The sequence below is a fragment of the Carcharodon carcharias genome, chromosome 16 (assembly GCF_017639515.1).
Source record: "Carcharodon carcharias isolate sCarCar2 chromosome 16, sCarCar2.pri, whole genome shotgun sequence".
Taxonomy (NCBI): Eukaryota; Metazoa; Chordata; class Chondrichthyes; order Lamniformes; family Lamnidae; genus Carcharodon; species Carcharodon carcharias.
Window position 1 is genome coordinate 108,783,345 of NC_054482.1, and position 72,089 is coordinate 108,855,433.

At 46.6% G+C, this 72,089-nt stretch overlaps 1 protein-coding gene across 6 annotated transcripts; it reads left to right on the forward strand.

Annotated features, from left to right (window-relative positions):
- Positions 1–7,907: 7,907 nt before the first annotated feature.
- LOC121289289 (interferon-induced protein 44-like) lies at positions 7,908–54,998 on the forward strand. Of its 6 annotated transcripts, none has more exons than XM_041208593.1 (8): positions 7,908–8,271; positions 18,463–18,966; positions 19,056–19,095; positions 23,090–23,150; positions 29,865–30,017; positions 39,520–39,691; positions 44,369–44,469; positions 54,220–54,998. In XM_041208593.1, the coding sequence occupies exons 2-8, from the start codon at positions 18,471–18,473 to the stop codon at positions 54,391–54,393; spliced, it is 1,197 nt and encodes a 398-aa protein (XP_041064527.1). In that variant the 5' UTR covers positions 7,908–8,271; positions 18,463–18,470; the 3' UTR covers positions 54,394–54,998. The 6 variants fall into 6 exon arrangements, with proteins under 6 accessions (XP_041064527.1, XP_041064526.1, XP_041064525.1 ...); XM_041208592.1 differs by having other exon boundaries at positions 7,911–8,271; positions 23,087–23,150; XM_041208591.1 differs by having other exon boundaries at positions 7,914–8,271; positions 23,090–23,282.
- The last annotated feature ends 17,091 nt before the right edge of the window (positions 54,999–72,089 follow it).

The following is a 72,089-nucleotide window of genomic DNA, read 5'->3' on the forward strand; positions in this document are numbered from 1 at the left end:
TTTAATATTTACAGGGAGGGTGGAGCGTGTTAATATTTACAGGGAAGGTGGAGTGTGTTAATATTTACAGGGAGGGTGCAGTGTGTGAATAATTGCAGGGAAGGTGGAGTGTGTTAATATTTACAGGGAGGGCGCATTGTGTGAATAATTTCAGGGAGGGTGGAGTGTGTTAATATTTATAGGGATTGTCAAGTGTGTTAATATTTACAGGGATGGTGGAGTGTGTTAATATTTACAGGGAGGCTGCAGTGTGTTAATATTAAAAGGGCTATGGAGTGTGTTAATATTTACAGGGAGAGTGGAGTGTGTTAATATTTACATGGAGTCGACAGTGTCTTAATATTTACAGGGATGATGCCGTGTGATAATATTCACATGAAGTGTGGAGTGTGTTTATATTTACAGGGAGGCAGGAGTGTGCTAATATTTAGAGGGGCTATGGAGTGTGTTAATATTTACAGGGATGGTAGAGTTTGTTAACATTTAAAGGGACTGTTGAGTGTGTTAATATTTGCAGGGAGGGTGCAGTGTGTGAATAATTGCAGGGAGGTTGGAATGTGTTAATATTTGCAGGGATGGTGCGGTGTGTAAATATTTACAGGGAGGGTGGAGTGCGTTAATATTTACAGGGAGGGTTGAGTGTGTTAATATTTACAGGGAGGGTGCAGTGTGTTAATATTAAAAGGGCTATGGAGTGTGTTAATATTTACAGGGAGAGTGGAGTGTGTTAATATTTACTTGGAGGCGACAGTGTGTTAATATTTACTCGGATGATGCCGTGTGATAATACTTACATGAAGTGTGGAGTGTGTTTATATTTACAGGGAGGCAGGATTGTGCTAATCTTTAGAGGGGCTATGGAGTGTGTAAATATTTACAGGGATGGTGGAGTGTGTTAACATTTAAAGGGACTGTTGAGTGTGTAAATATTTACAGGGAGGGTGCAGTGTTTTAAAATTTACATGGAGGTTGCGGTGTTAATATTTACAGGGAGGGTGCAGTGTGTTAATATTTACAGGGAGGGGGCAATGTGTTATTATTTTCATGGAGGGTGGATTGTGTTAATATATATAGGGAGGTTGCAGTGTGTTAATGTTTGCCGGGAGTGTGCAGTGTGTTAATACTTACAGGGAGGCTGGAGCATGTTAATATTTACAGGGAGGGTGGAGTCTGTTAATGTTTACAGGGAGGGTGGAATGTGTTAATTTAACTGGGAGGGTGGAGTGTCTTATTATTTATAGGGAGGGTGCAGTGTGTAAATATTTACAGGGTGGGTGGAGTGTGTTAATATTTACAGGGACGGTGCAGTCTGTTAATGTTTACAGGGAGGGTAGGGTGTGTTAATATTTACAGGGAGGGTGCAGTGTGTTAATGTTTGCAGAGAGGGTGGAGTGTGTTAATATTTACAGGGACGGTGGAGTGTGTTAATATTTAAATGGTCTGTGGAGTGTGTTAATATTTGCAGGGAGGGTGCAGTGTGTTAATATTTACAGGGAGGTTGGAATGTGTTAATATTCACAGGGAGGGTGCGGTGTTTTAATAGTTACAGGGAGGGTGGAATGTGTTAATATTTACAGGGAGAGGGCAGTGGGTTAATATTTACAGGGAGGGTGGAGTCTGTTAATATTTACAGGGAGCGTGCAGTGTGTTAATATTTACAGGGAGCGTGCAGTTTGTTAATAATTAAATGGAGGGTGGATTGTGTTAAAATTTACAGGGAGGGTGGAGTGTGTTAGTATTTACAGGGAGGGTGCAGTGTGTGAATAACTGCAGGGAAGGTGGAGTGTGTTAATATTTACAGGGAGGGTGCATTGTGTGAATAATTGCATGGAGGGTGGAGTGTCTTAATATTCATAGGGTGGTTGTACTGTGGTAATATTTACAGCAGGGTGGAGTTTGTTAATATTTACAGGTAGCGTGGAGTGTGTTAATATTTACAGGGACTGTGCAGTGTGTTAATATTTACAGGGTTGGGCGGAGTGTGTTAATATTTAAAGGGAATGTGGAGCGTGTTAATATTTACAGGGAGTGTGGAGCCATTTAATATTTACAGGGAGGGTGGAGTGTGTTAATATTTAGTGGGATGGTGCAGTGTGTTAATATTTAGTGGGAGGGTGCAGTTTGTTAATATTTACAGGCAGGGTGGAGTGTGTTAATATTTAGTGGGAGGGTGCAGTTTGTTAATATTTACAGGGTGTGTGGAGTTAGTTAATATTTACAGGGATGCTCAGTGTGTTAATATTTACGGGGGCTATGGAGTGTGTTGATATTTAAAGTGACTGCGGAGTGTGTTAATATTTACAGGGAGGGTGGAGTATGTTAATATTTACAGGGAGGGTGCAGTGTGTGAATAATTGCATTGAGGGTGGTGTGTGTTAATATTGACAGGGTGGGTGGAGTGTGTTAATATTTATAGGGATTGTCAAGTGTGTTACTAATTACAGGGAGGGTGCAGTGTTTTAATATTTACAGGGAGGGTGCAGTGTGTTAATATTTACAGAGATGTTGGAATGTGTTAATATTTACAAGGAGTGTGGGGTTTGTTAATATTTACAGGGTGTGTGGGGTGTGTTAATATTTACAGGGAGGGTGGAGTGTGTTAATATTTACAGGGAGGGTGGAGTGTGTTAATATTTTCAAGGAGGGTGGAGTGTGTTAATATTTTCAGGGAGTGTGGGGTTTGTTAATATTTACAGTGTGTGTGGAGTGTGTTAATATTTACAGGGAGGGTGAATTGTGTTAATATTTACAGGGAGGGTGAAGTGTGTTAATATTTACAGGGAGAGTGCTGTGTGGTAATGGGTGCAATTTTCCATGCTACTGCCAGTGTCCCTGATAGATGGTCTGCGTGGACATTATGTCGTGATCGGTTTCACAAGAGCAAGAATGCAAGTCGCGATAGTCCACTCAGCTTGCCAATGTTGGGCCTCAATTCCTGCCTATGGTCGTCTGGGAGCTCATTGTAATACATTAGCCTATCATTAAAAGGCCATCCCGCCAGCCTCCTGGACCCTGCTGGACTGTCCGTCCGCATTGGCAGGAAAGAACGCCGACGTGTTTCACAACAACATGCTGGCGAGGTGCACTTGGCCGCCTTCACTTTGGGGGAACTGAGGTGAGTGAGCAGCAGCGCTCTCCACAGCTCGCCAGGGTCGCCTGTTGCTCCTCCGGCTTCAATGTGCCGGTGCAGCTGGGTTGAACTGCCGCTCTGCCTCGGAGGCAACTGCTTTCGGGGCAGTGATGTCCTGGGTGGGGGCAACTGCTGCCCTGCTCGGAGGGAGCTGTTGCTGTTGTCTGTGGGGTGGAGGGGGGCAGTGGAGAGGTTGGGTGGGGGGAGGGGTTGTTGGGTGGTTGGGTAACTGCTGCACTGGTGATGGATCCCGTGCAATAGAAATCGAGGTGGGGGTCAGGGTAAGCAAGGGAAGTGGCCATGCATTCAGGACACCTGTATAAAGTGACCATCCCTCTGTAACCGTGGCAGATCAGCTGCAGCCACACAGTGATGTGATTGGGGTCAGGGTCCTAGCCTGCCCACCCATGCAAGCGACCTGGAGGCACCAGAGGGGCACCTAGCCCTCCAGACCTTACCCCGCCACCCTAACCCCCCTGCCAGGACAGACTGTGAGCCAGTGACCACTTTATTGGACTGCGGAGCAGTTGGACTGCACACGTTGTACAATCTCCTTGCCAACGCTGGACATGGAGCAGTCACTGCTAGAGGTGCTCACAGCCCCTTGCAATCTCAGCACTCCAGTTGTGACCTGTCTCCCCCATGTCGCAGGCTGACAGAGCAGCCATACAGCACACTCATCTGTGGCATCCAAAGGGGGTCAGCACTTTCTAGGAAGCATGAAGGGGCAGTCACACAGGGTCAGGAAAGGTGCTAAGTAGAGCCATGATAACCTTGTCTCTCTCTCTATTTCATGCCGCAGGAGGACCACTTCAGCATCATGGATCCTGGTGACCTAGCTATATGCCTGATGGCCCACAGGGAGTGAAGGGGATGGAAGAGAGTGCACCTGAGGCTCCTGGCTGCTCAAAGGCAGGACCATCAACCCCATGAAGAAGGGGCAGCAGGAGAGACAGCGAACCGGGGCTGGTCGGCGCCTAGCGACACCCAGGGTCTATAGACACCGCCTGCCATTCCTGCAGATGACTGAGAACCAATGTTGTTGATGCCTGCACATGTCTAGGGAGCTGGTGGCTCACATCTGCCACTTACTGCAGGACTTGGCGCCAAGGGGACATGGAGGGCATCCACTGCCAATGGCTGTGAAAGTGACTGCGGCGCTCAATTTCTACGCCAGTGGCTTCTGTCAGGGCTCGACAGGCGACCTCTGTGGGATATCACAATCCGCTACTGACAAATGCATCCATGTGGTCATGGATACCATCTTCTCCATGGCACACAACTTTGTGCATTTCGCCCAGGATCGGGACAGCCAGGATGCAAAGGCCATTGGATTCGCCCTGATCTCGGGATTCCCACAGGTTCAGTTTGCAATCAACTGCACCCATGTGGTGCTCAGGCCTCCATCGCTACACGCGGTGGACTACATCAACCACAAGGGCTTCCACTTACTTAACGTGCAGCTGGTGTGCAACCACCAGAAACACATCCTGAAGGTGTGCGCACGGTTTCCAGGGAGTGTTCATGATGCCTGCATCCTCAGTTAGTCACAGATCCCTGAAGTCTTCCAGGGTCTACAGAAGCTGCAGGGATGGATCCTCGGGGACAAGGGCTACCCGCAGAGGCTGTGGCTGGTGACACCCGTGCGTTTGCCTCAGACCGCAGCAGAGCGACGGTATAATGGGGCTCATGCTGCAGCTCGCAACTTGGTGGAGCAGACCATCGGGATGCTGAAGATGAGGTTCCGGTGCCTGGGCCGGTCTGGTGGAGCTCTGCAATACAGTCCGCAGAGGGTATCGCACCTCGTGATCGTCTTTACACCCTTTACAATCTGGCGCTGCAACGGGGAGACGAACTGGCTGAGGAGGAGATGAAGGAGCTGCACGTCCCCTCCGATGAGGGGGACGCTAATGGGGATGAGGGTTAGGAGATCCTCGGAGGCGACAATAAATGGGGATGAGGCCCTCACACTGGCTAGATGGGGCAGGCATGCTTGGGAGGCCCTCATAGCTGCCAGATTTGTGGAGGATGATGACGACATGCAGTGAGGTGTCCCCATAGATCCTCAAATCACAGTTGTGAACGTTTGACTCCAGCCTGGCTTATAACAGTACCAATACCCTCTGTGAGAATGTTCCTGTCCTGGAGAGGCAGTGGAGGCCTTAATAGTCACTCTGTGACAACATGCAGTGAGGACACTCCATAGATCTTCACATAGTCTTTGAGAATGTCTGACTCCTGTCTGCTGAGGGCAGCTCACTTGCGCTCCATAATCAGGGTCGGATCATTGAGACGCAGCCATGAAACTTTAGAAGCAACTGATGCTGTGTCCGCCTTCAGCACCTCAGCCCTTCAGGAGCTGGAGCACAGCATCAGTGATCACAGACGCTGAAAAGATGGGGGCCAGCCCCTCCATAGAGGTACTGAGAGCACATCAAGGGAATGAGAGAACTCTGGGCAGGAGATTTTGCCCTTAGCAGGGATGCCGGCTACGCTGCGTACCTGCCAACCCCACTATCACGTGCATTTCTTCCACCAGGTGCACGGCCTGAATTATGACGTGCAGCTCCTGTTTATAGAGCAGAGGGGCCTCAGTGGCTCCTTGCAGGCGTTGCCTGTCTTTTAGCAGGACTTGGTCAAAGTCTGTAACGTGGTCGCCTCGCAATGCAGCTCTCCCCCGTCAGGAGTAGCAGCTATCATCAGAGAGCCACTGCTCAGGAATCTGCCTCTCCCTCCTTTTCAGTGGCTGGCAGAGAAGAAGGCTGTGGCTGCAGGGGTGACCAGGATTGGGGACGTGCTGGATGACGGAGGACTGGACTGGATGCTCCTGCAGGAGTTGGCGCGTCGCATGTCTGTGAGTGTCCAGGTCGCAGCTGATGCCATCCATGACCTGAGAATGGTCGTGCTTGGACCCGATGTAATTTTAGGTCTCGAAGTGGCCCAGGTGCGCGGTGGTCTTCCGTCTGAGCGTTCCCCTGTTCGGACGGGATTCCACATTGGCCCCAAGCCCCAAACCCTTCCTCGGGTGCTGGTGTCCTGCAATATGAGCCGCCTCGGGGACATGCCCTCTGTGCCTTTTGGCATGGCGTGGAGGAGCTTTTTGTACGGACTGCTGCTGCACACCTTCCATTTTCTCGCCCTTGTCCGCCGCCCGGACATGCCCTGGCGTGCCTTGTTGCCGTCCGGCGGCGGAGCCCCCATTAGGGGGCCCTCTATGGAGGTGTCCTCCCGCTTTCTATCAGGGACCTGGGTTGGAGGGTGTTGCACGCAGCAGTCCCTTACAATCGGAGAATGTGTAGGTTCACAGACTCCCAGGATACCAGCCCTTTTTGTGGTCTCGTGGAGTCTGTGGACTATGTTTGTATAGGGTGTGGTAGGCTGCACTCCCTTTTCAGTTACTTAAAAAACCTTTTGTTACTGTTTTGTTTGCACTTCAGCCCCACGCTCCTGATCTACGGACACCCGGTGCTGCTGGGGGGTGTAGGGCCAGGAAGGAGGAGGACCTCCTCGTGAACCTGCTCCTGGGCCTGGCCAAGTTGGCCATTAGCAGGTCCAGGCAGTGGGCGATCGAGGGGGTCATCCCTCCCGACTGTTTGGCCCTCTTCCACGGCTACGTTTGCGGCTGGGTGACCCTGGAGAGGGAGCACGCGGTGTCTGCCAGCACTCTCGAGGCCTTCCATGCCCGGTGGGCACCACGGGAACTCGGGTGTTTTATTGACCCCTTTAATCACATTTTAGTTTGATGTTTGTAAGTTTCCTTTAAACTTTGTCCTTGGTTTTACGGCTGACCTGACTTAGGAGCTGTGCTTGTTTTATCCCTTATTTTGTTGATTTAGTTTAATTGGTTGACTCCCAAATGAGTTACACCTTCATAACATTCCTAACCCTGCCGCTCCGTCTCGGTGAGTGTGGAGCGTGTAAATATTCACAGGGAGTGTGGAGCATGTTAATATTCACAGGGAGTGTGGAGCGTGTTAATATTCACAGGGAGTGTGGAGTGTGTAAATATTCACAGGGAGTGTGGAGCGTGTAAATATTCACAGGGAGTGTGGAGTGTGTTATTATTCACAGGGAGTGTGGAGCGTGTTAATATTCACAGGGAGTGTGGAGTGTGTTATTATTCACAGGGAGTGTGGAGCGTGTAAATATTCACAGGGAGTGTGGAGCGTGTAAATATTCACAGGGAGTGTGGAGCGTGTTAATATTCACAGGGAGTGTGGAGCGTGTTATTATTCACAGGGAGTGTGGAGTGTGTAAATATTCACAGGGAGTGTGGAGCGTGTAAATATTCACAGGGAGTGTGGAGCGTGTTAATATTCACAGGGAGTGTGGAGCGTGTTAATATTCACAGGGAGCGTGGAGCGTGTTATTATTCACAGGGAGTGTGGAGCGTGTTAATATTCACAGGGAGCGTGGAGCGTGTTAATATTCACAGGGAGCGTGGAGCGTGTAAATATTCACAGGGAGTGTGGAGCGTGTTAATATTCACAGGGAGCGTGGAGCGTGTTAATATTCACAGGGAGCGTGGAGCGTGTAAATATTCACAGGGAGCGTGGAGCGTGTAAATATTCACAGGGAGTGTGGAGCGTGTTAATATTCACAGGGAGCGTGGAGCGTGTTATTATTCACAGGGAGCGTGGAGTGTGTTATTATTCACAGGGAGTGTGGAGTGTGTTATTCACAGGGAGCGTGGAGCGTGTTATTATTCACAGGGAGCGTGGAGTGTGTTATTATTCACAGGGAGTGTGGAGTGTGTTATTCACAGGGAGCGTGGAGCGTGTAAATATTCACAGGGAGTGTGGAGTGTGTTATTATTCACAGGGAGTGTGGAGCGTGTTATTATTCACAGGGAGCGTGGAGCGTGTAAATATTCACAGGGAGTGTGGAGCGTGTTAATATTCACAGGGAGCGTGGAGCGTGTTATTATTCACAGGGAGCGTGGAGTGTGTTAATATTCACAGGGAGTGTTTCTTCGGGAATACGAAGTGACTTGCAGCTGGATGCCTCTATCAGTTGCGATTTCGATTTCCTGGTTTGGTTTTGCTGGAAATGAAACTGAAACTAATTCTGAACCTCAGTCAGCCAGGAATTTGTTTTCGGAACAGGCACCCGCAGATTTCTAAGCCTGTTTGAGAACTCGGGTAGGTAATTGTATGCCGAAGTCAAGGTAACGTGTTATCCGCGGCTTTGATTAGTGTTACGATTTTTCTGAGTTTGTACATTGTGAGGGACGGGCACGTCAGATCTCTCATTGAGAACAGGATGTGCCTGTGCATGGAGAACTGGTGCAGCCACAGATTCAATCTTTTAAAGACAGGGACACTTTGAGGGGTGAGTGTTCTGTGATCGTTTTTTTTGTATTAGAAATGAGAGTCACTCCGTTTATGCTAGAGTTCTTACGTAAGGATACTAAGGGAATTGGACCCATGGCAGGTAAACAGATTTGCGTTGCAGGTCACCCTTAATCTAACCTAAGGGTCAAAGAGGTTGGAATGTTGAATGGCCTACGTCTGATCATACGTTCTCTGGAAATAAGGGGATCTGATAGTGGTGTGTAAAGTACTGAAATGAATTGAAAGGGTATATGTTGATTTTTTTTCCTCTCTGTTGCACTTAATGAGTGTGATGTGTGTCAGCCAATTGACGGCTCTCTCCGCCTCTGCCTCACATGGTTTTGGGTTTAAGTCCCCCTCCAGGGCTTGTCAGCACAAAAATCAAGGCTGACACTCCAGTGCAGTACTGAGGGAGTGCTGCACTGTTGGAGCTGCTGTCTTTCAGATCAGATGTTAAATCAAGGCCCCATCTGCCTGCCTGTAAATGATCCATTGCACTTTTTGAAGAAGAGCTGGGGTGTTATCCCTGGTGTCCTGGCCAATATTACTTGGCCTCAGGTAACAATACAAAAGTAAATAGATTATCTGCTCATTATCTTACTTCCATTTTTGGCACTTGGCTCTACGATTTTTCAGCTGCTGTGTGTCCAACATTACAACTGTGACTTACACTTCACAGCTGTGTAGCTTCACATGTGCTTCATTGGCTTGAGATGCCTGGCGCTAAATGAATGAATGTCTCGCTTTTATGTCTTTTTATGCAAGAGGAGACTAAATTAAGCAGAAATTTGCCTGAATTTTGCCCATTGTGTGCTGGGTCCAGCACTGAGCCAAGCACTGGGGAGATTGGGGAGCAATTGATTAGATTGAAGTTCAAGTTATTTTGATGTTGACATGACTTTGTATAGGTTCTGACAGTGATATGCCAGTGGCTGCTAATGGTGAAACCCAGTTGATGAAGTATTGGGGGAGGGCTTAAAAAGACCTTTGTCCTTGGGGTGTGGGAAATGCTGGAAGGATCAGATTCTATTCCGAAAGCTAACACCAGCTGTTGGCGATATGCTTCTTTCTTAAACCAGTGCAGCTCTTGGGCTGAACCTGCTTTCACAGGTCTGTTGGGTACAGAATTCAAGGACGCTCACCCTGTGACAACGGTGAACCTGTGGTCTGTGTTCAGCAGGTAAGTGATTGCCTGTGGACCAGAGTGCTGTATAACAGCAAGGACGCACAAACTCAAATAGGATGAGAAAATCAGGAGGTGGAGATTACTAAAGTAAGACCGGAGGTGGGGGTGGTATAGATATTAAGATAAATTTGAGTAGTCAGTGCAAGGTGCTGGGATTGAGGATTGCCTTTGATAAAAGCACTGGGAATTGAGAATGCTGAGAGCCTATAAATAACTGATTGTGTTTGTGGAACTTGTGTTAGCTGATGTATAATTAATTAGCATATTCATTTGGGAGTTTAAGGGCGGAGTTTTCTGTGCCTGTTGGCACTGGGCGTCATGGCGACGTGAGCAGACAATATGATGGGAAGGCCAAAAATTAGTTTCCACCAGCTTGCAATTGTCCGCTCCACCCGTCAGTGATGGGCCGCAATTGCCACTGTCGCCGCATGTTGGGAGCTTCATTTTAATATATCTGCATATCATTAGAAGCCCTGCTCACCAGAATCACCACCCCCCCCCACCCCTCCCCACCCCCCACGTCAAATTCACTGCCTACGTCGGCGGGAAAACACGCTGGTGTAGAACGCAAGTGTGACGTGTGGAAGCCGTGACTTATCGTCAAGAAGGGCGGGAGAGGAAGGCCCAGGTTTGGTTGGGAGAAGAAGGTGTATCGGTGGGGAGGGGGTGGGGGGGTGAGGTTGGGAGGGGAGGATCGATGGTGTTGGGGGTGCAGGTTGGGAGTTGGGGAATGATGGTGTCGGAGGGGGAGGTTGCGGGGGGAGTGAGTACGGTGGGAGGAGGGTGTAACGGAGGAGAATACAGTAACTGGGGAGGTAGGTATAAGGGGGGAGGAAGGTGTAAGGGAAGGAGTTCGGAGGGGGGAAGGAGTTCAGAGAGGGGAGGACTTCAGGTGGAGGAAGCAGTTCGGAGGGGGGCAGGACTTTGGGGGTAGAAGTTCGGAGGGGGGTAGGAGTCCAGGAGGAAGGAGTAAGGGGGGAGGAGGGCCTAAGGGGTGGGAATGTCCAGGTGAAGTTGCAAGGGAGGGCTCTGTGGAGCCAATGGCTGCCTTCTTGGGAGCAAGATGAGGGTGGGGTGGGCATGGTAGGAGGGAATGGTGGGAATGAATGAGGCTAGAGTGAGGTGGTAGGGTGGGAGGGAGAGGGCATGATGGTATCGGTAGAAGGGACGGCGAGGGTGGTTGGTGGGGACTTGGAGGCAGACCCTGGGGGTGGGGAGGAAGAGGTTGGGGAGGTCAATGTGGATGGGGCTGGGATTTTTGGGCCAGTAAGGAACATGAACAATCACCTGGACATCCCGGAACAAAAAGGGTTGAGGAGGTGATGCCCGGGGGCTCGACAGTGATGGGGGAGAGGACATGGGGGACCGGGGGAGCTAAAGACAATTTACCAGCACCATGCTTCTAAATCCGAAAGTGGTCGGAGTCTCGTGTTGGGTGGGAACAGGTGCTGCCAGGGAGTGAGGTCAGTGGGTGGGCGGAGATGCAGGTTGGCTCAGATGGACAACTGAAGGAGAACCCCAGCAGGCAATGTTGAAAATGCCCAGAACATTGAGATGCATGTGATGGGGGAAGGATCTGCGACCAGGGGAGAGAGCTTGCATGAGGCTCAGAGAGGCCCTACCACACACACACACACACACACACACACACACATACACACACACATACACTCCATCACTTCTCCCACCAGAATCACTCATGGGCCAGCTGCATGCTGCTAAGCATGGGGGGAGGGGGGGTGGTATGCAGGGGGAGGACTCGTGAAGCCTGTGCATGAAGCTGAAAGACACCAGATTATAAAGTAACAAAATGTGTTCGCCCGTGCAACCAATTATGATCAGAATTTCTTAACTTTTCTAGGCCTAACACGTCTAGGTGCTGCCCTGACATCCGCATCAGGGGTGGAGACAGCCTGTGCAATGGTGGGTCTGTTGCCTCTGATGACTTTGGTGAGCAGCCTCTGGAGAGCCGAGGCCTTGAGGGCCCCGGCTTGCTTTGGCTGTCCTCCTGTGGGCCAGCTGCTCCCTCTGTGCTGACAGAGGATGCGGTTGAAGGGGTCACAGTAAAAGGGACTCAGAAGGAGTGGACAGCCTCTGAGATTCCTGAGTGGATGACCCAGGGGTGTCCAGCTGCTGCTTCTCCTCCCTTCGGGTGCCTGAGGGCCCCGGCCTGACTCCTTGAGGGGGAGGAGCACCTAGAGGGACGTCCAAGTGGTCCGTTTCCCCCCTCGCATTTCCACTGCAGGAAGTCACCCATAATTACTGTGATGGAGTGCAGGTCAGTGTGCGTCTCCGTGCTCTGCTGGACCAGGGTCTCCATGGCATCTGCCATCTTTTATGTCATGGGTAAATTTGTTCGTTGGCCAACCGAATTCTAACTGCACGCCTTTCTATATTCTCATCAATTGCTGCTTGCAATGAAAAATGGGGAGAGACTGATGTAAGAATAAACTATGATGGTTGGTAGTGACATAGGGCAGAGCACCAGATCATACGTGCTCACTCAGAAACCTCCAGAACTCGACTTACAGTTCACAGTTGTCCGCATTGTACAGTGATTCGTCAGTGCTATCACATGATCGGTACACTTACATTATCTTAAAGGCACAGGGTACCTCACTTTACCACACCCCCTCCCCTTTACTCAAAAGTACAGCTAACAACCTTAAAACATTTTAACTATTTACACAATAACTATTTACACGTCAAGGCTCTCAGGAGGCTTTCTAGGATGTGTGGAGCATCTCAGTTCAACAACCTCGGCTGGTCTTTCCGAGACCTCCTTCTCAGGGGACAGTTGTCCACTCGATTCCTCAGTGGAAATTGGCAGGTTTGTCCCCCCCGAACTCCTCGAGTCCCACAGGCCCCACCGGTTCTTCCAAATTGTGTGACTTGTCCTCTACATGTGGCACAAACTCAAGATGAAGACTGCATTTCTTCTTGTGGGCCTAATGTTCTTTTGCGGCTCCATGAGTCGTCTAATTATTCGGCCGTTTACTGATACATCATAGGAGATGGGTCCAGTTACTGCACTCACCTCGCCTAACAGCCAATTGGGTCCATCTCCAAAGTTCTTTGCAAGGACCACATCTCCCACCATGAAAGTTCTTTGGTGACCATGACCATCGTGTCTGGTCTTCTGCGCCTCTTGGCTTTTCTCCACCCTACCCTCTAAGTTTGGCCGGATAAGGGTCAGGCGGGTGTGGAGACGTCTCTTCATTAGTAGTTGTGCAGGGGTAATGCTGGTCAGTGTGTGTGGTGTGGTCTAGAATGCGAACAAGAACCGGGACAATCTTGTGCCGATGGAATCCCCTTCCATCCGGATTTAAAGGTTTGGACTGCCCACTCGGCCATGCCGTTCGATGCTGGGTGGTAGGGTGAGGTTTTGATATGGGTAATGCCATTAGGGGTCGTGAACCTGTGGACCTCCTTTCTGGTAAAAGTGGTCCCGTTGTTGGACACAAGGAGCTGCGGCAACCCATACACTGCAAAACCCTGCTGCAAACGGTCTGTGGTGGTAGCCGATGTGTATGGCCAGACTTTCCAGACATCCATCCATTTGGAGTGATAGTCAATCAGTAAAAGGATCATTGTGCCCAAGAAAGGTGCCAAGTAATCGACGTGGAGGGACACCCATGGCCGCTCGGGCCATTCCCATGGGTGCAGTGGAGCTAAGGGGTTGGGGTGGGGGGTGGAATTTTTGCACCTGTTGGCTTTGAGGACGGCTTTTGACCAGGGTTTCTATATCCAAGTCCCTGCCTGGCCATCACAAATAGCTGCGTGTGAGCATCTTCATTCTACTAATGGCTGGGTGAGCGTTGTGTAGCTCGGCTAATAATGGCCTTCGGCCCCTCGGGGACATGATAACCCTTGCTCCCCAGAGTAATTTGCCGTCCTGGCAGGAGAGTTCATATTTGCGATCAGGATAGGGCTTCATTGCCTCGGATTTAGATCCACCTGACCAACCATTCAAGACCTGCCCCCAGACATTAGACAATAGTGGGTCCCGGCTTGTCCACTCACGGATTTGTCTGGCCTGAACAGGGGAGGAATCCAGAAAATTTAGCACTAAGACCAGTTCCTGGGGAATCGGAGCCTCCCTGTTATTAGCTGGCAGGGGAATGCGGCTTAGTGTGTCGGCATGTGCGATTTGAGTTCCCGAATGGTGAACAAAAGTATATTCGTAGGCGGCTAATATTAGTGCCCATCTCTGGATGTGAGCTGGTGAGATAGGTGGTATCTCTTTGTCTTCTCCAAATAATCCCAGTAGGGGCTTGTGGTCAGCTATAATGTGGAAATGGCGACCATGGAGATATTGATAAAACTTCTGGATGCCGAACAAAATAGATAAGCCGTCCTTTTCAATCTGGGAATATCGTCACTCTGCGACACTGTGCGCGAGATGTATAACCAATGGGTCGTTCAGAGCTATCCACCATCCGATGTGAAAAGACAGCCCTTATTCCATAAGGGGACGCATCACATGTTAAAATTAATTATTTCTTGTGGTCAAAGTGGACCAACAAGGCCGACGATCTTAAGAATCATTTCACTTTCAGAAAGACACCCTGGTGCGGGGCTTGCCAACTCCATTTCTGGTTCTTCCTAAGCTGGCCATACAATGGGGCCAGCACAGTCGAGAGGTTTGGGAGGAGTCGGCCGTAGTAGTTTGCCATGCTGAAGAAGGCCTTGAGCTCAGTGGTACTTCTCGGGGCAGGTGCCTTGCGAATGGCCTGGACTTCGTCTTCCACAGGATGCAGGCTCTGGGCATCAACCTTGTGGCCCAAGTAAACTACCTCCTCAGCTTGGAACAGACACTTCTCTTGTTTTAAACGTACCCCCTCTTGTGCGAAGTGTTTGAGCACCTCTTCTAGATTTGCTAAGTGTTCAGTGGTCAGTCCCGTGACCAATACATCATCCAAGTAAACGATAACATGGGGCAATCCCTGGAGCAAGTTTTCCACTGTTCTTTGGAAAATAGTACACACCGAGGAGACCCCAAAGGGCAGACGTGTGTATTGATACAATCCTTGGTGCGTATTAATGGTGATGAGTTCCCTAGTGTCCTTTTCCAACTCTACCTGCTGGTAGGCATGGCTCATGTCTAATTTCGTATGTGGTGCCCCCTGCCAACTTCGAATACAATTCCTCAATCTTGGGTATCAGGCGTCTATCAAGTTTGGCCACCTTATCGACAGTTAGCTTATAGTCACCGCATAAATGCACGCTTTGATCTGGCTTCAGTACAGGTACGATGGGTGCTGCCCACTCAGAGAATTGTACTGGTTGTGGATGCCCAATTTTTCCATTCTATCCGGTTCGGTTTCAATTTTGTCCCGTAGAGCGTAAAGGACTGGTCTGGCTCTTATAAACCTAAGGATTGCCTTTGGGTGTACATGGATCTCGGCCTGTAGCCCTTGAATCCTTCCTAACTCGTCTTTGAAAACGGAAGTATACATCTGCAACAATTCCTGTAAGCCTTTCTTTGTAATTTGGAAAATTTTGGCCCATTTCAATTTAATCTTTTCAAGCCAGTTGCGGCCTATTAAGCTGGGGCCCTCTCCAGCCACCACTAACAAGGGCAACCTTTCAGATTGAACTCCATATGTCACCAAGACCCGACATAACCCTTTCAGACTTATTTCTTCACCTGTGTATGTCCTCAGCTTTGTATCCAAAACTTCTGACTTCAAAGGATGGATTCCTTTAATCGGATACCTGAATGTATGCTCTCCAATGATGGACATCGATGCTCCCGTATTAACTTCCATCCTAATGGCTTGTCCGTTAACTGTAATGGCTACTTGGTTGGCTCAGTTCTACCTACTTAGAGGTTATATAACGAATGGATGTCTGATTCTATTTCTTCTGGCTCTTTCATGAGGCATATTTCATGATTTTTCCTTCTGCCTTTATAGTGTTGTTTTAGCCTTTCTCTGCAGGGAGAGACTGATGTAAGAATAAACAGTGATGGTTTATTGAGGCAAAAGGCAGAGCACCAGATCATACGTGCTCACTCAGAAACCTCCAAAAGACCATAGACCATAAGACATAGGAGCATAAATTAGGCCATTCGGCCCATCGAGTCTGCTCCTCCATTCAATCATGGCTGATAACTTTCTCAACCCTATTCTCCTGCCTTCTCCCCGTAACCTTTGATCTCCTTACCAATCAAGAAGCTATCTATCTCGGTCTTAAACACACTCAATGACCTGGCCTCCACAGCCTTCTGTGGCAATGAATTCCATAGATTCACCACTCTCTGGCTAAAGAAGTTTCTCCTCATCTCTGTTCTTCCCTTTCCTCTGAGGCTGTGCGCTCAGACTAGACTTACAGTTCACAGATTCCCACACTTTATTCATCAGTGCTGTCACATGATTATTACACTTGCATTCTCTTAAAGGGACAGGATACCTCACTTTACTGCACCATCCTTCCCACGGAGACCTCCATGCGTGTACATGTGAGCACCACTTCATCACAGAGCAGGTGGACACACTCCTATTTGCATGCCATTCTATTAGGGGCTTCCAACAGCTTTGTGTGATGTTCCCCTGCCTTCTGACTCTCCACAGTGAGTTTGAAGGCTGAATCCAGAGGCTCGCCCTCTGACTCGGAGCTCACAGATGCCTCTTCCCCAGCTGTCCTCTGAGTACCGGGGAGCTCGGCTGAACCTGTCTCTCCCTGCTGTGGACACGCGTCCGTGCAGTAACTGCCAGATTGTGAACCTGAGCCTGCTCTAGGTCTAGATTCCACCGAGGTGTGTGTCTCTGCGCTGGTGGAGGGTGCGCTGGGACGGGACTTTCAGGCTGCCTATTTCTAGGCCTTCAATGGAGGAGGAGTCCTTTTGGCTGGAGATGAGGACGTGGATGGAGCTGAGGGAGTGGCTGGCTGAGGGTGTCGGTTGCTTGGCAGAGCTCCCTGTGAACCGAAATAGAGACAATTATTTCAAAGCAAAGTACTGCGGATGCTGGAAATCTGAAACAAAAACAAAAATTGCTGGAAAAACTCAGCAGGCCTGTCAGCATCTGTGGAGAGAAAGATAGAGTTAACATTTCAAGTCCATATGACTCTGAAGAAGAGTCGAAACATTAACTCTGTCTTTCTGTCCACAGATGCTGACAGGCCTGCTGAGTTTTTCCAGCAATTTTTGTTTCTTTCAGAGATAATTAGTGCATGGCAGCAGAGTCAAAAACAGGAGAGGGAGAGAGCACTTACAGTTGTGTTGAGAGAGGAGCAGGATCCTCACTTGGGTGTTTGCCGCTGACCTCACTGTCGCCTAAGGCACAGTCCATGTCCTCACCAGTCAGCACGATGGCACGCTCCTCAAAGTGAGTGAGGGACCTAATGTGGGCCACTCCACTCCTGGTCTGGGACCTCTCCCTGCTGTTGTGAGCCAGCTTCTCCTGCACGGAAACAGATGGAGAGTGTGTGAGCAGGACGCATGGCACCGCGTGGAATGTTTGTGTGGTGAGCGCAGCCATGGACAGGATAAGGACACGAGCTCAAGAGGATATGATGGAGATGTGAGGGAGTGTGTGAGAGTTAGTGGTGTTGTCCCTTGAGGTGTGAGATCCCTGTGGATGTGTGATGAGGTTGTGAGTTGAGAGCAATGAGAAGAGTGACTTAGCCTGGTGGAATAGAAGAGACCGTTCTTCCTTCACCGGTTGGCTGTCCACTCTTGCAGGGCACTGACACTGACCACTGCTGCCACCCGTCTCCCATGTTGGACTGGTGACCTTGCTTGCTGGCCTTTGCCCAGAGCAGGGGGTAGGGGACTTTGCAGCAGCACTCCACTGAGTCCAAAAGGCATTCCAGTGACGTGAAGCCAGGGTTGGCGGGGGGGGGGGGCGCAGGGTGGAGGTGCTGCAGCCTTCTTGCCTTTCGGGCCTTGTCTTCTGTGTTGCAGCCCTGGGTCGGAAGCACTGAGAGGTGTGGGTGCAGTTGCATTTTAATATGGCGCCCAGCGTGAGGAAGCAGCAAGTTGACCTTGAGGCAGGTGAATTGGAGGCCACCTGCCAGTGACCCAGCATGTTTCCCGGGAAGGATGATTAATGAGGCAGGATTGGGATGATATGGCGTGAAAAACCGACCATTGCGGCCGGTGGGTAAAACATTCTTTCTCCTGCCCTGCACCGCATTTAGTGCAAATCTGTGGCCATTTTGCTTAAAGGTAATTCAAGTTTCAGCAAATTAAGTACTTTTTCCTGAAGTGTTGTCACTATTGCAATATAGGAAATGCATCATAAAATTTGACGCATGAACATTGGCCAGGCAACCGGGGAGAATACCCCTGCACTTTTAAAAAATTCATTCATGGGCTGTAGGCTTCGCTGGCTGGGCCCAGCATTTATTGCCCATCCCTAGTTCCCCTTGAGAAGGTGGTGGTGAGCTGCCTTCTTGAACCGCTGCAGTCCATCTGGTGTAGGTACACCCACAGTGCTGTTAGGGAGGGGGTTCCAGGATTTTGACTCAGCGACAGTGAAGGAACTTCTTCAAAATAATGCCATGGGATCATGTAGGGCAGACCAGGCCTTAACGTCTCAGCCAGAAGATAGCAGCTCCAGTAGTGTAGCTCCCCCTCAGTACTGCACTGAACTGCTGGACTGGGTTATGTGATAATTCTTCTCCAGTAGATCTTGAATCTACCACCTTCTGACCAAAGGGCGTGAGTGCTACAACTGAGCCAACGTTAACACCACAGAGAGCCCCTTACAGGATCTGATAGATTATTTCCATGAGGTGTTTTTTTGGGCAAACTAAATTCAAGCCATCGCGTTGAATAAAATATATTTTAATCAAATGTTTTCTAGGTTTCAGCATGCCTGATGTAAAGCCTTGGCTCACAACTGCAAATCGGAAAGAATTGTCTCAACTTCTTGGGAAAGTAAACTTACATTTACTTTACAAAGCAAGAGTTCATGGTTTCAGAGCTGACGTGTTCCATGCTAAATGTGATAAGCAAGGACCCACGTTAACCGTCGGGTACAACAAAGCTGGTTATGTTTTCGGAGGTTACACAAGTAAAGATTTTGATACTTCAGGATTTGACGTGAAGGATAACAAGGCTTTTCTCTTTCGACTAAGTGACGAAAAGGCAGAAGGAACGCCAAAGAAGCTTGCCATAAACCAAGGTGCTGAGGCTATTTGTAATCATATATCCTGTGGTCCCAATTTCGGAGGAATACTTCAGTTTCTGGTCAAAGGCAAAGCTGTTGTATTGCAATTGAAATTTCCACAGTCCTACAATTTATATGAACGTGACCTCTCTGGCTGCGATATAGATCCTGTGGAATGTGAAGTTTACCGTGTGGAAGGTGAGGACTCCTTCGTTTTTCCAGGAATAGCTGAGGTGCAGTTACGTTTCTGACACTAACTCTGATTTCTATTTATCCGTGTTTTCCAGAGCTAGGAGCTCCCTGGAGAAATGTAACTTGGACGACAAAGTAAGTTTCTTAATGGGCATTTCTGATTAATGAATAGGTGCAAAAGTAAGTTCAAAAAAATGAGATAATATAAATGAAAACCCCTAAATGGGTATTTTAATAAATTAACTATTCATCCTTTAGTTTCCATTTCTGTGCTTGGGCTCAGAATCTATTTTGATGTAGCTGCGATGAATGTGATATTCAGGTTGAAGCTGCTCATTATCCGATTTATCTTCACTGGTTTTCTCCTTTCCTCTCAAGAAGGTACCATGTGGTGTTCTGCACTAAAAAAATATTCATGCATGTGGACTCAATTGTAAGCAGCCATGTTGAAGACACTTTATTTACACCGCTCCAACAGAGAGGGCAGCAGAGACAGCAGCTCTTACAACGTACGACGCTCCCTCCCCACTTGAAAAAAGCAACTTTTACATTAAATTGTTAAATGGCACATGTGCACAATTTCCCAGAATACAATGGGCTTTAAGCTATGATGGAGTGGCAATTGAGTTGGATTGCCAGTCCGCTCAAAATTATTTACCTGAAAATCCAGACGATCCTATCTTGCCCAACCTTCCCACTCAGGATGGGTGAAATCTATGCAGTGCAGCATGCTCCCGGGGCCTGCAGTCGAGGACAGTTCAATCACAGGTAAATAAGCCACACCCACTTTTTTATGGCACTAGCTTCTATTAAGCAGGTAAGATTAAAGGTCCAGCCAAGTGTAAAGGTTTTCTCAAATTCATTTCAGTGATGTGGGCTTCGCTGGCTAAGCCAGCATTTATTGCCCATCCCTAGCTGCTCTCGAGAAGGTGATGGTGAGCTGCCTTCTTGAACCACTGTAGTCCATGCGGTGTAGGTACACTGTTATAACACAGCAATTGGTAAGGCTGAGTTATTTAAAAATCCGAGGGAAACTTTAAACAACTGTCATAACCTATAATTTTAAGTGGTATGTTTGAGATGCAGCTCTAAATTCAGGAATCAGACCATCAGTTCTCGAGAGGATTTTACATCAAATACATGAGACATTTGTTAATTTACACATTAGATATATACACATTCCTACAAATTATTACTACCATAACTTTTGACAAATGCCCAAACTAATCTCCACTAAAGCAACAGCAACCCATAAACTTTAAGCAGACACCAGGCAAAGCACATACGCCTTACAAATTCAAAATTAGGTTCCTTTCACTTTGGTTCCTTTGCAAATGCAATGGTAGGGTTACAAGCTTTGATCTTACATTGCCTCTGCCCTGCACACACAAAAGTGCTATCGGTTACACCCAGCACAACTCATTGAATGCAAATTCTCATTGAATCACCAGCATCTTCTAACAATAAAACCCCTTTCATAGTACCAATTTTATTAGTAATATAAACGTTGCTTGGTCTCTGCTGACTAGGTGCCAAATTTCACTCCCCTTCTTGAATGCTCTATTCAACAAAATGCAAGTGTACTCTACCTCTCTTACATCTCAAAACTAGTACACATCAAAGCACCAAGACTAGCTGGTTTTGATCCAATTAAGACACACCCAGACACACCCACTTAAACCTCTATTTAAAAAAAAAATTTCAACATTATATACATTAATAGTTTCATGGCAAACCCACAGTGCTATTAGGAAGGGAGTTCCAGGATTTTGACCCAGCGACAGTGAAGGAATGGCGATATAGTCCCAAGTCAGGATGGTGTGTAGCTTGGAGGGAAACTTCCAGGTAGTGGTGTTCTGATGTGTCTGCTTCCCTTGTCCCTCTAGGCGGTAGGGTGAGGGTGGTCCGTAGTGGGGGTGTGGGCAAAATTGGGTTGGGAGGCTGGGTTTGGGAGTTGAGCTTGGGAGTGGGGGGGTTGGGCGGAGAGTCGGGGGTTGGGTGGAGAGTTGGGGGTTGAGTGGGGGGAGTTAGGCCTGGCAGGTGGGAGAGTATTCACAGGGGCGGGGTGGGGGGGGTGGTGGTGTGGGGAGGGTGTGGTGGCGGTGGGGGCAGGTGGGGTGGGTAGTCCGTGCAGGGGTGGGGTAGCTTAGAGGTGGATAGCTGGAGGCTGCGGGGAGTCCATGGGGGTGTTGGGGTGGGCGGTGGTGGTGTCTAGTCGGTGGTCGTGGGGGGTGTGAGTACAATTTTTACCCAGAAGCTAGAAGAGGTTTTAAATTTTCTATCTTTTGCTGGGTAGCTCTTGCTTCAACACAGTCGGAACCATCCAAATTTTATGATTTAAATCTTATTTTCGGATGGTTTTCCGTGCAGGGAAGTTGCCCATCGGAAGTTTGCACTTCCCAAGCAATTGCCATGCAATCCTTACCTGGGAACTTCCGGGATGAGGTTGGTGGGGGGGGGTTCCCCAGCGCATCTTTGGGCTATGATCCCAAATATATTCACCCTGGAGTTCAGAAGTATTGACTCAATAATTATCGACGTTACCTGAAATTTAACAGGTTGCGTTGCCCATTTGTTTTTATTGTAATCAAAACTAAAACATTATGTGACTGGTATTACCAAAGTGACATACAAGTAAAAATACCTCCTAACACAAGTTTAACAAAAAATATTATCATTCGCCAAGAAATAATGAAAAGAACAACTTTTTTCTCTTTACCTTTCCTTTCTTACATGCTGTCGTTTAACTCATCTATTTGGCTTCTTTCTGTGTATCTTTTCCCATTTCCATTTTCATTAACTTGGCTCTGTTCTCTCAACATCTCTGATTATGTCAGCCATGAATTTTGATGTTCACCACCCCCACTCCTCTTAATCCTAACTAGGAAGTACCTCTGATATTTCCAGGTCCAAGTAAGGTATGCGGTGTGAATTAGTACCTCTAGTGAGCACAGTTCCAATCTTGAACGGCTTGCTGAAGACTAAAACTGAGTGCCTTTTTTGACTGGCTTTATTAGTTTTCTCTTTTAATTTTCTTTTGGATGGATTTGCTCTTTTACATTTTCTTATTTCAGCTGCCTTTTTAATGATGATTATGGGCAGAATTTTATGCACACCCACCCTCCGGGCTTGTGGGTGGGAGGTTGGGTGAGCATAAAATCACTCGGTTGAGTTCTTGCACACCTCCCTGTTATGTTACCCTGGGGCAGGAGAGGCCTTGGCCGGACCACCTGCCCGCCCTTGCCCCAATGAGGCCCTTATGTGGCCAAGTATTGAACCGTTTACTGCCAGCCTCAATTTTCAGGCTGGCTGGGAAGGGTTATGGGGTATAGGGGAAGCCAGAAAAGGAATCAGGTTCAGGCCTCGGACGAGATGGGGGCGGGCGAGAGGGCGGGGGTCACCTCCTAATAATATCGGGCGCCTCCACCCATACGGTCCGGTAACTCAGGACCTCCCTTTGCCCCCAGCCTCTCTGTCGTCACCCCAATCCCCATCTGTCAACTCCCCCAGGCTTCCCCACTCTGAGACCGCCAAAACTTACCTGTTCTTGGAATCCCTGGACTTAGACACCGGGGGCTGCTTGCAGTCCCAGCCCGAAGCGCTGCAGCTCCTGGCTCTGCATAGACTAGAGAGCTGCCGGCCAATCACATTAACCGGCAGCTCTCTGAGGTGGGTCTCCCTCCTGAGGGAGGGGTGCTCGTTGGAGCATGAAATCGCCGAGTGGCAGGCAGTGTTGACGGGGATGTGTTCCCCGCTGACTCTTCAGGGTACGGGAAGAGAAATCCTGCCGTCCTAAAAACCCTGGCCTCTGTTTTACTTCTATAGAATCATAAGAGTTTTATAGCAAAGAGGGCACTGTGATGGAATCAGCTAATGTTCTACCCTCCCAGAACCAGTTGTATGCCTGCTTGATAGTTGCGGTTCACCACTGGAAGGTAAACAAGATGCTGGCTGCAGAGTGACTCGGATCCCTTGCCCATTGTTGCTCTGTTCTCAGCCAGTAGTTAAAATCAGCCCCATTGAAATAACGCTATTCTTATCAATCAGAGTATCATTCAACTTCCTGTGAGCAATGCTAAGGGAGATCCATTAGTGACTTCCTTCATATAAATGTGCTTGCTTTCAGCAGAAGACAAGAACTGCTTGGGATCGTCCGCAGCTATAGACCATATGGCAACTCTGCTTCTAAGGTACGGGTTTTGCTAATTGGACCAGTTGGAGGAGGAAAGTCTAGCTTCATCAACTCTGTCAATTCGAATTTCCGTGGACATGTCACCAATCGGGCTTTGATTGGAAGTGGACTGACAAGCACAACTACAATGGTGAATCCAGAAATGCAGCCAGAATGTTTTCTCTTGTCAATGTATTTTGCTCCCTTCCATCCCTTGCTGAGATATTGTGGAGTAGACTCAGACATCCTTTGAGACACTGCTCATTATGTATCAACACTGATAGTGAACATTGGTGGGGGGGGGCTCAATTCAACATGGAAAACCCACCAACACTCCCCATAGTCTCCGATTCTAGCTCAAAGTTGCAGACATTCACAGAGGTTCTCAGGGAGCAGAGGAATTGTCCATCAGAAGTTTAAATTCCTGGGCAATTCCAAGGTAGCTCCGCAAGTCAGAATTTCCATATGGTCACGACATGCATCTTCATTTGTATGCCCAGTCTTCAATGATCTGGGGACTGGATAGTTTGGCCCAGAGACATTACTAACAGAAGGAGGCTATTCGGTCCATCGATTCCCTGCTGACACTCTAATCAATTGCATTCCTCTGCTCTGTCCCTGTAGCCCTGTAAGTTTATTTCCCTCAGGTGCCCATCCAATTTCCTTATGAAATGATTGATTGTCTCTGCTTCCTCCACCCTTGTAGGCAACACATTCCAGGCCATTACCACTCGTTGCTTAAAATTGTTTTTCCTCACATCTTGCCTGCATCTCTTGTCCAAAACCTTAAATCTGTGTCCCCTTGTCCTGTAACTACCAGTTAATGGAAACAGTTTTTCATTGTCCACCTTATCTAAACCTGTCATAATCTAGCACACCTCTATCAAATTTCCTCTCAACCTCCTGAGCTCCAAGGATAGCAATTCCTGCTTCTTCTAATCTTGTCCCTCATCCCTGGAAGCCAACCTGGTAATTCTCCTCTGCACCCTTTCAATGACCGTCACATCTTTCCTAAAGTGTGGTGAACAGAACTGGATGCCGTATTTAGTTGTGCTTTTTAAAGGCAATTGAGAGCTTTTTAAAGATAGTTTAGGTTGTATTATAGACTGAGAATTACTGAAAATGCTGTGTAGAGTTTTGGTTGCTCATTGAAGAAAGTATATTGCAGCTATTCTTAAAAATTCTTTCATGGGATGTGGGCATCACTGGTAAAGCCAGCATTTGTTGCCCATCCCTAATTGCCCTTGCTAGGCCATTTCAGAGGGCAGTTAAGGTCCATCCACTTTGCCGTAGGTCTAGAGTCACATGTTGGCTAGATCAGTTAAGGATGGCAGATTCCCTTCCCTTAAGGACATTGGTGAACCAGATGGGTTTTTGTGATAATTGATGATAGTTTCATGGTCGCTATCACGAGCTTTATTTTCCGGATTTATTAACTGAATTCAAATTCCACCAGCTGTCATGGTGGGATTCAAACCCATGTGCCCAGAGCATTAGCCTGAGGACTCTGGGTCATTAGTCCAGCGATAATACCACAATGCCACCACCTCCCCTGTACATTGACAGGATACAATGGTTTCAAACTCTGTCTCAACTCATAGGCCAGGATTTTCCTGTCATTGGGTGGCCAGGAAATCGTCTGCGATCGGGCCCCGACTGCGATTTCACGCTGGCTGGCCAATTAATGGCCAGCAAGCAAGAAAGACCCACTGAGGAGCCCAGCGCTGCCAGGGGTTGGGCTGGGGGTTGGGGGGGGGGGTGGGGGGGGGGGGGGGGGCGGGTACTGTTGGCGGGGGGAGGGGTGGGTGGTGTGCGGGAGGGGTGGGAGTGCTAAAGTCTGTGCTGGCGCGGGGAAGGCGCTGAGCTGCCTCAGGGAGCTAAAGAATTATGGAAAGAAAAATAAAGAACTTAAAAATGAGAGAAACATGTCCCCATGCATGACCCAGTCACACGAACAGGGACTTATTAAAAGCGACATGTAAAATTTTTTTTAAAAAAAAATTGCTGCTGGAAACCTCATCCCGCCCGTGGATGGGGGTTTCAAAAAAAAATCCAAAGGCCGATTCGTCTTCTGCCAACCATTAAGGCTGGACGGGCAGCAAAAAATAGCTGATAATTATTTGGTAAAGGGCCTTAATAGGACTCTTAACTGTTGGCTGGCGTCCTGCCAACTGTCGTGCCTGCCCGCCGGCCAAAATATTGCAGGAGTGCGCGCGCTATTTCACACTCTTGCACGCCGAGCTGAAATTCCTGCCCACAATCTCTCTCTCTTCTTGAGTTCACTGCCCTGCCATCCTTGCTCTGTCTCTACTTTCATATTAACTCCCCTAACCATATTTGGGCCACCCACTCAGCTTCACTATCTCACATGGCTTCACAGCTCCCATTGTGCCTATCACAGGTGAAAAGAAACCGTCTCTGATCACTGGCTACCGGTTTTCCAATGATACTCTCTTGAGGTCACTGAAAAGATTTGTAATTCCATGAAAAACAGCTGGTGCAAGCCATTTTACAAGAACCTGTTGACGAGTAAGTTTAAAAGCTCTTGCTAACTTCAGCTGTCATAATGCAATGATTATTTCAGTATATTTTCACAAAAATGATTGATCATAGGTCACTGTCCTTAACAGGTAAGGGACCATTAAATTGACTAATGATGTATAAGGGTTCAGATATATCAGAGTCTCTTCTCCAGTGGATGTTGAAGGGTCGACAGGCTGGGTGTGCCCTTGTCACCAGGTGGTCAGTCCTATTTTCATCCTTTTGACTTTTCTGTAGAGGTTCTGTGTGAACAAGGCCATTCTAGGGTCAACCACATCGCTGGAGTACACATGTAGACCAGACTTGGTAAGGATGACAGATTTCCATTCCTAGGAGGCATTAGTGAACAAGATGGGCTTTTACGACAGTTGGTGATAGTTCCATGGTCACCATTACCAAAATTAGCTTTCAAATCCAAATTTATTAATTGAATTCAAACTCCACCGGCTACCATCCTGGGATTTGAAACCCTGTGCTCTGGGAACCAGCCTGGACCTCTGGATTACCAACCTAGTGACATTATACCTATGCTACCATCTGCCCAACAAACGTGGAATATAAAATGTCAGAATATAGTTCAGTTTTCAGGTTTCCAGTGTCCTGAAAGCTGAAGGGCACTTCCTCAAGGAAGCAAGAAAAATAGTCCACTGATTGTTACCTTCTCTGTTCCTGTTCTCCCTGGGTGCCTCTAAATGATGATACATTTACACCTGTGAGACCACTCTGCGAAGTGCCTATAAAGCAGGACCAGCTTTCAGAAGAGAAGTAGTCTGATTGTTCTTGAAATTTTCACGGAGAACCTAATGACCCAGGAAATGCCAACTGAAGAATTTGATTTTGCTTAGGTGGTAGTTGGCAGTGTTTACTTAACAGTTGAGATGTGTGAGCGATGGACTGTGCTGAATGGCTGACAATGAGGGTTGAAATGTGTAACCTTGGCAAGCTGGAGTGGTGCAACCACCTCCAAATGTGCCCAGCATTCATCTCAATAGATCTGTTGAAATGAGGAATTGAAAGAAATAGAATGCAATTGGTGTAAAAGGAGAGATTATAGAGTGCTGGCCATGAGATAATGTCTATGAAATGCCTGGACATTGTTCAGAAATGGCAGGTGACAGAGCGTAAGCAAGGCAAGAGTCAGAATACTGAAGTCAATATATAGATTTATTGAAGCTTTCCCCTCCCATGTCTCCTAAAATGTCAATTCTGATAAAATAGAGACAGTTTACTCTTGAAGAAATTTGTTTTTTTTCGAATAAACTAGAGCACACTGTCAGAAACAGAACACTTCAATTAACCAACTGTCATCACCCTTTGGGAGTGCTTAAAGCAGGCTTGCATTGTGGAATAGTTGGATCGCAAAACCCTTTGGAGCTGTTCTGCTGGCTCTGGCAGTAAGTGTATCCATCTTGATTGCTGACAGTTTCAAACCTCAACCCTATTTTCAAAAGACCAGTTCCCTAGACATGTGCAGTCTTTGACGGCACTGGTTCTTGGTCATCTACAGGACCGAAAGGCGGCGTCTATAGACACTGGTTCTAGCTAGGCGCCGACCAGCGACAGCTCATTGTGGCTCTTCACCAGCATGTGCTGGAGCTCCAGCCGCCCCTTTGATCATCAGTAAAGTAATGGAAGGGGTCATCAACAGTGCTATCAAGCAGCATTTGCTTAACAATAACCCACTCACTGATGCCCAGTTTGGGTTCTGCCAGGGCCACTCAGCTCCTGACCTTATTACAGCCTTCATTCAAACATGGACAAAGAGCTGAACTCCCGAGGTGAGGTGAGAGTGACTGCCCTTGACATCAAGTTTGCATTTGACCGAGTGTTGCATCAAGGAGCCCTAGCAAAACTCGAGTCAATGGGAGTCAGGGGGAAACTCTTCGCTGGTTGGAGTCATTCTTAACGCAAAGGAAGATGGTTGTGGTTGTTGGCGATCAGTCATCTCAGCTTCAGGACATCACTGTAGGAGTTCCTCAGGGTAGTGTCCTCGGCCCAACCATCTTCAGCTGCTTCATCAATTACCTTCCTTCCATCATAAAGTCAGAAGTGTGGATGCTCGCTGAAGATTGTATCATTTGTGACTCCTCAGATACAGAAGCATTCCATGTCCAAATGCAGCAAGACCTGGACAATACCCAGGCTTGAGCTGACAAGTGGCAGGTGACATTGGCATCACACAAGTGCTAGGCAATAACCGTCTCCAACAAGAGAGAATATAACCATCGCCCCTTGATGCTCAATGGCATTACCATCAATGAATCCCCCACTATCAACATGCTGGGAGTTACCACTGACCAGAAACTGAACTGGACTAACCATATAAATACTGTGGCTACAAGAGCAGGTCAGATGCTAGGAATCCTGTGATGAGTAACTCATCCCTTGACTTCCCAAAACCTGTCCACCATCTACAAGGCACAAGTCAGGAGCGTGATGGAATACTGTCCACTTGCCTGGTGAGTGCTGCTCCCAAAACACTCAAGAAGCTTGACACCGTCCAGGACAAAGCAACCCTCTTGATTGGCACCACATGCACAAACATTCACTCCCTCCACCACCGACGCACTGTAGCAGCAGTGTGTACCATCTACAAGATGCACTACAGGAATTCACCAAGACTCCTTTGACAGCACCTTCCAAACCCACGACCACTACCATCTAGAAGGACAAGGGCAGCAGGTAGTTGGGAACACCACCGACTGGAAGTTTCCCTCCAAGTCACTCACCGTCCTGGCTTGGAAATATATCACCATTTCTTCACTGTCACTGGGGCAAAATCGTGGAACTCCCTTTCTAACTGCACAGTGGGTGTACCTACACCACATGGACTGCAACAGTTCAAGAAGACAGCTTACCACCACCTTCTCAAGAGCATCTAGGGATATGCAATAAATGCAGATCCAGCCAGCGAAGCCCTCATCCCATAAAAAGCTAGTTCACAAGGTTCCATGATCCCGATGTACTCCTCCTGCATGATGGAAGAGCGGGATGTGTGGGTTAGCTTGGGTACTATAAGAGCTTCTCTTGGTTAAGTCTTCAAGCCCCTTGACATGTCCTGGAGAACACTGGCCACCACTTGGATGGCCAGAGTTTAGTGCGCTGCCTTGCTGCCCGAAACCCCACCCACCTCCATCCAACAGATTGGCGGCAATCTGTGCTCTCAGCTCAGGCTCAGGCATTCTCCTAACCTGCACTACAAGGCGGGTTAACTTGAAACGAGGTGAGATGGGGGGGAAGGTTTGTCCAAATTGGGATGCTGACATTGCAAGGGGATGTGAGCACCTCCACCAGTGACTGCTCCATGGCCAGGTTTAGCCAGGAGATTATACAACATACCCAGTCCTCCAGCTGTTCTGCAGTCCACTAAAATGCTCATTGCTTTGCAGTCTGTGCCCGAGGCGTGAAAAGCTCTGGAGCACTCTGTGGCACTTTGATGCCCCTGCTTTGCTTGAGTGGGCAGATAAGCTAGAGGCCCGACTCCAATCCTGTCAATGTGGCTGTGTCTGAACTGCCTCAGTTGTAGAGGAATGGTCACTTTATACAAGGTTTCCCTAATGCGTGGTTGCTTCCCTCATGAAACCCCTCACCCTGCACCTCCTTGTGCGGTACCTTCAACCGCAGGTCAGCCCTTGCCACCCACCCACAACCCAATGCACCTCAACCTTGAAGTCCAACAAGTGACCCGTGCAAGCATGCCAAACGTTACTGTGCACTCACCTCCGAGTTCACCTCAAAGTGCACACTTTTTGTATGCTGTTGTGAAACACGTTGACATGCAATCACAGCAACGTAGACAGATGGTCCAGTGGTGGGGGGGTGTGGGGGGGGCGGTGGGAGGAGCGATCCCGGCAGGCTGGCCTTATAATGACCCACAGACGTATTACAATGAGGTTCCCGATGTCTGATGGTGGGAAACGCGGCCTGTCATCGGCGGGCAGGGTGGCGATCGCAAACTGGTTTCACGGCATCGTGAAACCGATTTTTGGCCTTTTCGCCATATTGTCCGCTCATGCCGTCAAACACGCCCGACGCCAGCGGGCACAGAAAATCCCAGCCCTTGTCTCTTTTTGTCTAAACATTTGCCATATTCTGTGTTGACAGATTCTCTTTGTATGTTTAAAGTGATTTTAGCATTGAAATTGATTTCATTCTGCACTGAAAACACCCTGGTATATTTGTTTAATTGCAGTATTCAACGTACACCTTCAGAGGAGGAAAGTGTGGCATATCTGCCCCTCTTATTCTTTGTGATACAATGGGACTTGCAGAAGACACAGAATCAGGGATACGTACAGATGATCTTATCAGCATCATCAAAGGCCATGTCCCTAACAAGTATCGGGTAATGTTATTAACAAAATCATATCTCTTCTGCTTTTCTCTCTCTCTAAGCATTCAAACAGTCCTATCTCTGTGTTACTGCTCTATGATCAGTTACCCTGAAAGGTATGAGGGAAAGGTGGGCTTGATACCCTCACTCTACTGCCTATGATGTTGTTAAGGGCTTGTTAACTGCTTGTTAATGTTCTGAATGTCGGTACAGGCAGAGATACAATCACTACAGCCGGATTTACAGGAACTTTCTAGGCGATTTTCCAGTCCTTATGCATTGGTCAGGATAAGCATCTCCCCAGTATCCATTCCCGGATAATATCATGGGTTCAGCTTGTTTAAGTCCAATCAGCAAGCTTCAAGCCAGGGAGAATGATTGCAGGAGTGAGATATCGAGGTAGGTTTACCTGGTTCTTTATCTGGGACCAGCTGGACATGGAGGATCACAAGCCAGTGAGCCTGCTCAATTGCTCCTTTAAGTTTAAAATCTAATGAGTGCTGTGACAAATTAGCTTATGAAGCAGCCGTAAGTGATATTTATTAACTCATGCTCTGAACCACCTAGTTTTTTTCAACTGAGATTCCTGTTTAAATTAATCGCTTCGCTCATAACTCCATAGCGTAAATAATCTCCTTATTTTTGACCCGTTGGAGAGTAGCATATACTCATGCTGTTAGCTTTGACTAAATATTCTTAAAACTATCCATCTGGCTTATAACTTTCTCCCTCCACTGGACCAAATTTTTAACCTTCCAACTAAACCTTACTCCTGCTCCTATCTTCCAATGTTCCTAAATCAAGAAAGTTAAACTATACGCAGGGGCCAGAGTTCTACGTCCCAGGGAGTGGTGGGCACGCGCCCGACCTGTCCGGCTGCGCATCTGACCCGTCTGGCCGCAAAATAGCGTGAGATGACATTGGGCAAGCATCCTGACATCATCGCGCAATCTCACGGTATCTCCCTTGGCAGGCGCACACGACAGTGGGAAGCACCCCCGCCGACAATTAAGCAGGCGATTAAGCCCATTGAAAGCGATTTTTCGTGGCCTGTCCAATTTTACAGTTGGCGGACAGATGGTCCATTCGACCAGGCGGCCTTTACATTTTTGCTCAAACCTCGATCCAGGGCAGGGTGAAATCCTAAATAAAAACTGAAACAGAAATAGCTGGAAAACCTCAGCAGGTCTGGCAGCATCGGCGGAGAAGAGCACAGTTGACATTTCGAGTCCTCATGACCCTTCAACAGAACTAAGTAAAAATAAGAAAGGAGTGAAATATAAACTGGTTTAAGGGGGAGGGGGTTGGGGGGGGGGTGGTTTGTTGGGACAAGCAGCCAGTAATAGGTGGAGATAATCAAAAGATGTCACAGACAAAAGAACAAAGAGGTGTTGAAGGTGGTGATATTATCTAAAGGAATGTGCTAATTAAGAGTAGAGAGCAGGACAGCCAAGGTACAGATAGCCCTAGTGGGGGTGCGGGAATACTAAAAGGTAGAGATAAACAATGGGTGGAAATACGTTTAAAAATAATGGAAATAGGTGGGAAAAGAAAAATCTATATAAATTATTGGAAAAAACAAAAAGGAGGGGGACGAAACAGAAAGGGGATGGGGATGGAGGAGAGAGTTCAAGATCTAAAATTGTTGAACACAATATTCAGTCCGGAAGGCTGTAAAGTGCCTAGTCGGAAGGTGAGGTGCTGTTCCTACGGTTTGTGTTGAGCTTCACTGAAAAAATGCAGCAAGCCAAGGACAGACATGTGGGCATGAGAGCAGGGTGGAGTGTTAAAATGGCAAGCGACAGGGAGGTCTGGGTAATGCTTGCGGACAGACTGAAGGTGTTCTGTTGCTTGCCATTTCAACACTCCACCCTGCTCTCTTGCCCACATGTCTGTCCTTGGCTTGCTGCATTGTTCCAGTGAAGCTCAACGCAAACTGGAGGAACAGCACCTCATCCTCTGACTAGGCACTTTACAGTCTTCCGGACTGAATATTGTGTTCAACAACTTTAGATCATAAACTCCCTCCTCCATCCCCACCCCCTTTCCGTTTCTTCCCCCTCCTTTTTGTTTTTTCCAATAATTTATATAGATTTTTCTCTTCCCACCTATTTCCATTATTTTTAAATGTATTTCCACCCATTGTTTATCTCTACCTTTTAGTATTCCCCTACCCCCGCTAGGGCAATCTGTACCTTGGCTGTCCTGCTCGCTACTCTTAATTAGCACATTCCTTTAGATAATATCACCACCTTCAACACCTCTTTGTTCTTTTGTCTGTGACATCTTTTGGTTATCTCCACCTATTACTGGCTGCTTGTCCCAACAAACCACCCCCCCAACCCCCTCCCCCTTAAACCAGCTTATATTTCACTCCTTTCTTATTTGTACTTAGTTCTGTTGAAGGGTCATGAGGACTCGAAACGTCAACTGTGCTCTTCTCCACCGATGCTGCCAGACCAGCTGAGTTTTTCCAGGTATTTCTGTTTCTGCTTTTGTTTTGGATTTCCAGCATCCGCAGTTTTTTGTTTTTATCAGGGCGAAATCCTCATGGGGAAATAAGAAGAGATATCTGGGGACGGGTTTTTTTATGAGGTATGATTTCAGGTGATCATGCGCGCACGATGAGCGATGAACTCAGGACTGGAGACTGTGATGCACGGACATATTTTGCAGCATTTTTTGTTGCTTTGTTTATCCTGTGCAGGTCCGCAGCTCCCTGGGGGCAGCTGTCTGCCTTCGGGGAGCTCACTGGAAGCGCTCACCTGCACCCGCGGTGACATTGATGCCCGCTCTGTTCCCACCTCTACCGGCAGCGCTGAGCCTTTCTCAGTGCACGCTTCATGCTGGCTGGTTGTTAATTGGCCAAGCCAGCAAGAAATTGCTGCCGGCGGCCGATCGTGGTTGGGGGTCAGTTTACCGTCTGCTCCCAGGCCCATGGATCACACGCGCACGATGAGCAATAAACTCAGGACTGGAGATCTGAAATAAAAACAGAGGATGCTGGAAAAACTCAGCAGATCTGGCAGCATCTGTGGAGAGAGAAACAGAGTTAATGTTTTGAGTCCATACGTGTTATAGAGTTGATTTTCCAGGCAACATTTCTTGGTGGAAACATTGAACTTTATTTACAAGTCAGCAGCAGCAACTACATGTGTCCATATAACTCTATAGCTATAGGAAAACTCTCTCCTAGAGGTTCCCCGCGCTGCTAACTGATTGCTTTACAAAGATCATATGAATTATTCTTAAAGCTACAGTCCTGTACTTATCAAACTATAATTATTACGTTCCTCCCCCTTTCACTTTTCTGTACATTCTGCATTTACAAGGATATTGATCTCATGACATTACAATTTCTACACAGGTCATGAAATTACAAGTTCAGTCTTTCAGGTGGTTTCCTGATCCATATGGAACATCAACAGGGAATTATAGACCAGTCAGCCTGACGTCGGTGGTGGGGAAAATTCTAGAATCCATTATAAAAGGTTCAATAGCTGAGCACATGGAAAACAGTGGCAGAATCAGACAGGGTCAATGTGGATTTATGAAAGGGGAATCATGCTTGACAAATCTACTGGAATTTTTCGAGGATGTAAGTAGTAGAGTTGATGAGGGGGAGCCAGTGGATGTGGTTTATTTGGACTTTTAGAAGGCTTTCGACAAAGTCCCACGTAAGAGATTGGCGTGTAAAATTAAAGCCCATGGGATTGGGGGTAGTGTATTGAGATAGATAGAAAACTGGCTGGCAGACAGGAAACAAAGAGTAGGAATAAACAAATCTCTTTCCGAATGGCAGGCAGTGACTAGTGTGGTACTTCAGGGATCGGTGCTGGGACCCCAGTTATTCACAATATATATTAATGATTTAGGTGAGGGAACTAAATGTAATATTTCCAAATTTTCAGATGACACAAAGCTGCGGGGGGCAGGGTGAGCTGTGAGGAGGACACAGAGATGCTTCAGTGTGAATTGGATAAGCTGAGTGAGTGGGCAAATGCATGGCAGATGCAGTATAATGTAGATAAATGTGAGGTTATCCACTTTGGTAGCAAAAACAGGAAGGCAGATTATTATCTGAATGGCTATAAATTGAGAGAGGGGAATGTGCAACAAGACCTGGGTGTCCTTGTATACCAGTCACTGAAGGTAAGCATGCAGGTGCAGCAGGCAGTAAAGAAGGCAAATGGTATGTTGGTCTTCATAGCGAGAGGATTCAAGTACAAGAGCAGGGATGTCTTGCTGCAATTGTACACGGCCCTGGTGAGACCACACCTGAAATATTGTGTGCAGTTTTGGTCCCCTTACCTGAGGAAGGATGTTCTTGCTATAGAGGGAGAGCAACGAAAATTTACCTGTCTGATTCTTGGGATGGCAGGACTGACATATGAGGAGAGATTGAGCCGGTTCGGATTATATTCGCTGGAGTTCAGAAGAATGAGGGGGGGTCTCATAGAAGCTTATCAAATTCTAACAGGATTAGACAGGCTAGATGGAGGAAGGATATTCCTGATGGTGGGGGAGCCCAGAACCAGAGGTTACAGTCTGAGAATCTGGGGTACAGCATTTAGAACTCAAGATGAGGAGAAATTTCTTTACCCAGAGAGTGGTGAACCTGTGGAATTTGTTACCACAGAAAGTAGAGGCCAAAACATTGTATATTTTCAAGAAGGAGTTAGATATAGCTCTTGGGGCGAAAGGGATCAAAGGATATGGGGTGAAAGCGGGAGCAGACTATTGAGTTGGATGATCAGCCACGATCATAATGAATGGCGGAGCAGGCTCGAAAGGCCGAATGGCCTACTCCTGCTCCTAGTTTCTATGTTTCTATGTTTCTATTGTAGCTCCACGACTTCCGATTCTTTGACAGGAGCCACGTTCTCAGCAACCGCATTAACATCAGGTATATCATTAGGCACAGGCAGTTCAGTGTCTTCCACTCTGACAGAGACATCGGGCATGTCTATCCTTGGTTGAGCAACTTCAACAGGAACCACAGATTCAGCAATGGTTACAGGTGGAACATTATTTTGTTGGGGTAACTCTCTTCTTCTTAAATGATCCACATGGCCCTCCACTTCCACTTGGTACGACAATGATCCGGTCACAGACCTTACTTTACCAGGTAACCACTTCAGTCCTCCACAGAAATTCCTTACATAAACTGCTTCTTCAGCAATAAATTGTCGTTCATGACTGTGCAAATCATGAGTTGCTTTTTGGTTCCTTTGACTTTTCTCCACCTTCCCTTCCAAATTGGGAAGCATCAAGTTTAACCTTGCTCAAAGACTGAGCCTCATCAGTAATTCTGCATCCTTTTCCTACGTGTCTCCTTTCTACCACAGAATATAGTCTCAGCCTTATTTTTGACTTCGCTGTCGGCCAGACTTCTCTTAGGTGAAATCTCAACTTTTCTTAGTTCGGTAGTTGAGCTACCTTTGATTTCATTATTTACCTCACACCTTGGAAAGTTCTACGACTTTTGCTTTCAAAGCCTCTTTAGCTTCATTCAACTGATTCTTCAGCTCTTCTGTCTCCTTATACCTGTTGTCTTCCTCCTGGGAACTTGAATGTTGCTGCATCTTCTCTGCCAGTTGGTTCTTCAGTTTGCTGTGATATTAAATTCTTCCTGTTTCTCTTTGTAATTCTTCAGAGATACAATTGACCTGAGTGATCTTTGTAGTGTGTGAAGGTCTTTCAACAGGTTTTCCTTTACTTTGCGAGGCTCACTCATTTCATCTTGAACCCTATCATTCAGCAGAGTCTCCTTGAGTTTATTCTGCTGTTTTTCCATGTCCTTGTTTAAGACAGTCTTCATTTCTTCTGGTTGCTGAATGGCCACACACTCCTTTTTCACCCTGTTGCGGTCCTTGGACTCTCCAGGCTCTTTCTGAAGTACCTTGCCTTGTTCCTTTTCCAACCCAGGAACTCTTCCTGCTTCCTTTTGAAATCTCTCTGGCCAATCAAGGTTAATTTCCCTCAACCAGTTTCAACCTAGAAGGCTTTGTCCTCTGCCTTCTAATACCACCACTGGTAATTGTGCTGTTTGGTGTCTGTAATGAACAGTTACTCTGGTGATGCCTTTTACCTGGGTTTCTTCATTTGTGTACGTTTTCAACTTTGCAGAAGTTTCCAAATTTATTTGTGGACACCTTTATTTAAATATCTGAAAGTGTGTTCTCTTATTACAGTGGTAGAAGCACCAGTGTCTACTTCAATTTTTAAGGGTTTACCATTCACTTGCTCTGTGACAATAACTGGCTCTGTCTTCCCAACTTTCATGTTGAATAAGGAATAAATGTCAGAATTGTTTGTTTCTGGCTCTTCCACACTATATACTTTACTGGGATTCATTTGTTGCCTTGAAGCCTGTTTTAATCTTACTTTGCAATGTTTCAATGTGTGTCCACTTTTGTGACAAAAATAACATTCCATCTTTTTAAATTACCAAACATTAGGAGTATGGTTGTTACCACATTGGTAAAAATTAGTTCTCGAATTTGCTGCTGAGCTGTTTCCTCTAAATTTTTGATTAGCGGGGGCTGTTTCCCAATTCGTGACGGAGTCCCAGCTTTTTGCACTGCTTTTGGCCGATCGTTCCCATCCAACTAAGAGAATGGCGCCATTTTGCGCGCCTTGAATTGCTTGTGAATCCCTTACAGCGTTTTCTATCGCAAGCGCTATTTCTAGCGCTTTCTTAAAATCAAGATCCACTTCATCCAGCAATCTTCATTGAATAGCATCCTCCTGCACATCACAGACCAAACTTTCCCTGAGCATTTCGTGACGGGTTTCACCGAAATCATGATATTCCGTTAGTTGTTTTAATTTCGCCACATAGGTAGCAATGGCCTGCCCTCTATTCCATGAATTGAACCTGAACCTCTGCATTGTGACTGAGGGCTTGAGTTGAAAATGTCACTTAACAAGGTCGACTAATTTACTGAAGATCTTCAAATTAGGGGCACTGGGAGCCGCCAAGCTTCACATTAAACTGTAGGTCTTGCTCCCACAAATACTCAGGGGAATTACTCTCCTCTTTTCCTCCCCCATGATCTCATTGGATTGAAAGCAGAACTGAAGATGTTCTGTACATTGAGACCAGTCGTCTGTGGCTGGCTCAAAGGGATTGATTCTGCCAAACTGTGGCATTTCAGATGAGCATATCTTCCTTTCTTTTTAATTACCTTTGATACTCACAATCGCTGGGCAAGGGACAGTACTGGATCTGATCCCATCTTTATCGCTAGTTTGCTCTAGAGTTGATTTGCCAGGCAATGTTTCTTGGTAGAAACATTGAACTTTATTTACAAGACAGCAGCAGCAGCTACATGTGTGCATCAAACTCTATAACTAAAGAAGAGCTTCCCCTAGAGGTTCCCTGTGCTGCTAAGTAATTGGTTTACACAGATCATGTGATCTTACAACACAGGATTATTCTTAAAGCTACAGTCCTATGTTTATCAAAACTATAATTACTACAATATGACTCTGAAGAAGAGTCATGTGGACTTGAAACGTTAGCTCTGTTTCTCTGTCCACAGATGCTGCCATGCAGACTTACTGAGTTTTTCCAGCATTTTCTGTTTGATTTTAAACTAAAAACTCATTAAGTCTGAGCTGGAGTGTTGTGTAGGATTCTGGGAATTCCACTTAAGAAAGTGTGTCAAGGCCTTTGAAAGACTTTGAAGTTCAGGTATTCCATGTTCACGTATCTCCTTTTCAATATTTGTAGCATTCATGTGTGTATACTTTATAATCAAATGCTTAGCTTTTATAGTTTATTCCGTTAAAGGGTTGACCCAGCTAATAAATGGGTTAAAAATTTAATTCGGCTAAAAGCTCAGCTAAAAATTCTTGGAAAAATTCACACACAATGAGCAGGATTTTCAGATCAGGGTGTGGGTGCCTCAGGGAGCTGAAGACTTCAAAACAATTAAAGATCTTAAAGTCAAAAAAAAATTTGTCCAAGCATCACAGACAGTCACCTGAACATATGCATGACTCAAAATCGCACGAGACGAACGTCAGGCGATCACTCCGAAGTCATCCCGAGGGCAGTCAAGCAATTAAAGGGGACAATTAAAGTTCCAATTGTCCACGGTTTCTCGTGGTTTGCCTCACCTCACAGTTGGCGGACAGGTGAATTGACCAGGCGGCCTTTGCAATTTTCATGCAACCTCGTCCAAGGGTGGGATGAGGTTTCCGTTATTAACTTTAAAAAAAATCGATGGACAGAATTTTTAACATGCATATGTTCAGGTGACTGTCTGTGATGCTTGGACAAATTTTTTTTTGACTTTAAAATCTTTAATTGTTTTGAAGTCTTCAGCTCCCTGAGGCAGCTCTCTGCCTTCAGGGAGCTTTCATTCCGTGCTTGCCCGCTCCCATGCTTACGTCAGCACCCGCCCTCCTCCCACCACCCCCCCCCAGCCCCCCGCCCCTTGCCACAGCAACGCTGAGCATCTCAGTGCGCATTTCATGCTGGCTGCCCGTTAATTGGCCAGCCAGCGTGAAATCGCGATCGGGGGCCGATCACGGTGGGCAGTCCATTTCCCCGGGCCAGCCAATCGCACCCAGCCAGCGACCTGAAAGTTCAGGCCAGTGATTCCACATACGCATGCAGACATAAAGGCCTGGAGGAGAGGCCTTTCCAGACTAGGGAGACAGGCCTTGAATCTGTTTACAATTGAACAGATGCACCTGCATTTAGAGAAACGTGTTTTTGATCTTTAAGAATCTCTCAAACAAAGGGTGGGGGGGGGTCCAACATTAAGATAGATAATGGTTATGTTATTCTAAAAGCAACCGGTTTCCCTCAAAATGGTTTGTTAGGTCAGACTTGCAAATATGTGAGGAAGTCAGATCTGCTTGGTTGCAGGGTTGGGGTCTTTATTACATCTCCCTGCAAGCTGAGACAAGACAGAAGCTCTGCTTTATACTTTTGATTCTGAGTATAAACCTAGTTTGTTATTTGTTTAGATATCCAACAGTTATATTACGAACATATGAACAAGGAATAGGCCATTCGGCCCCTTGAGCCTGCTCCACCATTTAACAAGATCATGGCTGATCTGATAGTAACCTCAAATCTACATCCTGCCTACCCCTAATAACCTATCACCAACTTGCTTACCAAGACTCTATCCACCTCTGCCTTAAAAAACATTCAAAGAACCTGCTTCCACTGCCTTTTGAGGAAGAGAGTTCCAAAGACTCACAACCCTTTGAGAGAAAACATTTCTCCTCATCTCTGTCTTAAATGTGCGACCCCTTATTTTTAAACAGTGACCCCTAGTTCTAGATTCTACCACAAGAGGAAACATCCTCTCTACATCCACCTTGTTGAGACCCCTCAGCATCTTATGTTATATGTTTCAATCAAGTATTTGGGTGGATTTATATATTTTATTTACTTTTAGATCTAGTTTATCTTGCATTTACACTTTGTAACAAATCCTGAGAATGAATAAAAATATATTCTTTTAACATCAGGTTATTTTTCTTGCAGTTTAATCCAACTTCTCCAATTCATGCTGATACAAATAGCTGCATTAAATCAGCAACTGTTGCTGAACGGATACACTGCGTTGCATATGTGATTGATGCAAGCAAACTCACCATGCTCTCTCCTGAAATGAAAAAGAAAATTCATGCCATCCAATCGCAGATTAATCAACTGGGTGAGTGTTGTATTCCAAGACTGTCTAAGAAATAGATCACAGTTCAAAGGCAGTTCAAGACCTGGCCCACGACCAGTTGATATCAATTGTCCTGTCCACTGCTCTTCTCCTACCTTAGATAATCTAAAGAAAGGTCCTGCATTTATATAGCACCTTTGACAACCATTGCACATTTCAAAGTGCCTCACAACCAATTAAAAACTTTTGAAGTGAAGTTGCTGTCATTATGTAGGAAATTTGGCAACCAATACACGCACACAGCAAGATCCAACAAACAACAATGATAAAAAATGACCAAATGATCCTTTTTCCGTGACATTAGTTAAGGAATAAATATTGAACAGGGCACATGAAGAACTATATGCTCTTCTTCAAATTGGGAGACAGGAAACTAATTTTGGAATCCATTAAAGATTCAATTTAATTTATATTATTTCTATTGGAAATGTCTTCACTGCTTTGTTCAAACTTTTGGGATGAGTGGATATCCATTAATTTGCATTTTATATATGATGACCGTCTGTCCGTTAAGCCCAAGTTATGAAAGTTGCACTGGACATGAAAGAATTTTAATTCTTATATTATCTTTCACGCGAAGGCACCATGTGTAAAATTGTCACTGTTTTCTATGTTTGATTCTATAATTCTATGAAGAGTTTTTTTAAAAGTCTGTTTATTTTGAAAATGAATCATGCATTACTATATTTGTACATTGCCAGAGGTCCTTAGGCTGAGACGTTAAACTGAGGCCCCATCCGCTGTTTTGGAGGGTGTAAAAGATCTCATGACACTAAGCTGTGGAAAGGGGGTTATCCTAGGGTAGATGCAGGAAGGATGTTTCCCCTGGCTGGGGGTGGGGTGGGGCGGGGGAGGTTATGGTGGGTGGTGGTGTGGGACACTGTCTGAGAATAGGAGATGAGGAAGAATTTCTTCATTCAGAGCGTGGAAAATCTTTGGAATTCTCTACCCCAGAAGGCTGTGGAGGCTCAGTCATTGGGTATGTTCCAGACAGAGATTGATGGATTTCTAGATAGTAAAGGAATATGAGGATATTGTGGGAAGATGGGGTTGAGGTAGAAGATCAGCTATGATCTAGTTGAAGGGTGGAGCAGGCTCAAGAGGCCGAATGGCCTTCATCCTGTTCTATTTCCTATGTTCCTAGTGTACTGGACAATACTTATCTCTCAACCAATACAAGAAACAAGTTAATTGATCATTTTGCATGCAAATTACTGCTGCATTTAACAACAATAATAGGGGTTACACTTCCAAAGTAATTGGTTGGCTTTGTGACACCCTGAGAACATGGAAGACGTCAAAGAAGGCGGAATCTTCCCAGATTTGCACTAAGTGCAGTGGTGGGTGTGATAAAAGGCGTATTACCCGCCGGCTGCAATGGTGGGTTTGCATGCCATATCATCCCCTTCCCCTCCTCAGTAGTTATGCAGCCACAGGAAACAAGCCATCTTGCTGGCGTGCAGCCTCCGATTTGCCCGCCACACTGTCACCTCGCTGCTTCCTCACGCTGGGCGCCACATTTAAACTGCAGCTGCGTGCACACTTCTTAATGCTTGCAGCCCAGGACTGCTTCAGTGAAGACAAGGCCCCAAAAGCCAGGAAGAGTACAGACCCCCGATTCAGTGATGCATACCTGGGATGCCTTCTGCACCCCATGGAGACCCGTCGCAATGTCCTCTACCCTCGTTCTGGCCACGGGAGGCCCATCAATGTCACCGCTCCAGCTTGGGAGGCAGTGGCCGAGTTGGTCAGTGCCGATGCTGCACACAAGAGATCAGCCATCCAGTGCAGAAAACGAATGAATGATCACATCCATTCTTCCAGAGTAAGGCAACTGTCTCATCACTCTAAGTTCACACACTTGTAAGCCCTTCGCACATTCACTGGCATCTCACTCACTGCCAGCTCAAGGGGCACCACCACTCACTCTCTCACACACACCCTCACATCTCCACCTGGCCTCATCTCCGCTGGAGACTGCCTCCTCAGCCCTCACCATCTAAAGGCCACTTGCACAGATCAACTTGTGCCCTCACACACACCCTGGGATAAACCCCCCCACCCCCCGGCCTCAGTACAGCCCTCACCCTGCAGCCTCTTCCCTTTGCCTGAGGCCCCTTCTCCCTAAGCAAGCCCGAGCCCTGCAGCCGTACAAAGCTGCCCCTCCGGCTGATCTGGTAGGCAGAGACCTGCCCATGAGCCCCCCTAAAAGTGATGTGGTGCTGCCTGTGAAGCCTGGTGCTGATGACTGAGTACTGCCCGAAGCAAGGTAAGCAAACAAACCTTGAAGTCCTGAGCGATGTGCATCCTGCCCAATGCACGTCACTTATTACACTTGTGAAAGTGCCCAGATGATCCAGTGGTGGGGGGATGATTCCAGCGAGCAGGGCTTATAATGAGATGCTGAAGTATTGAAATTAGTTTCCCGACCTGCAACGATGGGAAATGTGGCCTGCTATTGACGGGTGGAGCGGATGGTTTCATGATGTCCTAAATCTGTTTTTTGGCCTGATCACCATATTGTCCACTCATGCTTGCATGATGCCTGGTGTCAATGGGACTGGACAATTCCGCCCATAAATGCAAGTTCTTCTTTCAATTCCTCTTTCTTTTGCAAGCTAAGTATAATGCTACAGGAGGTCTGATCATAAGATCATAAGAAGTTGGAGCAGGAGATATCATTCGGCCTCCTCCACCATTCAGTAAGGTAATGGCTGATCTGATTGTGGCCTTAACTCCACTTTCCTGCCTGTCTCCCATAACCCTTGACCCCCTTGTCGATCAAAAATCTGCCTAACTCACCCTGGAATGTATTCAATTACCCAGATTCCATACTCACTGGGGAAGAGAATTTCAAAGACTAAGGATCCTTTGAGAGAAGAAATTCCTCCTCATCTCTGTCTAAAATGGAAGACCCCCTTATTTTGAAACTACTAGTTCTAGATTCCTCCATGAGAGCAACAGCCTGTCAAGCCCACTCCGAACCTTCATGTTTCAGTAAGATCACCTCTCATTCTTCAAAACTACAATGAATATTGTCTCAATCTGCTCAAACTTGCCTCGTAAGACAATCCCTTTATCCCAGCAATCAGCCTAGTGAACCTTCTCTGCAAGTACATTCCTCCAAAGTCTTCTTATTGTGTCCATGGACAGTCTATACATGGCCCAGCCAGAACTGGACACATTTTTGTGCCTTGTTGTTGAATTCAGCAAGATCTGCAACAGTACAGGGTTCCTCTAGCGAAAGGCATTGCAGGAGATGTTGCATAGTCTGTGGCTCAGTTCCACATTCACAAGTTGTCGGGCAGGTTGTATATCCCCATTTGCTTAGTGACACCTTCGAACAACCTACACCAGTCCTAAGTCTGTTAAGTCATTTCCAGGTTGCCCAGTTGCAATTAGCTCCCGGGGGAAGGCTTTCAGCTGGTAGAATTTCCATTGCTGGGGGTTGTTGGAGACTGGCGAGCTGGTCTTTCCACAAGGCGATGCGGGCTTCAGATGGGGTTGATTGTAATGGAACAACACTGTTCATGAAACTCTTCCTTGGCTTTAGGCGGCTGGGTGTAGGTATATGACCATGTAGAGGGTGCCTCTCATCTGAAGTTTGACGGAGTCGCTCTTTCTTGCTGGCTACCATTCTTCTTATATCAGGGGGAGCGATACCCGCCAGGATATATAGGCTGTTGGTGTTTGTTGGTTTTAAACAACCTGTGATAAGTTGGCAGCTTGCATTCAGAACGGCATCCATCTTCTTAGCATGAGTAGATCTTTCCCATGCAGGGCAGGCGTATTCGGCAGTGGAATAGCAAAGAGCAAATGCACTGGTTCGCAATGTTTTTGAGCTTGCTCCCCATTTTGTGTTAGTGAGCTTACTTAGGATGTTGTTTCGTGTGCTCACTTTTGCCTTTGTCTTTTCTATGTGGTTCGTGAAGACGAGGCATCTGTCAAGGGTGACTCCTAAGTAGATAGGGTGCTCGCAATGCGTCAATGTTGCTCCACACCAGGTTACTTTAAGCTGGCGTTTGGCTTCACGGTTTCTGAGGGACCAAGGTAGAAGCATCCACGTCGCCGCCCTGTTTCAACCAATTCTACCACCACCACGCACAGCAAGTAGTGTATACAACATTTTCCTCCAAAGTAAGGGGACAAACACTGTATGCAATACTCCAAGTGTGGTCTCACCAATGACCTGTACAGTTGTAGCAAGACCTCCCTACATTTTTACTTCATTCCCCTTGCAATAAAGGCCAACATTCCATTTGTTTTGCTTAACATCATGCATCTGGTGTGTATCTGACACATTTCAGGCAGAGCACTTATCACTGGGTTGTAGTTAAATATATTAAAAATCAGAAAGTCAGTCATTTACTACTGTTGGTTCTGTCCTTGGCAGGAGTTGATCTTTATAATCAGCTGTGAACTACCAAGACATGTTCCCACCAATAGCAATTAGCTATGTCTTCAAGCTTTGCTTATGGAGAGCAACTTAGACTTTAAGCCATTAATGAGGTGGGCCTGATAATATACAGCTCCACCTTTGAAAGATAATAATTCACTGTGCATTCCATGATGGAATACTGTTGTCCTTACCCTCTAAGTCATAGTGAGTAATCCCATGGGAGATCTGTTAATAAGTAAATGATTTCTTTCATTCTATAGAGATACCACAGATTGTTTTATTAACAAAAGTGGATAAAGAATGCCCTTTGGTTGCGAACGATCTGGAAATGGTCTATCACAGTGACCTCATTGTAAATAAGGTACCATTTCTACTGTATTACCAAGTTCATTAGCGTTATCATTCACAATGTGCACTTGTTGGTGTTTAAGGTATGAATTTGGGGCTTTCTTTATTCTTAGTAAGTGGTGCCATACTAATCGTAGAGTCATTACGGCACAGAAGGAGGCCATTCGACCCATTGAGTCCATGCTGACTCTCTGTAGAGCAATCTAGTCAGTCCCATTTCCCAGCTCTGTCCCTGTAGTCCTGTAAGTTCTTTTTCCTCAAATCTCCATCCAATTCCCTTTTGAAATCACTTCCTCACAAGCAGCAAATTCCAGGTCGTTATCATTAACTGCATAAAAAAAAGTTCTTCCTCACATTCCCCCTGCATGTCTTGCCCAAACCATAAACCTGCATCCCTTTGTCCTTTATGAACAACTAATGGGAACAGTTTCCCCTTATCTACTTGATTTAAAACTTGTCATGCTCTTGTACATCTCGACCAAATTTCCCCTCAATCTCCTTTGCTCCAAGACAACTAACACCAGATTCTCCATCCCAGCTGTGTAGCTAAAACCCCTCATCCTGTGAAACCATTCTGATAAATCCCTTCTGCACACTCCCAAGGACCCTCATATCCTCCCTAAGGTGTGGTGACCAGGAATGGACACAATACTATAGTTTTGGCCTAACCAAAGTTTGATAAAGATTCTGCATAACTTCCCTGCTCTTGCACTCAATGCCTCGATTTATGCAGCTCAAGATCCCTTCTACATTGCTAATCAATCTCTCAATATGTCTCACCACCTTCAAAGATCAAGGCACATGCACCCTAAGTCCCTCTGCCCCTGCACACTATTTAGAACTGTGCCATTAAGTCTATACTGCCTCTCCCTTTCTCTTCTGCAAAAATGTATCAATTCACGCTTTTCTGTATTGAATTCCAACTGCCACATTTCTGCCCATTCTGTTAGCCTATCTATGTCCTGTTGCAGTCATATCATCCCCACTGTTTGCCACTCCTACAAGTTTGGTTTCATCAGAAATTTTTAACTTTTACTTTGTATTCCAGTATCCAAGTCATTTGTACATATATCAAATGCAGCAGTGGTCCTGGCAGTGAACCTTGTGAAACAGCACTCTCTACCATCATCCATTCTGATCAACAACCATTTACTACGACTCACTGTTTTCTGTCCTTATGTCAATTTTTTATCCAAGTTTCTACTGACCCTCCTATTCCGATTTTGCCAACCAGCCTTTTATATGGTACTTTGTCAAATGCTTTCTTAAAATTCATTCAGACAACATCCACTGCATTCCCTTAATCAACTTTCTCTGTTGCTTCATCAAGCATTCAGTTAGATTAGTCAGACCGACTTTTACACATCCGTGCTAGCTCTTCTTAATTAACTGAAACCTCTCCAAGTACCTGTTGATTTTGTTATGATGTAGCAGGTGGTGATTTCCAGGCTGACCAAATCCCAAACAGCTTTCAATCTTTCCTTAAATATGTTTTTTCTCTTTCATCTTTAAACCCAATTTTCTTAACTTTCTTTGGAAGGTACCTTTCTCAAAATATAAATTTTTTTTCATGCTGTCTTTATGGCCACTACTTTCAGGAAAAATCAACTTAATAACCATGCTTTATTCATTTATGATCTTTGCTAGTTTTAAAGCTTCCCTTTTCTCTTTGAAATTCAACAGTTAAAAATCCACTCCTCGTTTATCTCCTAATGCAAATTCCAATTCATGCTCTATCTACTGGTATCCCATCTTAGCTTGTCCATCTCCACTTCAAAATGCCTGCTTCTGCACTTAACTCGTTGATAATTTAAACCTTGCAGTCTGACTGTCTTCAGTTTAATTAAATTAGTCACACACACACACACACACACACACACACACAACAAACACACAACATACACATAGCCCCCACAAGTCTACTTCACAGTATCCCACAGTAATATTGGAAAAATGATATTTCCTTTACAATTTTTTTCCCTAATTCTTGTTTCTAAAACTTATGTACCACAGGTGTTAAGCTGACCGGCCTATAGTTTCTAGGCCTTTCTTGAATAAGTGTGCCACAGTTGTCACTCCTCAATCCTCTCCCGTATCTACAGAAGATTGAAAGATTATGGCAAGCCTTTCCATTATCTCTATCCCAACTTCCTTTAACAGCCTGGGATATAAGCCATCTGGACCAGGCGACTTGTCCACTCTAAGCATAACCAGCCTTTCCAGTGGCTTCTGCCTATCAATTTTCTCCTCATCCATTGGTTCTACCATCTCTGCTTCGACCAATACTTGTCAGCTTCCTCTTCCTTAGTAAACATTGACATCCAAAGTAGTCATTAAGTATTCCGGCCTTGCTTCGTGCCTCAAAGCTTATATCTCCCTCTTTGTCCCTGAAAGGACCCATTCTGCCTCTTACTGTTTGCAATCTGTTAGAAGGTTTTTGAGTTCCCTTTTATGTTGATTGCCATTGTCTTCTCATATTCTTTCTTTGCTTGCCTTATTTTCCTCTTCACTTTCCCCTCTCAACTTAATGTATTTGGCCTGGTTCTCCCTTGAAGAATTCACCTGATTATGCATCATACTCCCTCATTTTTGTTTCATCATATTCTCTATCTCCCTCGGTCATCCGAATTTGTTTTCCCCTATGCTAAAGGTACCTGAAACATCAACCTTAAAGACCACCCATTATTTTCTTTTCATGGGATGTGAGCATCGCTGGCAAAGCCAACCAAGTGGTCCACTCCTGCTCCCTATGTATGTTCATCCCTAATTGTCCTTGACCTGAGTGGCTTGCTAGGCCATTTCAGAGTCAACCACATTGCTGTGGGGGTCTGGAGTTGCATGTAGGCCAGACCACACCAGGTTAAGGATGGTAGATTTCCTTCCCTAAAGGAGCACCAGTGAATGAGATGGGTTTTTCCAACAATTGATGATAGTTTATATTTATTAATTCATGGGATGTGTGTGGCACTGGCTGGGCCAGCATTTATTGCCCCTCCCTAATTACCCTTGAGAAGCTGGTGGTGAGCTGCCTTCTTGAACCACAGTGTTGCTAGAGAGGGAATCCCAGGATTTAGACCCAGTGGCAATGAAGGAATGGCGATATATATTTCCAAGTCAGGATAGTTTCATTGTCACCATTACTGAGACTAGCCTTCAATTCCAAATTTATTAATTGAATTTGAGTTCCACCAGCTGTCATGGTGGGATTTGAACCCACACCCCAGACTATTAACAACAGACGATTACAAGTTCAGCGCCATTACTGTTATGCCACCGCCTCCCCCATTATTCCATTATTCCTTTACAGTTTTCCCTGTCAGTCTTTGGTTCCATTTTACCCTGGTTAAATCCCTTCTCATCCTATCGAAATTAGACCTCTTCCAATTTAGAATGCTTATTTTAACTTGTCCTTGCCCTTCTCCATCCCTACTCTAAACCTTAGGGTATGATGATACCCTTATCCCAGTGTTTCCTCACATACATTGGGATTGGATTTTATGGAGCGCTGGATTCCCTGCCCCCTTCAACGAAAAAAATCGGTCAGAAGCCTGCCCACCAAAAAGGCATTTTACACTCGGTGGGGCATTAATTGGCTCAGGGTGGGACTTTTGCCCCCATCCGGGGAGGAAGCCCCATTAGAGAGCTGGTGGTCAATCTGATTGGCTGGCAGCTCGGTAGTTCCAGCAGCACCTGGCTCGAGCAGTGGCCGCTACTGGGACTACTGGCAATCCCAAAGAAGAGGGGGTTATGGAGGCCAGATTGAAGGAAGGTCCTGGGTCATAGGGGGGCTTGGCTGGCAGACCCTGGGAAGTTGAGGGGATTGGCGTTCAGGTTTGAGAGGCCACGGGGGTAGGGCTAAAGCTTGGGGGAGGGGTGTGGATATGACCTGGAGTGCGGATGCCTCCGATACGCACAGTGGAGCTCCAAAGGAGGAATTACCCCACTTGGCCCAACACCAGCTCGCCTAGTAAAAGCTGCTGGGCTATCTGCATGGCGTGGGACCCCCCCCCCTGTCATGGTAAAATAGCAGCAGAGGGAGCATGAGACACTTAAATAGCTATTAATTCATTACCTCAGAGCCTCAGTAGGCCTGAGGGTGGGCTGGCCATCCAACACTTTTTACCGCTCCCTGTAAAATGAGGACCAGGTCAGGGGCGGGCTGGATGGTAGCACGCAGATCACGTGCTGCATTTTAGGAGCATACTCGCCTTCAAACATGCTAGTGGCAAGGGAGGGCCTGTAAAATTCACCCCTTGGTCCACTTGGTCCACTTTATTCCCCAGCACCAGATCCATCAATGCTTCCTTCCTCATTGTAACAGGAAGATAGTATTTAAGGAAATTCGTCTGACCACATTTCACAAAATTCACCCCACCACCCCCACCACTCTTTCTTCTTTATTCTGACATTATCACAATCGATATTTGGGTTATTAAATTCCCACAATATCACCACTCTGCAGTTCATGCGTATCTCTGTGACTTCCTTGCAGGTTTGCTTCTCTCTCTCTCACTATTTAGAGGCTTTATAGAACACCCCGTTAGTGTGATCATACCTTTTTTACTTCTCAACTCTCAACTAAATGGAGTTTCTCCTTTCCCCCCCACCACCACCCCAGCGACATCCTTTCTTTCCAAGGGTACAATTTCTTCCCTAATCAGAACAGCCACCCCACATCCCTTTTCTCGTTCCTGCTCTTTGTATCCTTGAATATTAAATTAATAGTCTTGACATTTTTAAGCCATGTTTCCATTATTGCAACGGCATCATATTCCCACACAGCTATTTGTGCTTGTAGTTTACCATTCTTATTAACTACACCACCAAGTCTGCTCCTATCTAACACAGCACTACTTTCTTCTCTGATACTGTCTAGCACATTCACTTTATGCACCTTATTTCTCTTTTCTACTTCTTTATGCCAGTGCTGCTCTCCCTGTTGCCAATTTAGCTTAAACCCTCCCCCAGTCACACAGTGAACCTCCCCATGAGGAATTTGGTCCCAGTCCTGTTGAGGTGCAGCTCATCCCTTTTGAATAGTCCCAGAACTGGTTCCAATGACAAGAATCTAACACGCTTCCTCCAGCACTATGCCTCAAGTTGCCTCTTGATCCTCCCTATCTTCCTGGTTATACTCTCACTAGCATGCAGCAGAGATCACCACTCAGTAATCCAGAGGTCACTACCTTTGAGGGCCTACCTTTTAAATTCTTTCTTAGCTCCTGTAAATCTGAACTTCAATATTTTCCCTCTCTATGTCTTGTACCAAGGTGACCACAACTTCTAGGTCACTCCATTCATCCTGCAGAGTATTCTCACCCTCTCCAAGATGTCCTTTATCATGGCACCAGGGAGGTAACATATCATGAGGGACTCATAATGATGGTTACAGAAATGCTTGACTGTTCCCCTGACTATGGGATCTCCCATAATGACTGCATTTCTACACTTCACTCCTATGCAGTCCCTTGTCCATTGGTGCCATGGTCATCACTACCAGCAGTCTCCAGTGCTGGGCAGCTGTTTGAGAGTAGTACACACCCTGAAGACTTCTGCACTTCTGCCTCTTCCTAGCCTACCTGCTAGACACCCATCTACGATCCTGAACTCTTCCTGCCTGTGGGATCCAGGAAATTCTCATCCTCCCCGATGTTCCACAGCGACTCCAACTGCACCTCAAGCTTGGGAATCCTGAGCTTGAGCTCAAACAGCTGGAGACACTCCCAACAGATGTGATTCCCCAAGACACATGAAGTGTCATGAAGTTCCCACATGGCACAGGAATTGCAAGGGACAGGTTTCAACTGCCTGAGCATAGGAACATGCGGATTAGGAGCAGGAGTCGGCCACTCAACCCCTCGAGCCTGCTCCGCCATTTCATAAGATCATGGCTGAATGTAGCCTCAACTCTACTTTCCTGGCCAACCCCCTACAACCTTTGACTCCCTTTTCAGTCAAGGATCTGTCTAATTCAGCCTTAAAAATATTCAGTAACCCAGCCTCCGCTGCTCTCTGAGGAAGAGAATTCCACAGACTAATGGCTCTCTTTTCTCTTCATCCCTGTCTTAAATAGGAGACCCCTTTTTCTTGATTTTTTTAAATGGGGCTGGCTCTAAACCGCCAAACCTGCTGGTCTCTCTCTGCTGTTACTGCTTTTCCATTTCTTGCAGATGAGGAAGTCAAAGGGTGATGTTATTGAGCTGTTTAAGGATGGACAGGGAATGTTTTCTCCCTGCAGTAAAGAAGATCAATAGCTTCTAATTAGAAATAAAAGTTAGTTAAAAGTTAGTGCAGGAAAAATATCTTCACACAAACTTTGAAGAACACACTGTCCCAGAAAAAGCATAGATGTGGCGCATCCTTTTTTATTCATTGGATGTGGACACCACTGGCTAGGCCAACATTTATTGCCCTTCCCTAATTGCTCTTACTCAGGGGACATTTTAAGAGTCAACTACATTGCTGCGGGTTTGGAGTCAGACATAGGCCAGACCAAGTAAGGATTTCCTTCCCTAAAGCGCATTAGTGAATCAGATGGGTTTTTGTGACAATCAACAATGATTTCATAACAAAAACAGAATTACCTGGAAAAACTCAGCAGGTCTGGCAGCATCGGCAGAGAAGAAAAGAGTTGACGTTTCGAGTCCTCATGACCCTTCAACAGAACTGGTTTCATGGTCATCATCAGATTTTTAATTCCAGATTTTTATTGGATTTAATATTCACCATCTGCCATGGTGGGATTTGAACCCAGGCCCCCAGAGCACTAGTTCTCTAAAATACCAGTCTAGCAACAATACCACTATGCCACTGTCCCCCCCCCGCATTGATACAGTAATGCAGTGGCAGTGGTACTAGACTAGGAGGCCTTGAAGTTGTGACTTTAAACCCAGCCCATACAAGCTTTGCATTTATTTCACAGTCTTTGGGTGTCCTAACTGGTTGAATACATTACTCAGGAAAGAAAGTGTACTTGCTTTGGTCATCCAGTGTGGCTGTGTCAGCATCACCTACACCCTGAGGGTAAATTCTTGTGAAAATAAGTGATGGGGCTACGCATTTAAAATTCTCATGAGAAGAATGAGGGCAAAGGTTAGGACAAGTGTCTTTACGCAAAGGATGATTGGAGTGAAGAACTTGATGTCATTGGGAATATTTGAGGCAGAGGCTTTTGGAATTTTTAAAGGAAATTTGGATAAATGTTTGTAGCAGAGAAAGATTCAGGGAGATGGAGAGAGAGTTGAGGAATGGGATTAGTTTTGGATTGTTACAGGACCATGAGGAGAGAGCAGGACAGTGGGGATTAGTAGAGAGCCATGGGGAGAGACCGAGGCAATGGATCAATTTTGGATTGTTCTAGCATAGGGCCAGCATGGAAACATTAGACTCAAGGGTTGGAATTTTCTGGCCCTGTTGGTGCGGGGTGTCATGGCGGGTGGGGAGGACAATACGATGAGAAGCCCAAAAATTAGTTTTACATCGTTGTGAAACCAGTTTGCGAATGTCCACTCCACCCATCAATGGCTGCTGTGTTTCTCGCCACCTTACTTTGGGAACACCATTTCAATACTTTAGCATCTCATGATAAGCCCTGCTTGCCGGAATCATCCCCCCCCCTCTACGCTGTCATGTTTCAGAACTGTACATAAGCGACATGTACCTGGCGAGCTGCACTTCACTCAGGACTTCAAGGTTTGTTTGACTACCTGCCTTCAGGCAGCTCTCACAGTCATCAGCGCCAGGCAGCACCACATCACTTTTAGGGGGGCTCACGGGCAAGTCTGTACCTACTTGAATTTAGGAGGGTTGATCAGTAAGTTCCTGGATGACACGAAAATTGGTGGGCGTAAATAGTGAGGAGGATAGCCTTAGATTACAGCAGGATATAGAGGGGCTGGTCAGATGCGCTGATCAGTGGCAAATGGAATTTAATCTGGATAATTGTGAGGTGATGCACTTGGGCAGGACATAAAGGAACAGGAGTACACGATGAATGGTGGGACCCTGGGAAGTACCGAGGATCAGAGGAACATTGGTGTACATGTCCACTAGTTTCTTAAGGTAGTGGGACAGGTAGATAAGTTGGTTAGGAAGGCATATGGGATACTTGCCTTTATTATCCGAGGCATAGAATATAAGAGCAGGGAGGTTATGCTGGAACTGTATAAAACACTGGTTAGGCCACAGCTAGAGTATTGCATGCAGTTCTGGAATCCACATTATAGGGAGGATGTGATTGCACTAGAGAGAGTGCAGAAGAGATTTACCAGGATGTTGCCTGGGCTGGAGAGTTTTAGTTATGAGGAGAAATTGGACAGAGTGGAGTTATTATCCCTGGAGCAGAGGAGATTGAGGAGGGACATGATTGAGGTGTATAAAATTATGAGAGGCATAGATAGAGTAGACAGGAAGGAACTTCTCCTCTTGGTGGAGGGGTCAATAACCAGGAGGCATAGAGTTAAGGTAAGGGGCAGGAGGTTTAGAGGGGATGTGAGGAAGAATTTTTTCACCCAGAGGGTGGTGGGAATCTGGAACCCACTGCTTGAAAGGGTGGTAGAGGCAGAAACCCTCATAACATTTAAGAAGTATTTGGATGTGCACTTGCGATGCAATGGCATACAAGGCTATGGGCCGAGTGCTGGAAAATGGGATTAGAATAGTTCGGTACTTGTTTGACCAGCCCAGTTCAATGGGTCGAAGGGCCTTTTTCTGTGCTGTAGACCTCTATGACTCTATCAGGCCAGCCATAAGGCCAGGGGTGGCTTTTCATCAGCTGCAAGGCCAGGGCTTGCTTGGGGAAGGGGGATAAGTGACCTCAGGCAAGGGAAGAGGCTGTAGGGTAAGGGCTGGACTGGGGAAGTGGCCTCAAGATGGTGAGGGCTGAGGAGGCAGTCTCCAGAGGAGTTGAGGCCAGATGGAGATGTGAGGGTGCGCGTGAGAGAGTGACTGGTGAAGTCCATTGGACTGGCAGTGAGTGAGATGCCAGTGCTCGTGTGATGGGCTTGTGAGTGTATGGGTTTAGAATGATAAGATGGTTGCCCTACCCTGGCAGCACAGATGGGATCATTCATCCATTTACTGCACTGGATAACTAACCTCTTGTGTGCAGCATCAGCACTGACCACCTCTGCCACTGTGTCCCAAGCTGGAGTGGCGAAATCGATGGGCCTCCTGAGGCTTGAGCGAGGGCAGAGGAAAATGCGGTGGGCCTCCACCATGTCCAGAAGGTGTCCCAAAGAATCGAGGGGGGGGCGGGGGAGGCTGCTCTCTTCTTGGCTTTTGGGGCCATGTCTTCACCAGTGACCTCCTGGACTGCAAGCTTTGAGAAGTGCGTGCATATGGATGCAGTTTAAATATGGCGCCCAGCGTGAGGAAGCAGTGAGGTAATAGCGTGGTGGGCAAATCGGAGGCCGCCCATCAGTGAGACGGCGTGTTTCCTCTGGCTTCATAATAAATGAGGCGTGAATGGGGTGATAAGGCTTGAAAACCTGCCATTGCGGCCAGCGGGTAAATCGTCCTTTTCCCCCACTTTTGTGCAAATCTGGGGCAATTCCACTGAATGTCCTTCTATTATGCTGTGAACCTCTGTGGCTCTAAGCATGATAGATACTCACTTGGGCAGTTTGGTTTGTAAAGGGCGTGGAGTAAAGACGGCTCGCTAAGGGGATTAAATGGGTATCGAAATGGGTAAGGATGGGCTTGACGAATCAAAGGTCTTACTTATGTTCTTACGTCATTAATAAGCTCTGTGCTTTATTTCTAGGTCACGGAAATTGGGCAGCAACTCGGTATTCCAATTTCATACATAATTCCTGTGAAAAATTACTGGTCAGATCATGAGCTTGACAATGCCACAGACATTTTAATACTCTCTGCGCTGGTACAGATACTGCGGTATGCAGATGATTATTTTGAGAATCTTGACGCAGCCTGTTAGGATGCTTTCTAATGACCCTGTGTTTTTTTTGAGTCATAAATAGTTACTGAATAGTTTTACCTTTGCTTTGAAATAATTTAAATACTGTTATCAATCATTCCCTCTCTTGCATTTCTGTGATCTCGCACTCTTGGAAAGCATAATTTTAAAGATGTAGCTTAGAGGGAATCCTTGTGTTGATATTAAGGAAAAGATGAATCAGAATGTCCTGAAATCTTTTTTTTAACTCGTTCCTGGGATGTGGGCGTCGCTGCCTGGGCCAGCATTTATTGCCCGTCCCTAATTGCCCTTGAGAAGGTGGTGGTGAGCTGCCTTCCTGAGTCACTGGATTCCATGAGGTGTAGGCACACCCACAGTGCCGTGAGGGAGGGAGTTCTGGGATTTTGACCCAGCAACAGTGAAGGAACGGTGATATATTTCCAAGTCGGGATGGTGAGTGACTTGGAGGGGGATGCTGTTGCATGATCTTTATTATTGTAGCTGTAGTAACCTTTAGATTTTGACCGTTAAGTAATTTTAGATGTAGTAACCACTGAACTGTTGAATTATGACTCACCTTAATGAAATGGTCAGTTTAATATCTTATTAAAAAATATTCTAATGCATACTGGTACATTTGAGAGATCATTAATTTGTTGATAAGAAGTTCTACAGGAGGAAACATCTGCAAACGCATCATCCTTTTGAGAAGCCAGCGCTTGGTATGGAACTGTACAGGCTTATAATTAGAAATTTCACTTGGTGGAACAGCAATTACAAGAATGAAACCATTGATATGATAACAATGCTGACGATCTGTAACGCTGGACAGCAGAAGAACTTGCTAAAAGGAAATTATTGATGAGGGTTAAGTTCAGTCACGTGTTGAAAATCCTGCTGCGCTGCAATATGCTCAGGGGAGCTTTGGACACACCCTGTTTGCTGTTACAGACAGGGCTTCTGATGAAGCTCTGAAGTCACTGTACAGAGTGGCAAGATCCCAAATGAAAAAGCGTCACCTCAGTCTTTTCAGTGAGCGAAGCTTGTCATAGAAACAAATAGGCACATAGCTGAAAGGTCACCACATAATCCAATTTCACTGCTGCTTTATACAATATTGAACCCGACTTGCCTGTTAGATGCATGTCCCTCGCTATCTCATCTTTTGTTAACTTCCCTCCTCTCCTATCATCGGTGCACACTTTGTGAATGTTTTGGATTCTAACCATCGAGCTCAGGGAATTTACGATTGACGTAGATTTCACACAGGCTGGAATTTTCCGCAGCCGTTGGCATCAGGCATCATGGTGGGCTGGGGGGAGCGGGGGAGGTGGGGGGTGTGGGGGAGGGAATATGGCGAGAAGGCCTAACATCGGTTTCAAGTCGGCGTGAAAGCACGGCGGGATCATCCGATGGTATCCGCCAAGGTGGAACGCCAATCCCGCTGGATGGCCGGCGTGAACCCGCTTTGCCACCCACTAATGGGATGCGAAGTAAGGCCTGAGTGGAATCATCTCCCCACCATCCCCCCACCCCCCCGCACCCGATTTACCGTTACGCCGGCAGGAAAACACGCCGGCCCAGAACACGTCCAGACATGTGTGACGTGCGGCAGTCGGGGACTTACAGTTAGGGCCTTGCTCACATCGGGGCCAGTCCGAGGAGCAGACGATGCTGGAGCCGAGAGCTACCGGACCCTGGGGGAACACGTGCGTTGCACGCCGGTTGGATTCTCACGGACATGGCTCCGCCAGGAAGCAGCTCACGGAAGCTGGGCATTCTCCGTTGATGTCTGGGGTCTGCTTCGGAACATTACAGTCTTGGCCCTGGGCTGCCACGGATAATTGGTAATGACGGGGGAGGGGGGAGGAAGGTATAAGTTTGACTGGGCGTGGAAGATGCATCTGGACCGGGGTGGGCGAGGGGTTGGGGGTGGGGGCGGTGGTGGAGTGGGAGGGGGAGAATGAAGGTGTCGGGATGGTGAGGTTGGGAGGGGGGAAATGAAGGTGTTGAGAGGGGGGTGAGGTTGGGAGGGAGGGAACAGAGGTATTTAGGGGGCATGAGTTTCGGTGGGGGAGTACAGAGGGAGGGGGATGCAGTGGGGGAGAATGCAGCAACTGGGGAGGCAGGTGTAAGAGGGAGCAAGGTATAAGGGAAGGGGTTTGGAGGGTGGAAGGAGTTCCGAGGGGGGAAGGATTCCGAAGGGGGAAAGAAATTCGGGGGGCCGGGAGGGGAAGAAGTCCGGGGGTGGGGAAGGAGTCTGAGGGGGTAAGGAGTCTGGCGGGAGGAGGGAGTAAAGGTTGAGGAAGGAGTAAGGGCTGAGAAGGGAGTTTGGGGGGAGATGTTCTGGTGAATGTACAAGAGAGGGGTCTGTGGAGCCGAACACTCCTGGGGAGTGAACTGAGGGTGGGTATGGTAGGAAGGAATGGTCAGTATGAGAGAAGTCAGAATGAACTGGAAGGGTGGGAGGGTGAGGGTGCGTTGGCAGCGGAGGAAGGGGTGGCAAGGGTGGTTGGTGGGAACTCAGAGGCAGACACAGACCTGGGGGTGGAAAGAAGGATGTTGGGGAGGTAAATTTGAATAGGGGGGAATGAGATTCTCAGGAAGGCAGAGAACGTTCACGTTCACCTGGAAATCCTGAAAAGAAAAGAGTTGTGGTTGGTAGGTGACGGTGGGGAGGTGGAAGGTGATCCCAGGAGGGTCGACAGTGATGAGGGAAAGGACATGGGTGACTGGGTAGGGGAAAGGATGGGGTAGCTGAGAAGAAACTTTACCACGACCATGTTTTTCAAATTGTAAGTGAACGGCGCCTCATGTTGGGCGAGCACAGGAGCTGCATGGGAGAGTGATCAGTGGGTGGGCAGAGATGCAGGTCAGCTCAGATGGACAACTGAAAGAGAACCCCAGCAGGTAGCAATGAAAATGCTCAGGACAGTGAGATGAGTGTGATGGAGGGAGGCTCCACATGCGTGGGCGAGTGCTTGCATGAGGCTCTGAAAAGCCCTGTCACAAACACACCTCTCCCTCCAGAATCAGTCATGGGCCGGCTGCGTGCAGCTGAACTGCTAAGGGATGCAGGGGGAGGACTCGTGAAGCCTGTCAATGAAGCTGAAAGACCCCATTACACATTAATCAGTGGAAGTGGATATATTTTCTGATTATAAAGTGACAAAATGTGTTAACCCACGCGAACACTTGTGATCAGAATTTCTTAACCTTTCTAGGCCCAACACTTCTTCTAGGTGCTGCCCTGACATCCGCAGGAGGATTGGAGGCAGCCTGTGAAATGCTTGCCGCTGATGACTTTGGCATGCGTGCTATGGTGAGCCGAGGTATTAAAACATAGAAACATAGAAAATAGGAGCAGGGGTAAGTCATTCCCTCCTTAGAGCCTGCTCTGCCATTCAATATGATCATGGCTGATCCTCTATCTCAACGCCGTACTCCCACTCTCTCCTCATACCACTTGACACCCTTAGAGTCTAGAAATCCATTTGCTTGTTAAATATAATCAGTGACTTGGCCACCACAGCCTTCTGTGTTAGAGGTTCACCACCCTCTGAATGGTGATGTTTTTCCTCCTCTCAGTCCTAAATGGCTTACCCTATACCCTGAGGCTGTGACCCCTTGTTCTAGATCCTCCAGCCAGAGGAAACATCATCTCTGCATCCAGTTTGTCCAGCCATGTCAGAATTTTATACATTTCAATGATATTCCCCTCTCATTCTTACAAACGCCAGTGAATACAGGCCTAGTCCACCCAATCTCTCCTTATACGACAATCTTGCCATCCCAGGATCAGCCTGGTGAACTTTCGCTGCCCTCTCTCTATGGTAAGTACATCCTTTCTTAGGTAAGAAGACACAATACTCCAGGTGTTATTTCACCAAGGCCCTGTGCAGCTGCAGTAAGACATCCTTGCTCCTGTACTCAAGTCCTCTTGCAATGAAGGCCAACATTGCATTGCTTCCTTAACTGCTTGCTACACCTGCATGCTTGCTTTCTGTGATTGGTGTACAAGTCCCTTCTACATCAACATTTCTCAATCTATCACCATTTAAATAATACTCTGCCATTCTGTTTTTGCTACTGAAGTGGATAACTTCACACTTATCCATGTTATACTGCATCTGCCATGTATTTGCCTACTCATTCGACTTTTCTAAATTGCCTTGAAGCCTCTTAACACCCTCCTCACCGCTCACATTCCCATCAAGTTTTGTGTCACCAGAAAACTTGGAAATGTTACGTTTGGTTCCCTCATCCAAGCCATTGAAATATATCTTGAATAGCTGGGGCCCAAGCACTGTTCTCTGATACCCGACTAGTCACTGCCTGCCATTCAAAAAAGACCCATTTATTCCTACTCTGTTTCCTGTCAGCTAACCAATTCTCAATCCATGCCAATATATTACCCCCAATCCCATGTGCTTTAAATTTGCACACTAACCTCTTATGTGGGACTTTATCAAAAGCTTTCTGAAAACCCAAAAGCACCACATTCACTGGTTCTGCAAATTACATCCTCAATAAGCTCCAGTAGGTTTGTCAAACATGATTTCCCTTTCATAAATCCATGTTGACTTTGTTTAATCCCATTGATATTTTCTAAGTGACCTGTTATCACATCTTTTATAATAGGCTCTAGCATTTTCCCTACTACTGATTTTAGGCTAACCAGTCTATAATTCCCTGTTTTCTCCCTCCCTCCCTCCTTTTTTAAATAGTGGGGCTACATTTGCCACCATCCATTCTGCCAGAACTGTTCCAAATCTACAGAATTTTGGAAGATGACAATCAACATATCCACTATTTCCATAGCCATCTCCTTCAGTATCTGGGAAGTAGGTTATCAGGCCCTAGGGGCTTATTGGCTTTCAGTCCCATTAATTTCTCCAGCACTACCATTTAGCAATACTAATTTCCCTTAATCCCTCTTTCTCGCTAGACCCTAGGTTCCCTAGCATTTCTGGAAAGTTCTGGAGACCTATAGACAATTCCCACTAATGTTTCCCGCCCCTTGTTGCTTCTTAGCTCCACCCAGACTGATTCTACATTTAGATGTTCTGAGGCAATATCCTCTCTCACTATCACACTGATTTCACTCTTAAATAACAACGCCACGCCACCTCCTTTCCCTTTTTGCCTGTCTGTCCTTGTGTATTCAGCACCCAGCCTTGGTCAGCCTGCAGAAATGTCTCCATAGTTACAATCATATCGCACCCGATTACATCTATTTGCGCTGTTAATTCATCTACCTTATTGCGTGTGCTCTGTACATTCAGAGACAGTGCCTTTAGACTTGTTTTTTTTTAAACATTATTACACATTTCTTTTGCACTGTGGCCCTATTTGCTGCTAGCCCTTGTTTCCTCTGCCTTCCACTTTTGCTTTCTACTTTTCTGTCCTTCATTCCTATCTTTGTTTCCTTCTCTTTTGTCTTCTTGCCAATCTAGCTGAAATCGTCCCCGACAGTACCAGGAATACCCCTCTGAGGATATGGTCCGGGTCCTGCTGGGGTGCAACTCATCCAGCTTATATGGGTCCCATCTTTCCCTGAGTTAGTTCAAGTGCCTCAGGAATCTAAAATAAAAACAGAAAATGATGGAAGAACTCAGCAGGTCTGACAGCACCTGTCATACAGGGTCATACAGACTTGAAACGTTAACTCTGTTTCTTTCTCTCTCCACAGATCCTGTCAGACCTGCTGAGTTTTTTTCAGCATTTTCTGTTTTTATTTCAGATTTCCAGCATCCGCAGTATTTTGCTTTTGCCTCAGGAATCTAAATCTCTCCCTCCTACACCATCTCTCCATTCATTTAGGTCTATTCTCCTATTCCTGATCTCGCTAGCTCGTGGCACTGGGAGTAACCCTGCAATTACTACCTTTGAGTTCCTGCTTTTTAATTCATTTCCTAGCTCCCTATTTCCTATATTCTGCTTTCAGGACCTCATCCCTCTTTTCACCTATGTCATTGGTACCGATAAGGACCACAACCTCTGACTGTTCACCCTCCCTCTTCAGAATGTCCTGCAGCCGCTCAGTGACATCCTTGACCCTGTCGACAGGGAGGTAACAGACCATCCTGGTGTCACATCTGCAGCCGCAGAAACGCCCACCTGTTCCCCTTACGATGGATTCCTCTATCACTATTGCTCTCCCTCTCTTTTTTTCTCCCTTCCTTTGCAGCTGAGCCACTGGTGGTGCCACAAACTTGGCTCTTGCTGCAATCCCCTGAGAAACCATCTCCCCCAACGGTATCCAAAATGGGAAACCTGTTGGAGAGGGAGATGGACCCAGGGGACTCCTGCACTATCTGCCTAGTGCTTTCACTCTGTCTGACGGTCACGCTTTGCCTTTCTGCCTGTGCACTCTTTAGCTGCAGTGTGACCACCTCACTGTACGTGCTAAGATCTCATCCATGCAGATGCTCCTCAGTGACTCCAGCCGCAGCTCCAGCTCCAAAGCGCGGAATTCGAGTGGCTGCAGCTGGAGACACTTGCTGCACATGTGGCCACTCTGGTCGCTGGAAGTGTCCCTGACTTTGCACAGGAGGAGCATTCCACACGATCAAGCTGCCCTGCCATGACTCACCCTTAAATTACTCCCTCTGCATTTACTTCCCCTAGTTTAGAGAATATTAAGGACAGAAGAAATACTCACCAGGTCCTACTTACCAAGGCCATTGCTCTTCTTTCTGACGAAAGGAAGAAAATGAAAGGGTCACCTCCTTCCCTCTTCACTGAACTCCCCCTCTCACCAAACTCCAACTGAAGTACTCTAATGCAGCCCAAAGCACTCCAGCACAGACAAAAGAAGCAGTGTAAGATGGCCCGCTTTTATGTTGTCTGAATTTAGCTTCTGAAAGCTGTTCAAACTAGTTATCTAATTAATTAGCTGCAGCTGTAAGCAGAGCCTGTATAACTCCTGTTTTAAGCTGGACTAAAACCCACTTTCTCCAAACCCAAAGAGCAAGTTTTAGTTAATTGCAAAATTATAGAAAGACTAGACTTTAGATAGAAATTAACTCTTAAAACTCCCACTCCCACCAAGCTCCAACTTTAGCACACTAATGCAGCCCAAAGAAGCACTCTAGTGCTCCTGTGAGCCAACAGCTCCCTCTGTGGTGAAAAGGGGGTCACAGGCAAAGGGGACTCGGAGGGAGAGGACATCCTCTGAGATTCCTGAGTGGATGATCGATGTCCAGCTGCCACTCCTCCTTCCTTCGGGTGCCTGAGGGCCTCGGCCTGACACCTTGAGGGGAAGGAGCACCTGGAGGGACGTTGAAGTGCCCTGTCTCCCTCTCATGTTGCCACTGCAGGAACTCATCCGTGGCTACTGCGATGGAGTGCAAGTCTGTGGGCATCTCTATGTTCTCTGCTGGACCAGGGTCTCCATGGTGTCTGCCATCATTCCCATGGAGACCTCCATACACGCACATGTGGGCACCACTTCATCAGAGAGCAGGTGGACACATCCCTCATGTGCCACTCTGTTGAGGGCTTCCAACAGCTCTGTGTAATGTTCCCCTGCCTGCTGCTGACTCTCCACAATGAGCTGGAAGGCCGAATCCAGAGGCTTGTCCTCTGACTCGGACCTCACAGATGCCTCTTCCCCAGCAGTCCTCCGAGTGCCGGGGAGCTCAGCTGAACCTGCTTCCTCCTGCTGTGGACACACGTCCGTGCAGTGACCACCAGATTGTGAACCCGAGCCTGCTCTAGATCTAGGTCCCACCGAGGTGTGTGTCTCTGCACTGGTGGAGGCTGGGGGTAAGCGCCGTGACAAGTCTTCCAGGCTGCTTATTTCCAGCTCTCCAATGGAGGAGGTGTCCTCTTGGCTGGAGGTGAGGACGTGGATGGAGCTGAGGGACTGGCTGGCTGAGGGTGTCAGTTGCTTGGCAAAGCTCCCTGTGAACCAAAGTAGAGATAATTAGTGCATGGCAGCAGAGTCAAAACCAGGAGGGAGGGCACTCACATTTACATTGAGAGAGGGATGATGTGGTGCAGGATCCTCACGTGGGTGTTTGCCGCCGACCTCACTGTCACTGCAAGGATGGTCCTCACCAGTCAGTGTGATGGCACAGTCCTCAAAGTGAGTGAGGGGTCTAATGTGGGCCACTCCACTCCAGGTCTGGGATGACACCCTGCTGTTGTGAGCCAGCATCTCCTGCATGACAACAGATGGAGAGAGTGTGAGCAGGACACATGGCACCGTGTGGAATGTTTCTGTGTTGAGCGGAGCCATGATGGGATGAGGACGCAAGCTCTAGAGGATATGTGATGGAGATGTGAGGGTGTGTGTGTGAGAGTTAGTGGTGTTGTCCCTTGAGGTGTGAGATCCCTGTGGACGTGTGATGGGTTTGGGAGTGTGAGAGTTGAGAGCGATGAGGTGGTTGACTTACCCTGGTGGAGTGGATGAGACCATTCATCCTCTTCCTGCACTGGATGGTTGACCTCCTCTGTGCTCCGGTGGCACTGCCCGCTGCTGCCACCACCTCCCAGGCCGGATTGGTGACTCTGGTGGACCTCCTGCAGCCGAAGTGGGATTAGAAGAGACCCACGGCAGCTTTCCACTGTGCCCAGCAGGCGCCCCCAGTGAGGCATTTGGGAGTTGCTGTCTTCTTTGCTTTTGGGGCCACCTGTCACCTGGAGCAGTCCTGGTCTGAAGCCATGGGGGGCAGAATTTTGCCCTCGTCGGGTGGGCATGGCAAGGGCGAGCGGGAGCGGCCAGGAAGCCCACCACTGCCCACGATCGGGCCGTGACCGCGCTTTCACACTGGCCAGCCAATTAAATCCCGCCCAGTGTGACGCATGCTGCAGCGCTCAGCGCTGCCTGTGTGTTTGGGGTGGGGTGGGGTGGGTGGGGGGGGGCGGGGTGGTGTGGAGGGTGATTGGGGAGCTTCACGCAGCTCACAGGAGAAGCTCCGTGAGGTACAGAGCTGCCTCAGGGAGCCGAAGATATGAAAAAAAATTAAAAATAAAGAATTTAAAGATGTTAAAGGACACGCCTCCTCATGCGACTCTGTCACAAGGACAGGGACTTGTCATTGATGAAAAGTTAAAATTTTTATTTTATTTTTAATTGCTGTTTGAAACCTCATCCCGCCCGTGGGCAGCAAAAAAATTACATTTCATTGGTAGTTTAGTGGCCTTATTATGGCCGGTTAATTGTCAGCAGGAGCGCTGCCGATCGAAATATCGCTAAGTGCGCGATGACATCGGGATGCTTGCCCAGCGTCGCCGTGTGTCACTTTACGCTTGTTTGCATGCCTGGCGAGGTAAAAATTCCAGCCGTGAAGCGGGCTGCACTCTGGCTCCCTTTAAATATGGCGGCCAGAGCGAGGGAGCGCTGAGGTCACGGCTTGGCGGGGAATTCTGAGCCCGCCCATCAGCGAGCGGGCCTGTTCCCCATCAATGCTGTGAACGGGACGATATGGCGTGCGAAAAGCCACCATTGCAGCCGCCGGGTAAATGGTGCTGTTTTCCTGTCTGCTCCTGCACTTTGTGCCAATCTGGGTCGATTCTGCCCACAGTTTCTAACCGAGTGTCCAGTGTCCTCATTTGTAGATTGGGGGCTTACTGTAGCAGCCAAAATGCCATGTATCTCAGGGAACTCCTTAGCTGCTTACCTTTATCAGTGGCAGTCAATAATAAAGAACGAGAAACAGGAAGAGCTTGCGTTTGAACAACGCCTTTCACATCATCGGGAAGACAGAAAGTGCTTTGCAGTCAAAGTGTTAGCTGCTGGAAATGCACACAGTGAGATCCCACTAGCCAAAATGAGATAAATGGTTAAACAATCAGTTTAATGATGTTGATTGAGGGATAAGTGTTGGCCAGGACACCATAGAGAACTTGTCCGCTCTCTTTCAAATAGCGCCATAATGTTTTTTCAGTCCGCCTGAGAGAGCAGACCCTGGCCCTGATTTTCACGTCTCACTCAGTGCAGTAATATGCCTCAATTAGGTGAGTACTCTGTGATGCCGATTTTTTGTTGCGTCCTTAGTTTCACAAATGTACTGGGTAAATATTTGATAGTGACTAATTCAACTCTATGAGGCCTGCAGATACATACAGAGCAGTGTCCGCTTAGATTAGGGTTAAAGGTGGGCACCTTTTCTTTGAATTTTTCTTAATGAAATGAGGCATCTCAGCCCTGGTAAACAGAAAAATTTCCAATGTCAGGCATCCAGTTGCCAGAATCAAGCACACTCATGTTAGACTCAACATGGCTGGATACAAATGAAAGACGCCAGTGCCGTTCCCCACTGAGAGCTTCAGTTCCAACTTCAGAACTGTATCACTTACTACATCTTACACCTGACACCTTGTGGCACACAGCTAAATGTCTTTGAAAGTTAATATGAGTGGCTCACTGCTGATATAGGAGGAAGTTTGCTGTGATCCAGAAGGAACTGGATTGAGACTGCCCAAATTCTTACCTTTTTATATTTGTTCCCAACATTCTCAGTTGTTCAATATTGACAAAAGTGCATTTATTGTCCATCAGTAAGTCGGGCCGGGAAGGTGTTGATGGACCTTCTTGAACTACATCAGTCTTTGTGGTAATGGCGTTTTCCATGATCGTTTTGCTAAGGAATTCCAGGATTTTGATCCACGAAGGAAGGAACAGCGATATACAGCCAAGCCAGGATGGAATGGGATCTGGAAGGGAACTTGGAGGAGTTGGTCTTTCCACGATAATGATACTCTTGTCCTTCTCAGTGGTAGAGATTACAGGGGGCAAAGCTTCTGTTGAAGTAACAAGTGAATTGCTACAGTGCATCCTGTGGATAGCATATACTAAAGCGAGGGTGCCAATCGTGGAGGCGATGATGCTGATTTCAGTGCCCTATATCAAACCTATTGAGTGCCGTGGCTACTCTCATCCAAGAAAGCAGTGAGTACGCACGATTATGTGTACGAACATACGAATTAGGAGGAGTAGGCCACTCGGCCCCTCGAGCCTGCTTCGCCATTCAATAAGATCATGGCTGATCTGAATGCAACCTCAACCCCACATTCCTGCCTATCCCTGAGAACCTTTCATTCACTTGCTAACCACGAATCTATCTAGCTCTGCCTTAAAAATATTCAAAGAATCTGTTTCCACTGCCTTTTGAGAAAGAGAGTTCCAAAGACTCACAACCCTTTGAGAGAAAACATTTCTCCCCATCTCTGTCTTAAATATGCAACTCCTTATTTTTAAACAGTGACCCCTACTAGTTCTAGATTCTCCCACAAGAGGAAACACCCTCTCCACATCTACCCTGTCAAGACCCCTCAGGATCTTAAAGGTTTCAATTAAGTTGCCTCTTACTCTTCTAAATTCCAATGGATACAAGCCTAACCTGTCTAACCTTTCCTCATAAGACAACCCACCCATTCCTGATATTAGTCTAGTAAACCTTCTCTGAACTGCTTCTAATGCATTTGCATCTTTCTTTAAATAAGGAGACCAGTACAGTACACAATACTCCAGATGTGGTCTCACCAGTGCTCTGTACAATTGAAGCATAACCTCCCTACTTTTATAATCAATTCCCCTCACAGTAAATGATAACATTCTATTAGCTTCCCTAATTACCTGCTGTACCTGCACACTAACCTTTTGTGATTCATACACCAGGACGCCCAGATCCCTCTGAATTTTAGAGCTCTGCAATCTCTTGCCATTTAGATAATGAGCTTCCTTTTTATCCTTCCTGCCAAAATGAATGATTTCACATTTGCCCAATTTATACTCCATTTGCCAGGTCTTTGCCCATTCACTTAACCTATTTGTCACTTTGTAGCCTCCTTACGGCCCCTTCACAATTTACTTTCCTACATATCTTTGTGTCGTCAGCAAATTTAGCCACCATTCCTTCGGTCCCTTCATCCAAGTCATTTATATAAATTGTAAAAGGTTGAGGCCCCAGCACTGATCCCTATGGCACACCACTCGTCATATCCTGCTAACCAGAAAAAGACCACTTTGTGCCAACTCTCCATTAAGACATGTGAGGAAATTATTACATGCAGCTGTGGATTTAAATATAGCAAATGTATCAATATGTGAGGGATAGGAGGTTGGGTGTCATTCCATCGAAACATGGAACCCAACAAAGATGTTTGCAAGAGCTGTGCTCAGGTTCTGTACTACAAAATGACTGCAAGTCATTTATATAACTCGTAAAAAGTTGAGACCCCCAGCACTGATCCCTGTAGTGCACCACTTGTTACATCTTGCCAAACAGAAAATGACCTATTTATGCCTACCCTCTGTTTCCTGTTAGCTAGCCAATCTTCTATCCATGCCAATATGTGACCCACTGCATCATGAGCTTTTATTTTCTGCAATAATCTTTGATGTGGCACTTTATCAAATGCCTTCTGGAAATCTAAGTACAGGACATCCACCGGTTCCCCTTTATCCGCAGCACATGTGACTCCTTCAAAGAACTCCAATAAATTGGTTAAACATGATTTCCCTTTCACAAAACCATGTTGACTCTGTCTGATTGCCTTGAAGCTTCTAAGTGTCCTGCTATAACATCTTTAATAATACAGGCCTGTAGTTTCCTGCTTTCTGTCTCCCTCCCTTTTTGAATAAAGGAGTTATATTTGCTATTTTCCAATCTAATGGAACCTTCCCCGATCTTTTGCTAAATTAAAACCAGTGCATCAACTATCTCAATTCTTTCAAGGCTTCAGGGTGAAGCCCATCCATACCCGGGGATTGGTCAGCCCACAGCCCCAGCAATTTGCTCAATACCACAACTCTGGTGATCGTGATTTTCCCGAGTTCCTCCCTCCCATCACCAGATTTACAGCTATTTCCAGACGTTCTTTTACAGAGAAGACTGAAGCAAAATACCTGTTTAATTTGTCTGCCATTCACCCACTTTTTATTATCAATTCTCCAAACGCACTCTCTATAAGACCAACACTCACTTTGGTAACTCTTTTTCCATAGAAACTCTTACTTTGCCTTCATATTACTAGCTAGCTTTCTCTCATACTCTAATTTTTCCCTCCTTATTAATCTTTTTGTCATTCTTTGCTGTTCTTTATATTCTTTCCAATCTTCTGACCTGCCACCTGTCTTTGCATAATTATGTGTTTTTTTGTTTAAGTTTGAGGCTGTCTTTAACTTTTTAAACTTTTTAACCTTTGCACTCCTTGGGTGGAATCTTACAGGCTCATCGCAGTAGGGCCAGGCCGGAAAATGTGGCGAGCCGTTCAAAACTCCATTGACTTCGGCGGGACCAGAAGATCCGGCCAGAAGGAGGGGTCCTAAAATTCCGCCCCTGATTTGAGCTGTGTAAAATAGTGGATAGGCTTTGAAGATCAGAAGGTGAGCTACATGAGAGTAACCAGACTCTGTCTTGCCTTTGTGGCCATTGAGCTGACGTGGATAGTTCAGTCAAGCTTCTGCAGAACCCTTCTGATTGCTTTGAATTTCTGTATTGAGATGTAGGACCTTAGGTTTGGCCTAAATTTCAGGATGTGGAAGAAGTGTAATTTAGAATATCGATAGCTCCACTATGCCAAAGGTGAGCTAAAATAGGAAATAAGGTGCTGTTGTTAAATTGTATGATAGTAAAAAGGTTGTGATGATCGAGTTTTTATACCAGTTTTTCTGCCTTTTCCATTTCCTTAAATTGCCTTCTGGAACCTCACCCAAGTGGCCATTGTGAGCTTGAGTAGTGAGAGTTGGCACTCAGAGAGGAGTTTTTCCCAGCGTCACTGACTACCCAGACACACCTGCCAGATTTGCCCCTTGTTAGCCCAGGAGCACTGAGACCATTTATAGCATCCACCACTGTTACCATGGGCAACAGCACAAGCCAGGACCTTGGGCCTTCTTGGTTTGTCTAACTGAGGTAAACATTTGTTCCCTTCCAGATGAACTATCGAGGGAGCAAAAAAAGCTGTTGTTTAAAAATGGATCATCTGAAAATGCTGGAAATACTCAGCAGGTCAGTCATCATCTATAGTGACTTATACCCTTTAATTAATGAAAGGTCAATGATCTGAAACATTAATGTTTATGCAAGTTCCCCTCCAAGCCACACACTACCCTGACTATGAACAATATCGCATTCCTCCACTGTCAATGGGTCAAAATCCTGGGACCCCCTTCCGAACAGCACCGTACGTGTACTTACACCACACGGTCTACATCTCACCACCACCTTCTCAAGGGCAATTAGGGATGAGGCAATAAATGCTCACATCCCAAGAAGTAATTTAAGAAAAATGAATTTACGCATAAGCTAGGCATCAAATAGACAGAAATCTCTAATAACCTGCTTGACTGCATTCACAAGGACATGAATAGGCAGCATCAACAGTGTCTGTGAAATCTTCATTCTTTAGAAATAGTAACCAGATATCAGTTGTACTTCTGTGGGACATGTGAGGGAAGCTACAAAAATATTAAACCATGTTTAGTTCAACCTGGTGGTTGTGGGGGCCTGAAGGTCCCCAAATTTTGTCTCTGCTGTGTTACGATGACAATGCTGCTATGAAGATAAAGAAAGTCTTGCGTGAATATAGCAAGATGTCGGGGTCTCAGGAGCATCTTTAAACACTTCAAAAGTAACAACTTGCTTTAAAAGAATGTTATGCAGGTAACTGAAACAGGCAGTTTGAACACACCAATCAGCCACAAGATAAATGGTTGTTAAATTGCTTCTCTGCCATTCAATAGGGAGGAATGGTGGCCAGGATACCAGGAGAATGCCCTGCTTTTCTTCAAATAGTGCCGTAAGTTCCAACTGAACCACAAGGAACAGGCAGACAGGGTCTTTATTTAACATCCAAAGTAATGCACCTTCAACAATGCAACAATACCTCAGTGCTGCCCTGGAATATCAACCTAAAGTTAATAGTCAGTTCCAGGAGTGGGATTTGACCCTATAATCTTCTGATTCAAAGGTAAAAATGCTAACAATGGAGTTTGTTGATACGAGAATAGTTGCTCAACAAATATAGAATCTACCAGCAAATTGCTGGATATTGATAGTTGAAAAATATGGCTGTTTCAAAAAGAGGCTGCTGGCTGGGTCAGGAAGAGAGACTTCTATAAGCTGCTGCACAGTGCCACTTTGCTGTGGAGCCTTTCCACAATCTACAAAGCATAAGTCAGGGGTATGACCGATTTGATGATCCACTGGCCTGGAGGAGTTTAGCTCCAACAACACTCAAGAAGCTTGATACAGCAGCCTGTTTGATTGTACCCCATCCATCGCCTTAAACATTCACTCCCTCCACCGCCAGCGTACTGCAAGACCCTCAAGCAGGGGGTCTCACTACCTTCCAAGGTCCTTACCGCGTACCTTGGTATCAACAACACAGAACAAGCCATGGATATAATTTCCACTTTATGTGGAAAACCTTTATCAAGCAATGCTATATACTTACAACACCAGTTGCTTCATAAGGCCCAGATGCAGGAGCTCGTTCCTGGGTGGTCGGACAGCTGAACGATTTCTTCTACACGACATCCTCTGACTGACCAAGTCCCGCTTCCTGGCTGCAGGAATCTGGGATCTGTGACTTTCTGCCCCTTTCTGGTCTCTCAGCACATAAGACAATGTCTAAAATTGAGTCATCTGATTGGATCATCAATCCCATCCTGGCCATGCAAACACAACCTGCGCATGGTCATTTCCTGCTCTCAGCAGGATGTGTGTCTCCAGCAATGGGTGTGATTTCTGCATCTTGGTAAGGCAGGAGGAGTGCCATTCATACATTCCCGAGAGACCGTTGTCTGTAATCAGGGCGTCTGGTGGTTAGTCACCGCCCCACTGGCATGTCCTGGTATGTCTGTGCCTGTCTGTGTGTACTTGTTCAATCTTTACTTTTAAAAGTTCCATATAAGCCTCGGCGTCGATGTCTTTGGTGTGAATTCTTTTCCTTTTGTCTGATGTCCTCCGCACTCCCTGTTCCTGTCACCCAGTTTTGAGCTCAGGACGTTGGTCCACCTCACAACTGGTTACATTTTAATACAAGTATAAAGATAGAGCAGGTTAAAAAGAAACAAAGAAAGACCTTACAGCGTGACAAAAATACACAAAATATCAAAATGCCTTACAGCATAGTGGCTGCAGTGTGCACCACCTACAAAATGCACTGCAGCAACGCACCAGGATTTCTTTGATAACCCTTCCCAAACGTGTGACCTTTACTACTTAGAAGAACAAGGGCAGCGGACTCATGGGAACACCACCACTCTCAAGTCACGCACCATCCCAATCTGGAAATATGCCGACGTCTGTTCATCAATAGTCAAAATCCTAGAGCTCCTAACCTAACAGCACAATGTGGAAGTACCTTCATTATACTAAAGTACCTTCATCATACTTGATCTCCTCACAATCATGCTTGACCTATCGTCTGTAGACATTGGTCTTCCCTGTGTAGTCCAGCTTCCTCCTCCTTTCCCTCATGAGCCTTTGTTGGGCTGCCACCTCCCTCCCTCGGTCAGCCATGCTCACTTCCCCTTTCACAGCCACCGTCCGATCTCAATCATCAATGCCTCCTCTCCCCTGGTTCAACAAAATTTCCTGTACAAGAAAAGCAACTTGTACTCAGTCCAACTCCGTTAGGAAGACTACCTCGCTTGCTGTTTTATTGTTTTAGCTAGCTTTCTCTCATCCTTTAATTTTTCCCTCCTTATCAATCTTTTAGTCATTCTTTGCTGCTTTTTTATATTCTGTTCAATCTTCTGACCTGCCGCCCATCTTTGCACAATTAAATGCTTTTTCTTTAAGTTGATACTACCTTTAACTTTTCTAGTTAACTATGGATAAAAAGCTTTGACACGCCACTTTCTTCAGCAATAAATGACTTGGATGAAGGGACCGAAGGTATAGTTGCTAAATTTGCTGATGAAACAATGATAGGTAGGAAAGTAAGATGTGAAGAGGACATAAGGAGGCTACAATGGGATATGGATAGATTAATTAAGTGGCCATAGATCTGGCAGCTTAAGTACAATATTGGAAAATGTGAAGAAATTGTCCATTTAGGCAGGAAGAATAAAAAAGAAGCTTATTATCCAAATTGTGAGATATTGCAGGGCACTGAGATGGAGAAGGATTCAGATGTCCTAGTGCATGAATTGCAAAAGGTTAGTATGAAAGTATAGCAAGTAATTTGCTGGCTAGGCTAGCATTTATTGCCCACCCCTAATTACCCTTGAGAAGGTGATGGTAAGCTGCCTTCTTGAACTGCTACAGTCTAGGTGGTGTAGGTACACCCACAGTGATGTTAGGGAGGGAGTTCAGGATTTTGACTCAGCGACAGAGATGGAATAGTGATATATTTCCAAGTCAGGATGGTAAATGACTTGGAGGGGAACTCCCAGGTAGTGGTGTTCCCATGTATCTGCTGCCCTTGTCCTTCTGTATGGAAGTGGTTGTGAGTTTGGAAGGTGCTGCCTAATAGTGGGTGAATTCAGTGATGGTAATGCCATTGAATGTCAAGGGGCGATAGTTAGGTTCTTTCTTGTTGGAGATGGTCATTGCCTGGCACTTGTGCGGTGCAAATGTTCCTTACCACTTGTCAGCCCAAGCCTGGATATTGTCCCGATCTTGCTGCATTTGGACATGGACTGCTTCAGTATCTGAGGAGTCATGAATGGTGTTGAACATGATGCAATCATCAGCAAACATCCCCACTTTTGACCATACGTTGGAAGGAAAGTCAATGATGAAGCAGCTGAA

Bases quoted from the DNA above. Each gene is read 5' to 3' on its own strand.
- LOC121289289 (XM_041208589.1), top strand. From the start codon at position 18,471: ATGCCTGATGTAAAGCCTTGGCTCACAACTGCAAATCGGAAAGAATTG. The intron at 19,096-23,086 runs GTAAGTTTCTTA...GCTTGCTTTCAG, and splicing joins AATGTAACTTGGACGACAAA to CAGAAGACAAGAACTGCTTG. The intron at 23,283-29,864 runs GTGAATCCAGAA...GTTTAATTGCAG, and splicing joins TGACAAGCACAACTACAATG to TATTCAACGTACACCTTCAG.